The 72,089-nt window shown below is 37.9% G+C and overlaps 1 protein-coding gene and 1 pseudogene across 1 annotated transcript; both read right to left on the bottom strand.

The window, feature by feature from the left end:
- Positions 1-35,138: 35,138 nt before the first annotated feature.
- LOC127640119 (F-box and leucine-rich protein 22-like) lies at positions 35,139-46,788 on the bottom strand. Its single transcript, XM_052122522.1, has 2 exons — positions 45,517-46,788; positions 35,139-35,722 (listed from the first exon to the last, which is right to left on the bottom strand). Exons 1-2 carry the CDS (start codon positions 45,849-45,851, stop codon positions 35,374-35,376), a joined length of 684 nt encoding a protein of 227 aa, XP_051978482.1. The 5' UTR covers positions 45,852-46,788; the 3' UTR covers positions 35,139-35,373.
- Positions 46,789-50,732: 3,944 nt separating this feature from the next.
- LOC127640286 (ubiquitin carboxyl-terminal hydrolase 3-like) lies at positions 50,733-64,146 on the bottom strand (annotated as a pseudogene).
- Between the last annotated feature and the right edge of the window lie 7,943 nt (positions 64,147-72,089).

Below are 72,089 nucleotides of genomic sequence, written 5' to 3'. Positions count from 1 at the left end.
AAGGCTTCCACTGGTTCATTCCAGTTTAGTCTGTGTGCCCTCATGAAGTTGACTTTGCTAGTGCCCCACTTCCTCTGACTCGCCACTTCCTTTCCTGTTAGCCACAAGCTCATGGAAAAGCATGACACAAAACCAAACCAAGTATGACTAGTTTTTAGCACTTTAATTGTAAAAAAAAAAAAAAAAGTCTACTGTTTTTTCTTTTTAGACGGCATGGCCATAGATTACCTACAGTTCATTGGACTGACTATTTGAATTGCATATGAAAATGGCAAGAATGGGCTGGAATCACCGGTTCTAATCCCATTGGCTGGCAATGTTTATTAATTATGTTTCTGTTTTTTTTTTTTTTTTTTTGGTTATTACTTTTTGACAGACAGATATTGAGATTACAAAGTACACATATTTCCATGTATTATTGTTTTCTGTGTAACTGATTGTGGATCTGCACTAATGTGCAATTATTAAAGCTACACTATGTAACTTTTGGCCCTCTAGTGTAATTACGTCAGTCGGGCTTTGGCTCTGCTCTTCTGTGCAGATGAATCTGATGGTTTCAATACCACCGGAGTAACCATAGTTACAGGTGATTAACTTATAAGAGCGAACGTCACTAACAACTACAAAACTCGCCCCCTGCCCTAACAATAAATAAATAAATAAATAATAACGAAAGGAAGAAAAAGACGGATATCCAAAATGTTTTATTAATGGCAGGTAAGTAGCACATTTTTGGCTGTTGATTTGACTTGTTGAAAACTAAAATAAATAGCGTTACAAAAGTTAGGCAACAATGACATTAGACATAATGATTGCTAGTCATATCAGATGAAGTCAAACATTGGAAATGGTGCAAACAGTGGAAATGATAAGTTAGCTATCAGGCAAATATGTAGACTAAGGTAGTAACTGGATTAAAGAGTGGCATTGTCACCAGCATAAAGTACATTTTTATCCCATTGTCCTTCCTCGAAAATGAAATTGAAAGCACTGCAGTACCACAATCCATAATAAAATGCCCCATTTAACACTATCTAATGAACTACCATGCTAAGAGACGATCCAATAAAACAGGCCAGACCTATCTCTTAATTTTAGCGGTCCAATAAAATATCTTACCTGTTAGTGAGAAAAATCTCTATCTCTGGGTTGGTTTTGGGACCCCACTTAAAAGTGACATCACTATACAGAAACTCAACCCTATTAATATTGAGTCACTTAAGTATACATTCTGAGAATATTTTCCTTCCATTTTTATTAGTCTATAGCCCCATAGATTTTTAGTGAAGGGAGTGCTTTAATTAATACTGAATCCTTATTACAAGTTCCTTTAGATATGTTTTGTAAAAATTCATAAAATTGCAATGGTATATACAGGTGTATGTTTATTTAAGAAACTCAGTGCAGACATTAAAGTTCAGTTTAATTTCACTTGTGCAAACGTGGTTTTTGCCATAATGTTTGTTTCCTTTTATTTCATTGGATGTTAATTGCTTAAGACCTGCCCTCACACTATTATGCGGGATGTTATTGGAAATTAGAAAGTCAGTCCATCAAGAGCATCAAAACTGGCTGATCATAAAGAAATACAATAACGCTCCAATATTGAGATCAGGTGAATTAACTGCTCAAACAAGCAAGTTATAACATTTTGTGTCATTATAAAAAGGTTTATTTAGTTTATCTGTTAGAGTTGAATGTGTAAGGTATATATGTCATCAGGCTTGGGGAGTAACAGAATACTTGTAACGGAGTACAGGATACAAAAAAATGTGTAACTGTAATCCGTTACAGTTAAATATAACTCAACGTATTCAGATTACAGTTACATTTGGTTAAAAATTGGGATTACTGGCAGGATAAAAATTTGTAATATATAAAAAATAATCAAAAGATCCTCCTGACATAAAATGATAAAGACCACTGCTTGCTTTATAGTGGTACAGATATGATCAGATGCACACTGGAGATCTCTTCTGGTTCTCTCTCGTGACTCTCTCTCTCGGCGCCACTTCCGCTGGGTTCACACATTGTTCTTGAGCAGGGTGTGAGCAGCGCGTTTTTGTTTCGGCGCACATATTAACAGATGACACTGTTTACACTGTAAGCATGAGTCGCAAGGTGACGCATCCTAGAAGCATCCCAGATGAAGTGCACATGACTGCCCGCTGCTATCCTTGAAGCAGTAATAACCACAGCTTATTATGACCTTATTAAAGAAAACAATCGGCATAGGACCCCATAGATAACTTTATTATCTGCGCAGAGGCACTGCTGTTTCTCGCGGAAGACACGCGGCCAATGTGAATGTCCAACGCGACTGCCCCGCACACAGAGGATGTGTGAAGCTGCGTTCACACTGCCAGCTGCTTTGTCACTGCATGTCGCCAGTGGCTGGCGTTTAGGTCGCTGGTGGTGTGAATGGAGAGTCTAAATAGAACTGTTTCTTTACAATTAATATTATTATTCAAATATTAGGATCACGTGAGCACTACCATCTTCTCTCCTATTGGCTGTCGCTTCCAAAAGTCGCTCTTCATTTGCATAAAGTTACACATTTCTCAACTGTTGTGTTGCTGGACGCTCCCACATCTGGTCACCAATGGTCACTGCCGCTCGTGTTGCCAGGAGTTGCCAGCTCTCATTGAAAATGAACGAGATGAGGTACTTTTATCGCTGCGTGTCGCTGGCAGTGTGAACGCAGCTTGAACCCGGCGTTACTGTTGCATGTGTAAACACCTGTCTCACATCAACACTGCGCTCTCGATTCAAACGTGATCAAATCATTCAAAGTGATTTTTTATCGCAATGGCCACTGGAGGAATATTATCATTTCTGTGGAAATTCTGACATTCTTGTCCCTTCAATGGAGAAAAGGGAAACAACATTACAGTTCAGTGCAATTTACCTTACAGCTGTGAAGATGCGATGATTTTCCAAGGACATATAATTTAAAGAAGGATTTAATGGTAAGAACCATACGAAATTCACGTTAGCAAGGATACCTAAAATTAGTCATAAGTGTTCCCTAATTTCTCCGTCAGACCATCTGTTGATCTGTTTCGCGGGAGCAGGAATAGAAGCGGAGAAACAACCACTCCCCCCGGCGAACAGCCAGTAAATGTATATATATATATATATAACATTATTCAAATACAGTTTGATTGTATGCAGAAGGTATGATTAAAAGTCATCGAGAACATATATGTAATCTGATTACATTACTTTATTATCAAGGTAAGTGGATTACATTACCGATTACAATTTGTACTAAGTAATCATTATTTGTTACAGATTACATTTTAAAAGTAACCCTCCCAAACCTGTGTGTCATTAGTCTATTAGGTTTATTTAACTTTTGTTGTATCCGAGAGACAGCACGCATGTTAACGGACTGTTTGTGAGCTGTTTAAACTAATCACTGAGAAAATCAGCATGTGATTGTTTTGCACTTCTTATTGCACTTCGTGGAAGAAACGGTGTCACAAGCACAGATACCTGAAAACCCTTTTTGAGCCACCGGAAGTGCTCAAAGGTCCTCTGGTAGCGTGGGAGTGTGACGCAACTGAGCCACCGAGAGTGCTCTGTGTTCCTCCGGCAGCGAGGGTGGGACGGTAATTCGTTGATTGATTGTGTGCTAGCGCCCTGACTGTTCGTAAGTGCTTGATTAAGAGCATCCAAGCACTTTAACCATTGTTTTATTTGGCTCATTCGAGTAAAGAGGCCAGTTTTTCTGTTTCTATGGCCCCTACGCACCCAAGCGACAACACAGGCCTACATCTGAGGGTGTGAGTGAGTGGTTGAATGTGTGTGGGCCCACCTTGAATTTTATTAATGTTTACTTCATATTTTCCAAAAGAGAGTTTACTGTTGTACGTTTTTTCATACTGTGAAGGGTGTTCAAAGGTTGCACTATAATATTCTCTTATTTGTAAGGGAATGATCACTGTTTTCATCGTGTTTATAACACTTTTATACAGTTGAAGAGAGTTTTTTTATGTGAAGTTTCCATTTTGAAGTGAAAGTATAATATGCTGTCAGGTATTCAGTGAGTGTGTAGGTGTTGAAATACCTCTATGTTCAATGAAGACACAATACTCAGTCATTTGTTTATTAACCCTTTGAGGGTAATTGTTTATACATTTTATATATACATTTACCTTATTATTTATTCTATAGTCTTTCTATAATATTATTTAGCTGTAAATAAATAAATAAATTATTTTGATTATTGCTTCTAAAAGGTCTCTAGTGAATATAACCATGGTGGTATGAGAGTAGGAAATGTAATATAGTCATAGGACAAAAAGTACCGGTGATCCACCCTAGCGGAGCTTAGGCAATAAGACTGTTCTCGGTTCTCAGTTTATTTATTTTGAAAACGGGTGATTCCCCCGAGGGTTGCCTTTCTGTATGATCCTTGTTCAGTGTTGCTCATGTGTTGTGGCTACAAGCTGCAAGCATGAAACTACCACCACGGCTATAACCGCACATATACAGTACATGCTCTGTACTAGCTAGCTGGACCTTCTTTTCTTTATTTACGGACGTAGCGTAAATACGCACAGATGACTGACGGAAGTATGCTATTTCCAGTAAAATCCATCCCGACAGCTCTAAAATATAAATAATTATTATAGGCTTACTGTAGCGAATCAGGGTAAGGCAAGTACGTGGTTTGGAAGACTGAGTGTTGGTGTACTTACTCAATAATTACATTTTTTGATTTCTAACAAAGCAATCGTACATAGTTTAGCTTTAATTTGTTCCATGCAGGTTTATCATTGTGTTATCAACTCTTCCAGATAAGCCAACTACCAAACATGATGTAAAATCAAAACAAACTGTGGTTGGACGCTTTACATGTCAGTCAGATGGTGTATTCCTGTCTCAATCTGCAGACACACTAGACTTAGTGCTCTATTTAGTTCCATTCAAATGCATCTGAAGGCATGTAATGCAAGCTTTGTTGCTCATAAAGTTTAGCGAACTATCACCTGCGAATTTGTATGACGAAAAGATGCGTGACCAATAGATCAAAACGTCACACACTGACCTCTTGGCTCAATAAAAAGATTGCATACAGTATTGCATACAGATTGTTACAACAATAAAAACAAAGCTGCATGTTTTTATTGTTGTGGGAATGTGAGTACATGGCATATATGAACATTTTGAATATATCATATGACATCATATCCTGACTGCTGCATAAGTGGATGGTTCTAAGCCAAAAGTTGCAAAGACAACCAAGTCTGGCTACACAAGACTTTTTGCCCCAAATGCTTGCTAAAAGTATTTGTGATGGTGCTACACCTGAACTGATTAACAGAAGGCTGTTATACCCTTCTCAGCTTGTTAAAATGGCTGCTTTGTAGCATTTAACACTCTACTCTAAAAATAGAATAATTACTGTGTTGTTCTAGGACTAAAGCCACAAAGCTGTTATATAAATCCTCTAAACGAGTTTTCATAAAGGGATAGTTCACCCAAAAATGAAAATTCTGTCATCATTTACTCACCCATATGACATTCTTCCGTGAGACAGAAGGTCTAGGCAGAATGTAATCATCAGATTCAGTCACCATTGATTTTCATTGTATGGAAACAAGATGCAATGAAAGTGAATGGTGACTGAGGCTGTCATTCTGCTTAACATCTCCTTTTGTGTTCCATGGTGAAAATAAAGTAATAAGAGTTTGGAACAACATGTGGGTGAGTACATGATGACAGAATTTTCATTTATAGGTGAACTATACCTTGAAGTCTTAGAAGTGAGAATTCCTTGAGAAGAAGAATTGTGTGAACTATCAGCATGGTTACCTTGACCCCCTCCTCACCCTCTGTCCCCCACCAACGGGGTGTTTGTTGATAAGCCTCTCATATTTTCTCACTATATTCAGGATCCCGTGTACTTGTGGCATCTTGGCCATGTGCACTTTGTACTTATACTCCTACTCTCTTTTTCACATGGCATCTGCTCTGTCCTCCTCCTGCACTAAGCACGTCAGCAGCGCTCAGTCGTTCGACACAGACCAGAACGGAGCACTGGAGGTGGTCACAGAGCTCACAGAAACCCTGTCTTCACCTCCTGATCTCCTAAAACAACCCGTTTATGTGCTAAATGGCTCTAGAGCCACCTGTTTGAAACCATTTTAAATCAATACGCCCCCTTCATTTGTTCAGTTCAAATTTACATTTCAAATATTTTAACATTCTAAACTTCAAGGTTTAGAATGTTTCCACCTCGCACACATATTTGTCTTGTCTCTTTGTATAAAGATGTTTAAAAATGTAAATAACATGTTTATTTCTGACTCTAAGTCATTGTAAAATGTTGATAAATGTACATGTGACCACAAATTCTATATTAATGCAGCAAGTTGCTATGATTCTTTGCTACCGTAAACAGTATAGCATACAGTTAGGGTAGTTAGGAAGTAGATTACCTGGCGAAAGAAATGTTTATTCTGATTGTTGATGTTAATAAATGTGACTATTTAATGAATATTGGTGTCTTTTATCAAATTGCGGTTGCCAACGTTTTATAAAAGCGCTTTGTCTAATGTTCTTAAAATCACTGTTATGCACAGCCTAAAGTGGTTTATTTGATTTATTGTTTAATTCAAATCTCTTGTGTATGTACAAATTGCATCTAGGCACAAACTGTGATGAATGCAACAACAAACTGTTTGAGATAAAAATAGGTCCACAAGTAGACCCGTTTTCTAGATCCACAGGAGAATTGTAGCCCCATTTCATCATATCCGCCTCTCATTTTGCCCATGCCCCAAGCCAAAAGAACCACTGGGAAATTAAAACAGGAATTATTAGATAACCTACTTATGCACACAACATCAAAATGAAAAGAGATACATGAATAAATCCATACTGACATTACATTTGACAAGTTATGAAAATAGTTTAATTTTAGCTAAGACTTATGGGATTTTTCTGTAAACCTAAACCCTCTCTAAACCCATACAGTCTGTTTTTCTTTCCTATGTAAAACACAAAAGAAGATATCTTGCAGAATGTCATGGCTGCCCTGTCCATACAATGAAAGTGAATGGCGACGGTGCTGTCAAGCTCTAAGAATTATACATAGAGCACCATAAAAGTACTATAAAGAAGCCCATAAGTTTTGTACACTATATTCTTAGTCTTCTGAAGCCATACAAAATCTGTTTGGGATGAACACAGGGGCGTAGCAAGCTTTTCAAAAGTGTGGGGGATGGAAGTGGTTTGTTTATTAACAATAAAAACGATGAATACAATGACAGAAGGGTTCAAAAAGTATAACATACAAGATATTAAAAGCATCCCATTTAAATGAGTGAAAAGTATAAAAACACACTTGGAACGCACAGAAACTAAGTCAAAACTCTGTTGTGAAAATACACAACAGTAGACTTGCTAAAGAATCAGAAATACTTTAATAATCCCAGGGGGAAATTATTTTCAGATATACTCCAGATATACAAACAACATATATTACACAAACAACATATATATATATATATATATATATATATATATATATATATATATATATATATATAATGCAACCAACAACAACAACCAAAACTGACCAATGAACATATGACACACTCAAAAAAATGATATGTTGGCTTTAATTAACTTTTTTATGTCAACAGGTCCCACATAACTGGGTTACGTTAAACAAACATAATTTGATCATGTTACTTCAACATCACGGAATGAAGTCATTTTAAGCGACCCAATTAAACTCTGAGCAGAGTGTTAAATGAACACTGAAGCAGTGTTAAAGTTAATGAGATAATTAAGTGAATAATTGAGTGATGATTGAGCATTATTGAAGACACCTGATGGTAACAAGCAGCATCACTGAAGGAGAAAACCGGAATGTTTAAGTCACCATTATCCTAAACAAGGGTGCAGTGGTTAAGGAATATGGACAAACAGTTACAGCTGTGGCACTAGCAAACCTCAGTGAATATTGAAAAGTAATATCATGAAATAAATGCAAACAATATCTAATGGTAATAGGCTACTGTTGTTTAATGTCAACATTTTTCAACTTTCAGCTTTCAACTTCACTTACAAGATTTCTCTTGAAAAAGGTGTCAATCTTCTCCTGCCTCTTTCTTTTCTGCATCTTAATGATTCTGCATGACAAAAAGACTGGTAAGCTTGATAGTGACATGGGTCTGACTGTGACTGAGACTGCTAAATTTTGCTTACTTAGCCTTGAAAACGGGAAAAAAATGCCCACACAAAGCTTTTTCTCTGGTGGTATAAATAATGTAACAATTTACTGTTTTTAAACATTAAAATAATATACACTTTTCTTTCATAGTTCTTCAACAGGTATGCAAACAATGTCATCATTTCTCACTTTTTTTCTCCTCGACAGGTACAATCAAACACAACAGGTATCCACAAAAGTATTCAGCTAATCAACAAACAATGCTCAAAATTTCAAAATCAATTGCAACTGGCAATAAACCCATAAATACACTGCTTAACAATGGCAATTTGTCCCTCCTCTTCGTCAATTCTCTTCCTTCTTCATCACAGTTAGACTACTATATACATTGCATGCCACATACATAACCGAATTTAGCTAGCTGCTGAACAATATCCCAATTAGCATTAGTCTAAAAACGAAATACAACACCGAAAACACTCGACATGTCAACAAAACATAAACAGAACATCTTCCCAAACACATATCAAGCTTATTTAAAAAGCTCAAAAGCATAAACACTCATTCAATGTACCTGGAAAAGGGAGATGCAAATAACCATAATCATAAGTTCCCGCCTCCTCAGCACGAGCTAACCGATAAATCTAACACATCAAGAGAGGCGGGACTTAAGGCAGAACAGCCAATCATCAGCCGATCACACTCAAAGCCGGTGTCATGTTTGAGAGGGAGGGGGAGGAGGCAGCCGCAGCGAGCGCAGACACAGAGCGGCCAGAGAAACGGAGGAGCGACTGTATTAAGGCGTTTGTGCAAAACTGCAGAAAAAGTGTGGGTGTTGAACCCTCTCATCGGGAAAAGTGTGGGTGTTAAAACACCCACATCCCCCACGGGTGCGACGCCCCTGGATGAACAGACTGAATACTGCAAAACATCTCCGAACACTGCAGTTGGAAACATACATAATGATCTGAAACATACATCTTTCTTCAATTTTGAACACAAAACTACATTTTTGTTTATTAATTATCATGTAAAGTGCACGAAGTAAGCGTAAATTACAGGTGCGAGAACAAAGTCCTCAAGTGGTACAAAGTGCAGAGATCAGCCACATTCAAACAGAGAATGCGAGGCCCCTCACTTACTGTATTTAGGCTTCAGGTAACAGACAGCTCTAGTATTAGATTACCACCCTCCCTGTCTCGCAGGAACATCACACGTCACACTGGTCTAGGTTGAACTTTCTTAACCTAAATCTGAAGAGCAAGCTCACACAGTGTGTCCAGAAAAGGCTTGGATCTCTTTGAAAGGGGGATATCTGCGGGTATATGGTTTCCTAGTTCCAAGTCAACCGAAGCTTCATATAGATGGCTCAGACTGGTTGTGAATGGCAAGCCAAAAGAGACTGGATTTCTGTGGAGTTCAAATCAAATGTGAGTTCCCTTTCAAGTCTCTCCACAGTTATCTCCACAGGTATAAACAATCTGTGAACTAACCCTAACCCTAACTGGAGTTTAACTATTGGATTCACCATTCAGATTGCACATCCTCACCACAGGTGGATTTGTTTTTCTTCTGCTCCCTGTGGTGTTCTGGCGATCTCCGATATTTTAAACGCTTCGCCATTGTGACAACTGTGTGGATTTCAGTTGCAAGGGGGAAGAGGAAGACTGCACTGCAGTCTGTAAAGCTGAGCTGTTACAGGTGGTCTCTTGGGCAGTCGAGAACTTAAAACTATAATGGCCCACTTCTAATGTGCCAGAGCGTTTTTGGCTCAGTGGTCCCGCCGTCTGGTGTCGTTCTTTTCCAAGTTACATGAACAGCTCACAAAGATGTTGCATTCACCGAAAGGTTTCAGCAGCCCTGAAACAGTCGAAAGCTCACAAACACCTCTTACCGAGGCGAGGGGGCTCTGCTGTGCCTCCGACTTCCTCACGCTCCTCCTCTGGACAATGCCCATGTGATCTCTGTGCAGCCGCCTAATCTAAATGGCATATTTTATTCCACCAAATCATTACATACAAATTCAGCTTTCAAATGCAGTTTGTATGATGTCAGTGTGGGCATTTTGGGCAATATTTCTGAGTGGGTATCTTCCCCACTTGATCTTGAAATGCAACCCTGGAATTAATATGATGAGTGTGTGTGTGTGTGTGTGTGTGTGTGTGTGTGTGTGTGTGTGTGTGTGTGTGTGTGTGTCAGTTATGTGCATATGTGGGTGTTTGCTAGTGTGAGTCACTGGGCTCTGCTTGCTTTGTTTGGTAGGCAGATTGTGTTGTGGCAGACAGGCTTTTCTGCCTAGACGACACAGCTGGCCTGTCCTTGAGACGGCCTTGCACTCACAGCACTCTCTCACACACACACAGATACCTGTGTACATGCTTTGTCCACTCCTCGCCCACTGTTGTGACTGTGCATACAAATAAGTGAGCAGGCCTTGTGTGGATGATAGCACCTTAGTGTTTGGCTCCTATAAAGCGGCATCTTCTTTACAGGGATAGTATAAAGCCCTTTGAGGGTCGCGTCTCGGGTTACCATGAAGGGATTAAGAAATAAACACTTTGTGAACCTGAGCTCAGCCACTATTTCAGGGGATGCAGGATTGGCAAAGCTGACAATGCATCCTTAAGAAACCCAGAAATGATACGTGGCTGACTCTAGCACTAATGCCTTTAAAGATTATTGCCTTCTCTTTCTTACTTTCTGTCTACTGTTCTTTGTTTAAAGGGATAGTTCACCAAAAAATAAAAATTGTGTTATCATTTACTCACCATCTTGTTGTTCCTTATCCATCAGAATGGTGCTCTTTTAAGTCGTCATTTTTATTTGTAAAGTGCCTTTCACAACACACATCATTTCAAAGCAGCTTTACAGAAAATCATGCATTAAAAGAAAATTAAACTGTAATATCTATATTCTTAGTGTCATCATTGTGTAGTTTGATTAAATCTGATTATGAAGTTTGTATAAAAATATGTAATTAAATAATAATTGTATTTAGAAACCCAGTGATCAAGCTGAAGGCGACTGTGGCAAGGAACACAAAACTCCATAAGATGTTGGTTAATAGAGAAAAATAACCTTGGGAGAAACCAGACTCCCTGTGGGGGCCAGTTCCCCTCTGACTAACATCATGAATATAATGCCAATATTACTTATGTATAGCGCAAGTCATGGTTTAAATTATTAAACTAAGTAAGTGTTAAGGACCAGTGTTAAAACAAAGACTAATCTCTTTGAAGTCTATGCTGGATTAACTGCAGAAGTTCACATAGATGAATTGTCCTTGTTAGCTGGCTGATGAAGGCTTTTGTTGGCAATTAATTGATAGTCTATGTATTACATTTCAAGAGTGTAGTCCATCATTAGATGCAGGTGATGCAGGCCGAGATCAGTGAGGTGCATCACAGTTCAACCTGCCGGTAATTTCGGTGAGGTCTATCCTAAGTCCAAGGCATCACCTGGCATCAGTTCATCCTATGAGGTCCATCGTAATAGACTGAAGTGATGTCTGGCTGGCACCGGCTGCATTTTTTCATCATCTCTCAGAGACAAGTAGCAGTGGAGTCCAACACGAAGCAGGAATGGAGCTGGATCCGGACGGTTCTGGTGACTTCGGGATAGGAGTCCCAAGGTTGAGACCTTGGGACTCCTATCAAATAGCATTATATTAGCGTACAAATAGCATTATATTAGCGTAGATGCCATTCAATTTATTGCAGATTTATAGATTATAAGAAATGTTTCTGGTTCTAGCAGACCTAACTAAAGCATCCTAATTGTGAGTTAAAGGTGTATGCCTGACTAAATAGATGAGTCTTTAGTCTAGATTTAAACTCAATGAGTGTGTCTGCATCCCGAACAGTGTTAGGGAGACCTTTCCATAGTTTAGGAAAAAATATGAAAAGGATCTACCTCCTTTTGTGGATTTTGATATTAAACTTATTCCATGATCCCTGATAATATCTCTCAGAGGAAGCATATATAAGGAGAAAAGCAGAGTCCCTAAAACTGATCCCTGTGGCACTCCATATTTAACTTTTGTTTGATTTGACAAATCCTCGTTTACACATACAAAGTGGTAGTGGTCTGATAAATAGGACCTAAACCATGCTAATGCAAGTCCACAAATGGCACTTTTACTGTAAATACTATGAAGTGAATGGGGACAGGTGTTTTAAATTTCCAAAAAGTGTAAAAAAACCACCATAAAATTGGTCCGTATTACTGGTGCATTATATTCCAAGTCTTCTGAAGCTGTTACAGAACTTTATATGAACAAAAGGCCAAAATTAAAATCATTATTTACTGAAATTCTTCCCCTCTACTGTATATCTCAAGTTTAATTTGTGTGACAAAATATAGGCGGTGTTGGGTAGATTACTTCTGAAATGTAATCTGGAAAGGATTGTGTTTTTCAGATGGACAAAATAGTACGTCTTGGTCATTTTTCATTTTTTCCTAGAAATTAATATGCCATTTAGAGGTGAGGCATGAAATGGTATTATTTTGTGTTCCACAGAACACAGAAAGAAAAACAGCATTTTGTTACATTTTATTGCACACTATCTGCTGAAAATAAAAGTTTTAAAAACCAAAACCCACCTCTGTGTACACTTTGAGCTACTGAAATGCCCTGGTCCTTAATACAAATCCCGTGGTGTCTGACTGTTGCTTCTTAAGGTTAGTAATTGACAGGAGAGGTGATGGCTAAGGCAACACGGCCCCAGGCACAGAAATTGACAGGGTGATATGTGGGGAAATATACTGCACCGGGAGTTGGCAGCTTCAAAGCAGGCTTACTGTGCATTATTAAAAGCCTCCTCGACACCTGCATAGTCGGCAGGAGACACAACAGACACAAAGCGAGGGCACACTCATGTACAGTACATCAACACCAGCACACACATACACACATACTTACAGTCGAGTCCACACATTGCAGGTGTAAGATCAAGATAAATCCAAGAAAGAGGGGCAGATGGAGTCAGAGATGGTTATTTTAGTCCAGGGGCGGATCTACGGGGGGCAAGGGGGCAGGTGCCCCCACTCTAGAGCCTTGCCCCCAGCTGCCCCCTAACTTTGATGATCCAAAATCTGTACTTGTAAAAACAACCCGCTATTATGTCCACAAGCTTCTCAAAACAGTGAACTAAACAATACATTTACCAAAAGTGAACAATTTAATTTTTAATTTTAAATGTATCGTCAGCCCCTCCCCCTGCCTCTCACTGATTCAAACGTACAGAGCGCGACAAGCGCGTTCGCTCGCAGTCTGGCTCACTCACACAGCGAGTCTGCTCTGCTGCGGTGTCCCTGCAACCCGACTGGACTGGAGAGACTGAGCTGCTGCCCCACTCAGAGCCTCTGAACAGGTGAAGTGAGTTTCCAAAGGCGTAGTTTAAACACACGTTTAACTTGAACTTGAAGTTACATTTGTAATGAATGTATTCTGTATGGTAAATAGGATACATCATCATCAAAACAGCGAGTCTATTACGTTAGCCATTATCAGCGGTCAAATCGCTCCCTCGTGATTTATAAGAGCACTCTTCCCTTTGATTAGCCTAATTTTGATTTTAGTAAAGACAATAACAGCTTAATAAAGAATATAAATTGTTTGTATTCATAACGTTTACTGATGGTCGCCGTTACGTCCACACAACAGCACACAATACAGTTAGGAGATCGATCAGTTGATTAGCTAAGCAGTCCTATAGTATAAATCATATAAATCCAATTCCTTCTCAGATATCACAGCAATGAAACCAGGTTACAACTGGGTTGGGAAATAACAAATATACAAGTAATCTAAACATAACGTGTGTGCATCATAGACTGTAAAAAATAGGTGTGCATATAGACTCAATGATCAGTGAAGTGGACAGAGCTTTTCAAACTCTAGCAGCAAGATAATGAGGGGTATACAAGCTTTAAACCCATCAAACAATGACTTCTTAAAGGAAGAATTGGTTTTGTTAGTGGCTGAGGAATATGGCTCTGACTTGCAAGACTTGAAAACTGAGATACACCAGGCAAAAAGACTTCTTGAAAGAAACAGAGCAAATGGCAAAGTAAACCCGTCCAGTTTGACTGAGTTTGTGACGTTCTTGGTGCCTTTTAAAGAGGTTTTCTTTGAGCTTTTTCAGCCTGTGCAAGATCGCTATTGTTTTGCCAGTGAGTACTGCTGGGTGTGAGCGAAGCTTTTCAGCTTTAAAGCTTGTAAAAACTCACCTGCGCTCAACCATGGCAGATGACCGTCTGAGAAATCTGGCTGTTCTCAGTATCGAGAAACAGCGTGCAAAAGCACTAGATTTAGATTTGTTTGTGAAACGTTTTGCTGCAAAGCACAACAACTGTCGCCTTAAGCTTTACTAAAAAGATAGGTGATCATGGGTCATTTGTGGACTATAATTATACGTTTTTAATTATAATTATAACTTTAGTATTGCCCACTGTTCTTTACTTGTAGTCCACTGCATCTTGTACTTTTCTTTTTATGTTTTAATTTTTCTTGTTATACTTTTAATTTTTAAAAGATGCATTTTTGTTGTGTTTGAACACTGCACTGGGCTTATTCATGTTGTGTTAAAAACCTTTGTAGTGTGTACGGTCATGATTAAACTATAACTACTGTGTTTTTGTGTTTGTTTTGCTAAAGCAATTCACACATAGTGACTCCCATGTACCGTCTTTGCCACCCTGCCAAGACCTCATGCCACCCCTTTGCCCCCCCCATGTAAAATTTTCTAGATCCCCCACTGTTTTAGTCTAGTATGGACTGTAAAAAGACCTTTAACTGTTGCCTGTTTATAATTACTACATATATCTTTCACTAGGCTTATGATTGAAGCTGATCTGTTTACTGCAATGAGCTATTGCTATAGGGGATAATGTATCTGAAATGTTCGTTGTCTAGACATTAGGTTCGTTGTCTAGACATTTCCTAACCCTTGATCACTGCACAGTTTGCATGTATACTGTTAAACAGAGAAGAGAGATTTCTGAAATCTCAGGGGTAAATCACTCTCTTGAGTTTAGTATTTAAAATATGTTTGCATGTTCTGAAGAAACTGTCTGTGGTGCTTCCCCATGCAAAACCTGCCATCAAAATCCTTGGGTGTTGCCTTAGCAAGCTCCATTAATAATCCACAAATGTTATCAGCAATACTAGCATCCTATAAATTAACAAGAAAACTGTGACGAGGATGAGGACTACGCATGCCCAGCCCCAATTGGGCTAATTAGCCAAAGAGAGGGATAAATGTAGCTGAATGCAGCAGTTTGGGACAGAGAAAGCCACACACAGCTGCTGTGTGCTTGTTTATGTTCATGTCTTTTGTTTACGTTTTCATTAAAATATTACTTTGATGCTTCGTCCAGTTCGCGCCATGGCACCTCACCGCTGGGCGAAGTCATCCGCGCCTTGGCTAGCATCCAGAAGACTCACCATCAAGCTCTCCTCACTCAAGAACTCCACTTCCAGGAGCTCCTCCAAGCACAGATGGAGGATCTGCAGGCCTTATGGAGCTGACTAGCTCCACACGGATCCTCTGCCACGACCCCGGAGGCAGCAAGGAAGCCGGACCTCCTGCTCACAAAGATGGGCCCCCATGGCAGTCAGCCACCACATCCGTCTGCATTTATCCCTCTTCTCGGCTGATTAGTCCGACTGGGGGCCGGCATGCATAGTCATGGCCCAGCCTGCCATCCTCCTTGTCACAAAAATATAAACACTGTGACATACTTTTAGACTTTACGCAATATCTGCCACATTTAACTACATCAGAAACTGTTTAGCCTGAGACAGAGCACTTGTATTAAAGTGAATGAAACTGGAACACCCAATTTGGTGTGGGTAAGGAAGTCCCACTTTACAACTAAAATAGCCAATCTCCTTTTAGATTCAGACATCGCCCGTTAGTTAACTCGAGACATGCATGCACATAAGACAAGCCTGAAAATAGTGTATTTTTTTTTTCGTGATCTGTGCTAAAGAGCACAATTTATGACACAACTGTTGTCAGATTTTACTGCTGAATTTAAAATATGTTATTTAATTGTAATCCTGACCAACTGTTTTGTAGATTTCTGTCTTTCCCTTTTCAAGTAGATATGAGCTGTATTTTTATGCTACTTAGAAAATTGCTGTCCGCAGTAGTTGAAGATGGAAGTGTTGTTGAACGTATGGGCATGCATTACCCAAACCCCAACCCTGAACCTAACCATCACTGGAGTAAAAAATATGTTTTTAGAGCAAAAATGCAGCCTCTGAAACATGCTCATAATTGTTTATGTCACTACGATTACTTCCAGATTATTCTAAGACCAGAACCCATGCCTCAGAGGTTGCTCACGCAATGCGCCACAGGGAATGTGTTCACCCTTGATGCAAAAATGTCTGATGTAATATGGCGCTTGATAGTAATTCGGCTGAATATGGTTGATTTTAAGGTACATGAACTTTTGGAAGCAACATATCAATTTCCTATTAAATCATTTTGGGACAGCAGTGAAAAATATTTGAAATACAAAAAACAAAATGTAATGATTTATATAATCGTGAATAGTTAGCAAAACGTTTAAAAGGGAGGAGACACTTCCCAATTATGGCACCATTTTCCCACCTAATGTATTGTGGTCGCAGATCAAAAAATAATAAACGTGAAATATAGCTCATTTTAAAGTGAAAGTCCTGATTACAGCACTTTGCTGAAAAGATCAGTTAAAACCAGCCTAAACTGGTTGCCCAGGCTGGTTAGTTGGCTGGTTTTAGATGTATTTTGAAAAACATTTAGCTGTTCAGGCTGGAAGACCAGCAAAAGAAGTGGTCAAATCTCTTCTAATGTCGGGCTGGGCCTTGGCTGGTTTTGGCTAGTCTTTTCAGCAGGGTAGCTTTCAAGCTTAAAAAAAAAAAAAATACATCTGGCTATGTCGTTTGATGTTCCAGGCATCAATCAGTCATCTGCTTTAATCTTAACTAAGATGTCTGAATTGGGCTGCATCATGGGAAATACCTGTTTTTGACATTTAACCATAGATCTTTAATGTTACATGTATGATCCAAACACCTGACTTTGCTGTCTAGAAGCTGGTGCCTGTATAAAACATGAATCACAATTCCAAATGATCAGCTGAAAAGCACATATCATGTATTAATACCTTATATTTAGTCATGAATTACCTGTTATGGCAAGAATTGGTCGTCACATTGTTTATTGTAAAGACATTTTTTCAATAAGGTAGTTGTGAATTTCAAAGATATATTTTGTTTTATCCCTTTTGTATGCATGTCATGGCAGGCCCTTAATGATATAATTTTATGCTAAGACAATAATAACTGATGCAGTGTTTATTGCAATCTTTTTCAGATGTTTCCCCATGTACTGCCACATCAACTTCATTTGACTCACCTGCTCCCAAACTGACATTCCAGCTCCAAAACAGGATACATTTATGTGTAATAATACAGATATTATTTTCCTCTGATGTTATATCGGACTTCTTTTTAGGAAAATGTTCTTGTGTTTACATAAAAGTGATATATACTGTATATCTTGACCAAATAATCAGCCATGTTTTCTTTTGGATGCATTTGATTAGTTCACCCTAAAAATGTAATTCTTCTATAATTACACAGCCTTATGTCATTCAAAATATGCATGACTTTTTTGTGAATAAAAGAAATTGCAAACATTTACACAGCTCTTTTTTTTATTTTTTATATTTTTGCATCCAATTAAAGTAAATGGCGACTGAGGCTGTCAGTCCCTAACATCTGACATCTCCTTTTATGTTTAACAGAAGTAAATCATATGATATTTGGAGAAAAAAAAAATTGTAGATAAAAAAACAGGCCCGGTATTGATGTTCTCTCTCTGTGGACATATGAGATTACTGAAAGGATCAGATAACATGCCAGCCCTCACTCCATTCTTGATTCAAGGCTGAGGGATATAAAAAAGACTGTCCAGCATCCACCATATCCATCCGAATCTCTCTGTATTTTTCTCATATTGCCACTCAAATGTACGCAATGTATGAAACCCAGCACTACAGGAATTCTAGCTGAGCAAACGAGAGGGTAGCTCATACATCTGAACCCACTCCCTCCATTAAGAAAATCTATAGAGCGGATGCCTTTATAATTTGGCCATGAGACCTTATAAATAACCCATGAGGTGGCTCATCTTTAAAGCTATAAATTCTTTCGTCATCCTTTCCCTGAAAGTGCTAGATGCTGTCCCATAAACGCGCACCCACATACACATTTCTACTCTCCATTACCCATAACTTCCTGTTCTTTATCATCAGCCACTGAAGGAGAGAAGATGTTATCATACAACTCTGATATACATGCACACATATTCACTATAATGTTTCTCTGGTCCCAGAGGATTACATTAGTGTAGTGTACCACAAATATCTAGCTAAATCTGAAATAAATACTCTCTTTGTATTGTGAATGTATGAATTAAACACCATAAGGGCCAGCACACATGGTATCATGACAATTGAGAACATTTTCTTCCCAAATGATTTGTATGTGATATAATTATGAATTATATAAGTTGTAAAGCATTTTTATATAATGGCAGTATTGGTTGTGCTCCCTTAAATGTATTCTGATTTAATTAAATAATACAAAATGGAGTAAAATATAGCTAAACAACTACGTTTCCAAATACACTTGACCCAATGAATCACAGGAAAATTATTTTGTTTCTAGGCCTTATGTTTTAAAAGTTATAGGCCAAAACGATTGTAAAATTTTGAACAGTTGGTGGCGCTAGAGGTTATGAGTTAGAGTCCCCAAATTTGGTTCAGTTGCATTTGAGAGTATCCTATATCAGTGTGCCGAAATACATAACTTTCCTATGTACGGTTCTATGGGCTGCCATACTCTTCAATGGCAGAATAATAATAAGAAGAAGAAAAGTAGTAGGTGCCTATGCACCTTTGGTGCTTGGCCACTAATTACTGTAATACAGTAGTGGGAATCTGATGTGAACCATTTAGAATATTAGACTAATGTTGGACTATTGTCTTAAAAATCTTCAACTAATCAATTTCTAATTGAAATGCTGATTTGTAAAATGTTCAGTAGCAAGTTAGCAAACCAAAGTTTCTAAAACAACTTGATTTCAAACCAAGTCAAAACTTACTAACCAGAAATTAATGTATCTAAGTCATAATCATTATGCAATTTCCTTTGCATACGGTATATCAACTGATTAAGAATGATTTTCATCTTTTCATAATTTCCTAGCACCTGGAGGATTGCTCTTCAATTTGATTTTCAAATGATGAGCCTGCTGCTGGAAATAAGTCCTGTAAAATGAGCAGCCATGAACAAGGCCAGAAGGCTTGAACTGCCATTTCACACAGAGGAAATCCAAAAGGGAAATGCACTCTGTGAAAAATGTGTCTGCAGTGGTAAAGTGACCTCCATGAAAACCTGAGTAAATTGGATAACAACCGATGGTTGTCAAAACTTGTTTGCTTTAAGTCATGTAGGACTAACAAGAGGTATCAGTTTCAATATTGTCAGTGGAAGCATCAGTTTTATTGAAAGTGTGTTTTTCCAGCTTGCTGTTCCTATAACTGGAAAATTGATTTAAGTTACAGTATATGTAAACACCAAAAGATCTTATTAAAGTGACAGCTTCCTCGTTCATGTCTGTAGTGGATATGACAACTGTAGACAAAATGTTACTTTGACTCTGAATGCATGGCAAATTTTTAATGTAAATGGAGAAATATCCTTTTTACCCGCAGCCAAACCTTGACCCTTGAAGAAAAAAGTTTGTTTTCGTAATCTGTCAACAAAATGCAATAATAACTTAAATTACTAAATAAGTGTGTTTGACCTGATCTGCGCCTTGCCTCACCAATTGGCTAGATTTGCATGTTGCGGTCGGGGAGGATTTGAAAAGAGAACTGTCAAGCCAGACACTTCTGTGCTTCCCGTCATGTGCTGAACCTTCACCAGTAACGGCAGATTACTCAGACTAGTATGTGAAGTAGTATGCTATTGGGAACTCAGCCCATGAAGCGCATGCCATCATTATCATCGGAGAGTCTGGCCACTTGCTATTAGGCTGTGTCATCATTCAGATATTATTCAGTTGCTTATGCAGTTGCTTTTGGCTTTTCAGCTGACATAACCAAGCCCTCTGATTCATCAACACCTCCAACAACTTGGCTCCATTCTCATATGATTCAATCAATTCCAGAAACAAAAAAATCAAGTCCACCCTATATGGGAAGTGTCTGTGGAACTTTTATAATGTTTGTATTGGCCCACAAATAAATCTGCATAGAACTAATGTGGAATGCACCTCAATGCAGAGATAGATGCTTTGATTTACATCACTTTTCCTCAACCAAAATTGCAAAAAAGGCAGAGCAGGCGCTCATTAAGGAAAAGGTTAGCTCTGTGATGTTCCTTGATGCTTCTGAATAAATGGCATTCCTTGAAACCTGAATGTTGCATATTAAACACCTTTTTCAACACATGAGCTTTCCGAGAAGGCCAACTCAGTTCACGTGGTAATAAAATGCTTAACACCAACCCACAGACTCCAGACTGCAGACCAAAATGCATGAAATAAACCAAAGTCTGACACTTAATTGTCGCACATTTACTGAAAGGCTTCATTTGTTAGCTGGCACCACATATAGCAAAGCTACTGATCGCTGTATTGAACCATGTAAAAACATGAAGTAAACTTGCTTTGAACTCAAGAAAGTAACTGCTCCACTTGAGAATCAAGTAAAATTATAAAGCTCTGTTTAGTTTACTCTACCCTCTGCACAAAGTCGCACACATTCCCACCTCAAAGCATCCTTATGTAAGGTCCTTGGCCTGATCTCTCAAAATCACAAAGACAAACCATGTTGCAAACTTGTGGGGATTGAAAGAAGTCTTTATAAGGGCACTATATAAGTTCTCACTATACTCATTTAAGTTCTGAATTACAAGGGTCAGGTACTGAGGAATTAAATGTTCCTTGGCTTTTTATGTAAACAGTTCATTGTACTACAAAAACAAACTATTTCGGGAATTCCCTGAGAATGAATCGAATATGTAGTGCTGATTTTTGTGTATAAATCAGAATATAGCAGAATCCAATTTAAATATAAATGAGACATATTTGCTCTGAAAAGTGTGACAATGACTTAATTTTACTACAGTGCAGCACTATTTCATTGCATTAAGCACCTGTTTAAACTGGATTTCAAGTGTTTAGTGAATATGACTCTGGTTTTTATGCTGAAATATCATGTGAATACACCCCTGTAAATTTCAGGACTCAAATCTTCTGTTCAAAATGATGGCTTGTTCTGACATACTCTGATTTCTGATTTATATGTGGTATCCCAACATGCCCAACACTGCAACATTGGCTCAACTAATGGCATGAGTTTGAAATGGGGCTATCTGTGTGTCCAACCAAAGGAGAATGGGGAAGTTTTAGGTAAACTTATTTTAAAATGCTTATTAATTTTGCTACTCCATTTAGTGACACTAATACTGCCGAAATTACTCACCGTTAAAGACACAGCAGTGGAGTCACGTGACGTTATGCGAGTGGAAGCAGTCTAGTGGCTTCTATCTCCATTACACTTTGCTACAATTATCCTTTCAATCAACATTTCTTGGTGAGAACTGATTTAGTTTTGATTGTTAAACTATGCTGGGAGTGTAGAATGTTGAAGAATTTGAAATAGTTGGCCTGAATGTACATTAAAAAGCATTTACGATTGCACACGTCTGACACCTCTCAAGAGCAAGATGGCGGGGGTCTGGTTGGGAATAATAGCGTGCCTCAAGATGTAGGTCAAGATATTGCATTTATGCGGTGCTAACGACAAACATGGAGGGCCTCGAGGAAATTCGTCGTGTGACCACTTCTATGGAGGCGAAACTTTCCATCCTGATCTCTAGAATGGACGAGCTTGAAAACCAAATCAAGTCTCTGGAAGCAGCTGGAAAAGAACTGCATGCTAACCGGCCGGCCCCCAAAACTGATATGGATCAGGTGTGGTAAAATTAGAGGATATGGAAAATCGAAGCAGACATAACTAATCGAAACATGTTTGATTCACTGGAATCCCAGAGGGAAAGGAAGGTCAAGATATGGTCAAGTTCCTGGATGAGCTTATTCTGAATTTGATCGACACAGTGGGCCATCATCCGCAGGGGCGGGTTTATGATTTCTGAGGCCCCAAGCAACAAACCAACCCGGGGTCCTATTTCGAAAACTTTTGTTAAAAAAATGACAAAATGTATTTTAAATCATAATTTAAAATTCTTCCTATCAGCCTGTGACAGGGCGTAGGGCAGGCCGGGTCGTGATTATACTCACCCGGTCCCTTATCAGGCTAATCAAGCCTCCGAGAGGGATGAAGGCCGACTGCGGAAGGTGGTGCGACGAGAGAGAGATAATTTATGGTCAGCTGACCGTCATGTGTGTTTGTGTCTTTGGTTTCAGTTTTACATTAAACTATTATTTATATTGTCAAGCCGGTTCTCACCTCCTCCTTTCCCTTATATTCCCTTTAGACAGCCGTTTAATGTTTAATGAAATACAAATCTAGTTAAAGATAATGAATGCATGTTTTACAGTTTTTCCAATACACAGCAATATTTACCTACATATATGTTTACAAAACACTTGTTGTATAGAATAGTAATATAGTCTTATTTACTGTCACCTGGAGCTTATATTCTAATGCTGCAGTGTATTGTTCATCATGTCGCAAAAGGCTGTATAATATATAGGCTAAGCATCATAGGCAACATTCGTTACAGTATTGTAAAAGTAAACATACAAGCCACGGCGGCCCATCAGCACACTAGAGCATAAGAAAAAAAAAAACAACAACATTGCCGTTTATCAAGCACTGAACATTTGCTTGGTGCAGAATAATCTAGAATAATGTTAAAAATTCAACAGTCACCTCTTTGCAGCCTGAACTTGTTCAGAACATTAAATCTTTGTGACACCTGCGCTAAAAACAGTCTAGATGCAGCGCAACGAATGAAACAGATTGCAGGTGTCTCGACATGCATTTTTGAAAACTGTTGAAATTTTTTCCAACATTCTTTCAGTGAAGTCTTCTGGAGGCAATATATTTCTGCCACAGATATTAATAAGGCCTTTAAAGTTATTTTTAACTTGACACAGTGTCTAAAATGTGCCGGTCCTACATGAGACACTGAGGAAACAGCAAGATGCGGTACAGCAGTCAAGGAAAAACAGAAAAGAAGCACGCAAAAACACGTTCCGTGTGAACAGCCCTTCATCCGTTTACACATATCTGTGTGAGTGAGCGTGTGTGGGCGAAACAAGATTGGAAGGCCTGAATATGTTTTTCATAAATTACAAACCCAAAGTCCAACTGACTCGAACCCGGCAGCTTCATGAACCTCTGCAGACAACAGCTTATTCGCGTGTGTACCCAGAACATCATGTCACCCCTCAAGCGGGTTTTGCAGAGATATCCTACTTGGGCAGGGGGCCCCCGACATCCAGGACCCCACGTAATTGCGTGGTGGTTAAAACTGCTACTGATCATCTGGAAATAGAGCACACACACAGAGCTCTAGGTTGGCTTCCCAGAGTGAGCGACAGACCCAGATCCATGCTGGCAAGATTCTTGCAGTCGGCAGACAGAGACTTTTTTTACGTGCAGTGAGGAATAAAGGAAAGTTGTGCTGAGAGGATTAAAACATTATGGTTGGTACAACATATGAGTTTATTTGCTCATTTTATGAGTTCAATTATGTTATTTACTGGGGCCTATTTCATTGAAAACTTTGATGTGCAGTTCAATTGCATGGTGTATGTAAAAAGCAAAAATAAAAAATAAACATACAAAAAAAAACAAACAAACACCAGACTGAAGTAATCTTGTAGCAATGGTGTTGCTCGTGAGCATGCATGGGAGGGCAATGGACACCAGTTGAGACTGTTATGCGTGACGTTGAAGCACATTTTGTTCAGTGGGTTATTAAGGATTTTATATAGTTACATCAATGTTGAATTTTGGTCTATATAATATAGGCTTGGGTACACTCTTTTTCTTTGCATGTCAATATGTCACTCTGTTATATAGGTAAAATGTTTCTATCCATGTGGAATGGTAATGTGCTGGGGCCTCCTATATAAAGAAGGAAGGTTATATATTTTCTTAAGTGTGAAAATTTGATATAGTGTTCCTTCAAGAAATGCATCTTTCTTCACAGGAAGCTGAAAAACTTGGTAGGACATGGGGTGGGCATGTGTTTTGCAGTGCTGGTTCGAGTAAGAGTAGGGGAGTCATCACATTTATACGTAAGCATTTACAATTTAAAGGTGGAGTCAGTAATTTTAATCCAATACATTTTTTGTAAAATTACACAAATATCTCTTCACGGTCCGCTAGCTGTCCATTCTGTGTGTTTGTTGAAAAAAATTTGGTATTTGTATACAGCCCTATGAATTGAAAAATAAACAAAGTGGATCAGACCAGTCCAGACAACACTATTGCGTTTGCATGAAACTGGGGGGCACAGCTACTGAAAGTGCACTGAATGGAGGGGTGTGTTTGTTTGGCTGTGAGATCAAATATCAACAGTCTTTCTCAGAATTCGCTCACTCCACCATTAATTGTCTTAAGTAGCTTAAAGATAGTTTAGGAAGAGTCATTATTTTGGCCGAAATATAGCGGCAAAATCTAATTTATGCACCCAATACTGATGACCAGAACTTTTTTATAGATCTTGAGGGAAAGTTACAAGCAACTGGGATCATCCATGACATGGATTTGGGAGGAGACTTCAATCTTTTAATAGATCCGGTCCTTGATCATAGTGATGCAAAAGTGTGTAGACCCTTTAGAGCAATGTTGTCACTACAGAGGATGTGTTATAATCTTGGTCTTACAGACATTGGGAGACTTCTGAATCCATCAGGGAGGGACTAAACCTTTTTTCATCAGTTCATAAGATTGACTCTAGAATAGATTTTTTTGTATATATCTAAGTCACTTATTCCGTTTGCCATAGATTGCTCAATTGGGAACATTTTAGTTTCAGGTCATGCTTTGGTGTGTTTAGAGATGTTGCTGCATATAGGGAAAAGAAAATCATATAGATGGCGCTTTAATACATCCCTTCTACAGGACCTAGCATTTCAGCAAATGTTAAAGACAGAAGTTAATGTTTATGTTGAGGCGTGGCATGGGAGGTGCTTAAGGCAATTCTTAGGGGGCGGATTATACAAAATGCCTTGTTTGTTAAAAATATCAAAGCACAGGAATTCATGGAATTGGAAAATAATTTTAAAAGTGCTGAAACAGCTGAAACACCGAATGTCATCCAATACGTTTAGAGAGTTGACTCAGCTAAAATATAGGTATTGTTTTGTCATAGAAGTTAGACCTTTTCTTTTTTAGGGCAGGACAGACATACTTTGAGTCAGAAACTTCTAGCCCGATACACAAAACATAGAGAGTTTTTTTCCAACATTCTTTCAGTGAAGTCGTCTGGAGGCAATATATTTCTGCCACAGATATTAATAAGGCCTTTAAAGAGTTCTATTTCAATCTTTATAGTCCCACGGCTTCGTCTACTGATAAGGATATTAGCAACTTCATAGAGCCATTAGAGCCATAAATTGTCAAATGATCAAAAAGACTTTGTCGACTCAGATATTACTTTGGAGGAGCTAGATGAGGTCATTAAAGCATTGCCAACAGGTAATGCACCGGGTACTGTTGGTTTTGCTGCAGTATTTTTTTTATCTTATGTCACAGATCTGGCTCCACTTATGTTGGTAAGGGAACCTGGCAAGGTTGTCCTCGCCCCATAATGCTGTTCCGCCTTGCCTTGGAACCATTAGCAGCCACAATAAGAATAGAGGATGATTTTCCTGGTATTGTAGCAGGAGTGTGTGATGCACAAACTTTTAATGTATGCAGATCGTATATTATTATTTGTCTAGAATTCGGTTTTCGTTTCAGCATTTTTCTTTTGGTAGTTAGTTTAGGGGTTGGGTTAATAGTTATGGGGGATTTGGCTTTTGATAATTTCATTAATTTGGCGACACTCTTGTTTTGTTTCTTTTTTTCTTTAATATTCTTTGCTGTAACCTTTTTTGTCCGCACTAATAAATAACTTAACTGTTACTTCTGTGTTGGTCTTGGTTGTTTCTACTACTGCATACAGCGACAATTGCTTCTCACGTCAATGTTAAGTTATCATCCCATTTAAACATCTTTAAGCACGTAACACCAACCCTACATGATCAATGACTAGCCTCCACAGAATGATTAATTTCTTTCTCCCAATTTTCAGGATACAGGGTAAATTGGTCTACATCGGCAGCTCTTGCTCTGATAGCAGATTGCCCTACCACAGCTTTCCAACCAGGTACCTTTCAATGGCCCAAGCAAGGCATTAGATATTAGGTATTTTATTTCCAGACAATTTGAGATATTTAGTTAGTTAATTTTGACTGGTTAATGAAAAAGTTCCTGTGTGATGTTGATTGGTGGGCTTCACTACATTTGTCTATGGCTGGGAAGGTCAAAGTTATAAAAATTGATTGTATCCTCAAATTGAATTATTTACTGCAGTCTCTCCCTCTAGAAATTCCTCTTTCTTATTTTAAACAATTTTATAGAATATCTAAGTTTTTATTTGGTATGGTAAACAACCTTGGTTACAAATCTGTAAGTTACTTAGACCAACTGACAAAGGAGGTTTAGGCCACCCCAAAATTTTATTTTATTACTATGCGTTTATTCTTAGACACTTGGCACATTGGTCTCTTCAACCAGAGAAAGTCCCACCCTGATACAACATTAAACAAGCAGTCTTGCCCCAATTTTACAACTGCCTTTTGAAGTAAAAATCCATCTCATTATTTCACACTTAAATTCAGTATGGACAAAGGTTTCCTGTATGTTCAGTTTTGATTCTCACCTAAATGTTTCCTCAAGCACATGGCTGAACTCCAAATTATGTATTAACAAGTCCCCCTTTTGCAGGAGAGAATGGATGGAGGGGTGTGCTACACTTGGTGACCTTTATGAAAACGGAGCTTTGAGATCATTTGAAAATATAATACAGCAATTTAGGATTTCTAAGTCTCAGTTGTTCTGTTATTTACAGTTTCGCCATTTACTTTGTTCTATTTTTGGTGGTAGTACATAAGATCATTTGATGCCTCCTAAGGCTACAAACACTCTTTGTATGGTGCTCACAGCCTTTGGAAAGGGGCATGAAGTGACAGTGTATTATTCCTTGTTGATTCAGAGTCTTGGTGACAGGGCCTTAACAGCTCTTAAGAGGTTATGGGAAAGAGATTTGAACTTGGTATTGGAGGATGGGAAGTGGTAAAGAATAAAAAAAATATGTAAAGCTATGTATAGGGATGCAAGGGTATGCCTTATTCAGTTTAAAAATTTGCATAGTTTCTAATGGATTCCCTCTAGATTATTTAGGCTTGTTTTAAAAGACACACTTACCTACTGGCAGTGTCAGCTGGAGGATGGATACATAGCCCATGATCTTTGGCTCTGCGCTAAGATTCAAGAATTCTGGTTAAGAGTCCAGAGGTTTATCTGTGAGGTTTTAGATACTCAAATTTGATTCTGCCTCAGACTATGTACTGTATATTGGGTGATGGGGTGGTTATTAAAGTAGGTGACAAATATACAAAAACCTGGGTCCAAACTAATGTAATGATTGGTGACAAATATTTCTTAGAGGATGGAGGTCAATTGGTGCGCCCTCATTTCATGAATGGTTCAACCAATTGGGCAGGGAATTCAAAAAGATGTCATATAATTAGATGCATATGGTAAGAAATGGGACAAATACATTACCTTTCTGGAAGGCTCTCGGTGAGGGCCATGTGGAAAGAAACGTTCTCTCTCTTTCTCTCTTTCTGTTTATATGTGTATACTCAGGCTTGTACCATGGGTATGTTTGAGGTTGGTGTGGGGTTGGGGACTGGGAGGGGGATACGGAATTAATGGGGGATAAGGGGGATAATGGTTGACAGTGCATGTACAGAATATTTTGCTTTGTTCTGTGTTATGCTTGAGAAACATTCAATAAAAATATAAATCAGGAAAAAAAGGCACAGCAGCAAAAATTTACCATTTAATTCTTGGGGTCTGAGAGAGGGTGGAAAAAGGGCATGAAAAGACAAATTATGACCTCTGGGAAATATTTAAATGAAAAAAATAAATATTTAATGACCCTTTTAATAAAGATCCCTTAGCCAAAGCAGACAAAAATGCATCTCATTCCAAACAGGTATGAAAAAATCCCTGGAAATATTCGTCTGAGAGCATGAGAGATGCAAAAGAAATGGCTATGGATTTGTGCTGGGCTCTAAATGAAAAGCCAACACACCAGCAGCCATTCCTGGATGACATAAATCAACTACCCCCTCCCCTCCTTTTCCACTCAGCCTGTGAAATTCACTACAACGTGACTTCCCTCCCACAGTTTTTATGAAACAGCTCGTGGCCTGAACTGCCTTTGCATTCCTCCACCCAGAGGCAGAGAATGAGAAAGGGAAGGAGGAAAAGAAAGTACGTTGTTCATATATGTGCAGATCTTATGTCACAACCTGCCCATGTGTTGCAGCCTCGCCAATAAACGTCCTCTGTTACAATTACTACCCACTGCAGCCTGTTTTATGGCCTTACTTCTAACCTTATGCTCAGTGTATATGGCATATGAGGACCCGCATGTAAGGACAGGCATACAGTATGAACAACATTTGATGTTCTCTAGGCAATGATGAGATGTCTGGGTGGTGCTGTAGATCTTATGGCAAACATAATCTACATTACAGGCCAAGAACGTGAGGGAAGGGTATTCACCTGTGACTTCAAGTCCATACGCCAATACCACAATGTACAGTGACTAGTCTTTCTGGTTTCCTTTCAAATGCATACATATCTGTGTTATGTATACACAGCTGACAGTTAAAGACATGATTAGGCATTGAGATCTAACACATGGTGACTATTACAGGTTGATACAGACTAATAATTAATTTCTATAGGCAACAGGATGAGCCTACAGGATACTGGTTCTTATAAACAGTGGATCTGGCCCAACTTCATAATACCACATGAAGGAGTGCACCTGGCATGAATAGCTATGGTGCATTTTCGTTGAACGTTTTGCTTTGAAGTTTATCTAAATTCCTTTAAGGTATTTCAATTCTTGATCTGAGAACAAATAGGGAGGCGGGCATGCTAACAAGGAGGCTAAAGGCTACAGCCTCTAGTGTCAGTCACAAGTGTCCCTCTTGAGGCCAGGGGAGTGAGGTTTACACATACCGCACAGCTATCACTTATCAGCTGGCTTCCGTTACAGTGGCAATAAACATTGACTATTATTGACATTGATAGATTTCTGTTTCAACACGTTGCTGTTCCTTATGACCTAACAAATGCTTGACGGTGGTTGTAAGATCAAAACTTTGCTGTCAATGTTATATCTTAAAACTTTCATAGCAAGGCCGAAACATTGATTTCTCATAACATGTGTTTTTTAAGCTATAGCAGTGTTTGAGATCCTTTTTTTGTAACTTTGTACTATTACATGTGTCCAATGCAGCCACCTTCAACAGTTCAGGTGTGTGAGGAATGTTTATATGTTGGTCCAAATTGTGTCATAATAAAACATAATTTTTAAGTAATAAGTCAACCTGATGTCAATTACAATGCTTGTCCATGAGCCATTCATGATAAATGTACTTGGCTTAAAGTTAAAACAAAAATATTATTTTGAATTCGGATCACAGACTACTTTGCAAGCTCCTTAGAGACTGTTTTTGGCCACAGTAGATAATACAGATCACATGGTTAACAACTGTAACAACTGCATTAAAAATAAGTGTAGCTTCAGGCAGACCACACAGATTAGAGCCCCTTGGCCCTTACAGAAGAGATGTTTGCGAGTCTTACATCTGAAGTCTGAGTTAAGTCTGAAGTCTTTAAGCTGGAATCCGAGTCAAGTCCTGAGTTTTATTATTCAAGTCAAGTCTCGAGTCTTTCATCACGAGTCTCAAGTCACTTAAGGTTACATCTTTTTAGGGTATATGTATATATATATATATATATATATATATATATATATATATATATATATATATATATATATATATATACACACACACACACACACACACACACACACACACACACATATACACATATATATATATATATATATATATATGTGTATATATATATACATACATACAGATGTTATGAACTTCTCCTGTACTATTTTTTGTAATAAAGGTGCCGCAGAGTCAAGGTCTGTTCAACATGGCTCAGAACGCGCACACAAGCAATGCAATATGAAATATGCAATGTAATGTGATATCAATAGGTATAATTTTGACCTCTGGTTGCCGATCATAATGAGCCATGTAGCTACAATGCCCACTGTTTACGACAGTTCAATATTAGCTAGCTTTGTGTGTTAATTAAAGTGACTAACCTTTGAGTACGCGTTCTTACAGAATTGTATGCATCTGAGGGCACAAACAATTGTGAACACGTATGGTACGGCGGGTGACATGGGACTCTTATCACATTTTGGGGTTAACTCAGAAATACATCATCAAATTCTATGACAAAGGTCCAATCGATCATGACACATGGGGAAATGTGACGCAGATGTCATAAAACCAACACAAATTCTTCCTTTAAGATATTAATCGTTAAGGTTAAAATACTTAAGTAATTTTTTTTATTTGAGTCCTTTTTGTCAAGTCAAGTCTGAATCATTTTAGGTCGAATCAGGAGTCGAGTCCTAAGTCTATAATAATCTCTGACTTACATCTGTTTTTTTCTCTTTCTTTGTTTTGAGAAAACAGAAGATCTAGACTCTGGTGATTTTTTTAAAAGACTACTTAAATTCCTTGGCTTTATTTGCTGAATGCATAAATGTGAGTATGCACATAAACAGTGGTTAATGTTTTCAGTCTTACTAAATCTGCATGCTGGACCCAAAACATTATCAAAAGGCTTGAGAATCATTATCTGGATTTCATAACCACCTGGAGTGGATTGGCATCCACAACAAAAGAAACACCTGATAGTAGATTTAGGCAATTACAGCACAGTAATCCTGTTTCGTTGCTCATTTAACCTCTCAAACTACAAAATAATGAAAGTATTCAAAAACTATTTACGGTTTATAATATTGTGAAACTCATAAGGTCTTGTAAAGCATTGGCTAAATAGAAGTTATCTAACCATCTCCAAACATACAATAAGAGCCATTTTTCAGCAATAACAATAAGGCATGTCTTATACCCAAACAGGTTTTTTTTCTTTCTCCCAGAGATATATATGGCATTTATTCATATCAACGTGACAAGTTACAACCTAGAGCGAGAGTGTGAAAGAGACAAATAGGGAATAGAGAGAGAAAGAGAAAATTATCCTAATATTATTTCAACTACACTAATTCAACATCAAAAGAAAGCCTTCTATCTATTGTGGTGAAGATCCTGTATAGAACATTGGCCTTAAAACAAGGGGTTTCTGTTCATGTTTAATTCATATCATTTTGTTTTTCTCTCTAAAAATATATCCAGTAATATTATGGAGTTTCAGGGACAGAGCACTATTATTCTTCATATAACCTTGATAATGCCCTTGTGGGCTAAGGAAATTGTACTTGTATGCTTTGCTGGATTGCACACAATTGAAAAAGGTCAAACAGGCACAATAACAAGAAATAATATGTAACTCTATAAGGCAAGAAAGATTTTTGGCAATGCTTTTGAATTCCACCATTCTGGGGTATTTGGCAATTGACTTGACAGCTTGTGTGAAATACCCCGGAAGAGCGGCAAATAAGAATCTAGCGCCACCCACTTGCTCGCTCGAAAAGTACGGCGCGAAATAGCGCGGTCACGTGGAGAGCACAGACACTGGCCAACCTACTTCTACACTCCTCGAGCGCTTACATAATATGTTCCTAATCACAACGCTGGCAGACAGCCAACATGGCCTGAAATAACTCCGCGCTGGCTTGAGGTTATTACTCTCTGTCAAGACAGACGAGATAGCAACAGCTATTCTCAGGGTGTCCTCCAAAAAAGGTGATATTAGTCTACTAATTCATATTCAAACCTCTGCCCTGAGGCTACAAACTGATAGTTACGGTCTTGAGTGCTAATTGGTCAATACGGTCGTGCTTAAATAAAGCAGTAAATCTTAGTACTTTTGTAAAACGCTAGTCAAAGCAATTTGATAAAATACAACAATGTTACATTTGATTTCTTCGTTCAAGTAATCAGAATGGTAACACTCAGATAAGGTTGTAGTCATTCATTTTTATAAACTACAGCACATTAATTAATCTGAACTAACATGCAATATTGTTAACATCTTGCATTAGGTTCATTGTTAGTTCATGTTAACTAAAGTAGTAAATTAATACTAACGTATACAAACTTATTATAAAGTGTTAACATCCACACTCATACATTTTGATTAAAGTTAATGTCAACATACACGGCCAATAATTTTTTTAAAGTAAAACATTTTTAAACAGTTTTTAGCATGCACTAACATGAACAATGAACAATAGTATCTATAAATTAACATAAATAGAGTAATAATGGTTGTAAAAATAAATAGTTCATTATCTGATATTTGAATATATACACTTTCGGCCAAAAGTTTGGAATAATGTACATGTAAATTTGCTGTTTCGGAAGGAAATTGGTACTTTAATTCACCAAAGTGGCATTCAACTGATCACAAAGTATAGTCAGGACATTACTGATGTAAAAAACAGCACCATCACTATTTGAGAAAATTCATTTTTGATCAACTCTAGACAGGCCCCATTTCCAGCAGCCATCACTCCAACACCTTATCCTTGAGTAATCATGCTAAATTGCTAATTTGGTACTAGAAAATCACTTGCCATTATATAAAACACAGTTGAAAGCTATTTGGTTCGTTAAATGAAGCTTATTGTCTTTGTTTTTTTGTTTTGTTTTTTAGTTGCCACTGTATGAAATAGATTGGCATCTCTTAATGTCAATATTATTTCAAAAATGGCAAAAAAGAAACAGCTTTCTATAGAAACTCATCAGTCAATAATTTTTTTGAGGAATAGAGGCTATATAATGCAAGAAATTACAAAAAAAAAATTCATACAAAGGTGTACACTACAGTCTTCAAAGACAAAGGACAACTGGCTCTAACAAGGTCAGAGTCTCTAGTTTAAGAAATAGATGCCTCACATGTCCTCAGCTGACAGCTTCATTGAATTCTACCCGCTCAACACCAGTTTCATGTACAACAGTAAGGAGAAGACTCAGGGGTGCATGCATTATGGGAAGAATTGTAAAGAAAAAGCCACATTTGAAACAAAGAAATACAGACATTGGACAACAGATAATTGGAAAAGAGTGTTATGGATCTTAACCCCATTGAGCTTTTGTGGGATCAGCTAGACTGTAAGGTGCGTGAGAAGTGCCCGACAAGACAGCCACATCTATTGCAAGTGCTACAGGAAGTGTGGGGTTAAATGTCACCTGAGTATCTGGACAAACTTGACAGTCAGAATGTGAAGGATCTGTAAAGCTGTCATTGCTGCACGTGCAGGATTTTCTGATGAGAACTCAGAAGTAGTTTTAGAAGTTCTGAACATTTCTTTCAAATTGTAATAGTAATTTTTCACTTTATTAATGTCCTGAATATACATTGAGATCAGTTGAATGACACTTTGGTGAATAAAAGTACCAATTTCTTTCCATTCAATAAATTATATTTATTACCTATATGGATTTATTTGCATAGATAACAAATGTAAAATGAAAGGTTATTAATGATATCTTTCAATAAACAAAGACAAACTAAATGTCAAAACAATTACTTCAAATGATCAGAGATACCTTAATGAGGAATGCAGTCAGATGAAAAGAAAATATAAATATATAGCTGCATTAACTCTTTAACTTAAATTGTGTATTTTAGCAATAAAACCGGGACTAAAACTATCCATTTTATAATAAAAGTCAAGATAATAATGAATTAATGAATGCCTAACAACGTCCCTAACAAGGTCCTTTCACTGACTATTTTGAAAATATGGATTGGCATCATGTTATTGCTTGAATATAGTCATCCTGTAAGGCTGTAAACCTGTGATGGACAAAATATTCTTCTTGCGTAACTGGTAAGATGTCAATACCCACAATGTGAATAACAAAATCAACTTTGAGTAGTTCCAGAGATAACCTTAGATTATGCAACCAAAACAAGCTAAGATTTTAATAATACAAAGGGTCCACAAATGTTTTATTATCAAAATGTGATTTGGTTTGAAACGATTAGACTGGGCCATTGCCCTCCGTATTAAATACTTGATTGACCTTTGTACTGTTTACTTGACTGAAGAGTCATCACATGGTGTCATACAAAGAAATAAACAAATGGAAAACAACTCATGACAGTAAAGAACCACAATGAGTAATGCTAATTTGTTCAGGAATTATGTTCAGTTATGAGTATACTGATAAATCAAAAGTTGGAAGACTGAATATAAACATGGAACACTGCAGTGCCATTGGAATGAAAACTTTGGAAATGATGACATTCTGAAGAATTCTATCTTCAAAGGTGATGTGGGTTTTTATGTGTTAAAATACTTTCTCCTATCCCAATTTAATATGCATACACAATTAAAAGTAAGCCATTTTTATTTCTCTGAAATGTGAAAATGTGTGACTCTGTAGTGCTATCAACCATGCTAATGCTCGGTTTGTTTGAGGATACCCATCAACCTGACATTGGCTCAACCAATGGCATGAGTTTGGGGTGGGGCTAATTGTTTGTCTGACCAATGGTAGATGGGGAGTGTTCAGGAAACCTGAATCGTCATCATTTGAAGGCTGTTTGGTAAAGAAATTGCACACTTCACTTTAAAGGATCATCACACCTTACTGTGTTTTAAGCATGAAAAAATTAGAATTATTCAAATAAGGAATTATAAAAGAAACCCCACATGTTTAATGTAATTAAAAAAGTTAAAAATTGAAACATTTAAAAGAAGAATAGACAAAATGTTGTGAATCTAAACATGAAGTGAGGTCTTTAGATCTGTGTAAACTTCTTTCCTCAGGTTCTCAGGAGAAGATCAGGAACTTCTGCAGAGCTCTCCTGATCTGCGTATTCTCCTCTGGCTTGCTGTCTGGAATCATTTCCGCACTGTGTAGTGCACTCAGGTTCACTTCTGGCCGTTTCACCCTGATCTTCTGAAGCCCTGCCTGGGTCACGTTGCGGCAGAAGTCCACCCTCACTTCTGTGAGATTGGGACCATGGTCCAACACAGCCTGTAGGATGGAGTCCGTCACTCGAGCGCAGTTTTCTAGACTGAGACTGTGTAGACCCCTGCAGCTCTGCAGCACGTTGATGACATTGTTGTCCGTGATGTGGCTGCATCCAGACAGAGTGAGGGTGAGTAAATTTGGACACCTAAAGAAAAAAGAAGCACAATTTTTAGATGCTAATAAAGAAGAAGAAAATAGCGTTAATATAGCGTAATTTATTTCAAAATTATTAGGGCTGTCAATCGATTCAAATTTTTATTTGAATTAATTACACGGTGTCCCGATTAATTAATCGCAATTAATCTCATATACAAATATTTGCTGAGAAAGCCCCTCATATAACAATAATTGAATATATAATGATTATACATATTTATATCAATATATAATTATACATAGATATCTTTAAATATAAAAAAAATAAATTATATATATATATATATTACATTCCTGTAGCAAAAGATTTCATCATTGATAAGGCCATACAAAAAGCCGCTTTAGAATCCATTTCACAAGTGAATTTGTCAATCAGTTCGGGATTTGTTATGAGGGGTTGTTTAAGAACCCAGTCAGTTTACACCTACGTCAGACATGCTTGTGTAGCGTCTCGGGTGTGTTGTGTTATAAACATAAAATGTTAAGGTCACTGTGTCAAGTTAAATATAGTTTAATACTCAATCTTTAAACACATCTTGAGATCCCTTTAGTTCGGATTTGCGCTCCATCAAGTGTTTTGAACACAAGAACGTAACGCATGTTTGTGTTGTTCTGCCTACTGAATTGTTTTCTTCACTGTATAAACTGTGTGTTGCTCATACAGCTGAAATTTCACTTACTGCCCTCTGGAGTAAACAGGTGGTACTACAAGCTTGCGTTTCTCAGGAATCTTCCTTATTATGGTCCAGGGGCATGCGATTAATTGCATTATTTTTTGTCAAATTAATTGCACTGAATTAACGCATTAAATCAACAGCCCTAAAACATATCTCATTACAAGTGTTACGCCAATTCCGAGGTGAAATGTCCATTGTGTGGTGTTAAAAGTGAGATAAAATCTCACTTTGTCTGAGCTCAACTTTTTACTAAAGTATTTTGTGGTTGACACCATTTTTTGTGGTTTGTGCATTGATGTTCATGGATATGTTCTAGTACACACTGTTATGATTAGACACTGATAAATAGGACTTATAGAAATGCATGAGTGTAAAAGCATGAGTGTGATTATTGCTTGCAAGAAGCAAAAAAAAAATCTGATGAATTGTGGAAAACACACTTGTGTGCAGTTTACTGCATTGTGAATGTTTTTTTATTCCTATTCACTATTTCAGTAACGATGAGTTTTTGAGTCAAAAGTCCAATTACACCAATGTGTATTTTCTCTAGCAGGGGTTTTACATGCTGGTTTTAAACATCAAGTTTCAAAAACCCAATCAAATAACTTTAATCAAATTGAATCATTTATTCACAATTTCAAGATCATGATATTTTTGCTATAGCTGTTTGGTAAATAAGTGAACACAATAAAACCATACTGATGTACATTCAGGCTGGGGTCATCTACATAATGAAGGGGTAACACTTTACAATAAGATTCTATTCGTTAACATTAGTTAACGCATTAGGTTTCATGAACAAATAATGAACAATATATTTTTTTTACAGCATTTATTATATTAAGGTATATTTTAACCAAAAGGTTGAACTGTGTTTTCAGGACAAGAGTATTTTTGTCAAGTTGGGGCAAATTGTCACATGTGTTATAAATGTTATAATTTTTTTTTCTAAATTGCAATTATTTTGGACAAAACAATAGTTTAATATTTTTTTAGATTCACTTTTCCTATTTTTGATATTTTGTGATTTGATTTTCGTGATTTCAAAATTGTTTTAAAGAATAATGTGGCTTAAAACCCTTTAATAGGCTGTTCCATTGGCAAGTTGTGACAACTTACCCCATGTAATGTGTGTTCAGAATCAGAATGAGCTTTATTGCTAGTGTTCTCACATACACATGGAATTTTTTGTTGATAGGAGGAACTAGTGCACAGAACATTACAGTGAGACACAGAATATAAAACAACGTAAGAGTATAAATAGACATACAAATAATAGGACATGTAACAGAATGCATATGTACATGTGCAAGTGATAATGTCTGTGCAAGGTAGGGGTATTTACAGTTATTGAATTAAATAAGTGAATTTACATATGTACGTGTGATATGTATTTACATTATTGCACTGTGGGGGTGTCCTGAGGCAGTTTAATTGTTGAGGAAAATGGTCTAAGGGTAAAAACTGTTCTTGTGGAGTCTATGTGGGTGTCCCACTTCAGGTCATGCGGGTTGTTGAGGTTCCAGGAGGCATTGGTGTGTGTGTGTGTGAAGTAACTATCAGAGTGGATGAGGGGTGTGAAACTGGGCTTTTCAAACCTGCAGTAAAACACATTCAGTTCAAAAGCCATTGGTTGACTCTCTACAGAGCGAGGGGGAGGTGTCTTGTACTTGGTGAGGCTATTTAGGTCTTTCGACACAAATGCAGTATCATTGGCTGAAAACATTTTTTTCAGCTTTTCAAAGTAGTTTTTTTTATCAACTTGATTTCATTAGTAAGTGTGTTCCTGGCCTGGTTGTACAATGTTTAATCCCCACTTCTGTAATTGTCCTCTTTGGCATGACAAATCTGTCTGAGGTTTCCTGTAAACTGTGGATTATCGTTATTGAATGACAAAAATGTCCTAGTAGGGATGCACATATCCTCACAGAAACTGATATATGATGTTACAGTATCTGTGAGCTCATCCAGGTCTGTGGCTGCAGCCTCAAAAACACTCCAATCAGTACTGTCAAAGCAGAATTCTAGTTCCAGCTCTGCCTCATTGGTCCATCTCTTTACAGTCCTTACTAAAGGCTTAGTAAGTGATTTTAGTTTCTGCTTGTAGGTCGTGAGAAGATGAACCAGACAGTGATCAGAGAGTCCTAAAGCTGCACATGGGACAGAACGATATGCATCCTATACAGTGGTGTAGCAATGGTCTAGGGATGCAACTAACGATTATTTTGATAATCGACTAATCTTTTAATTAGTTGTTTAATTAGCTTTATCGACTAATGATTATTAGAACAATTATTCGACTATTCGTTTGATTATGCAATGATTAATCATTAGCTATTAACCGACTATTCAGCTTGTGCCTAGACATAAATGGTTGTATTAAACATGCTTACTAACAATAAAGAGGACAAAATCATCTTTTAACAATATCTCTAAATGACATTCTCTGAATTCCAAGGAATTGTTTTTTTTTTATTAAGTTTAATTCAGTAAAAATTCACTGCAAAAATAAAACTATTGTATAATCAAGACTTTTGGTCTTTTTTTTCATTTTTTTCCACATTCTCTAAAAGCAAGTCTAAATATCTTATATGTTGCTTCTCAGGTAGATGTATCTTGAAGGCTGTTTTTAGATATTTTAAAATATTTAAATTTAAATATTGTATTCAACATTCTCCAATAAAAATATTTCTTCTGCAGTATAGCTACTAATGTAAATGTACGTTGTATTAGATATTATTTTTGGAAAACGAACCAAAAAAGACTGATCAAAGACTGATTTGTTGCAGTGTATAATGGGCTAAGACTACACTCTCTCACCTTTTATTTTCACTTCAATCCATCTTTAACTCACAAAAACAAAATCTATCTTCTTAATAGTGCTGCGTATCGCCGATTTACTTTACAATAAGATACACACGTGACACATAGGCTACAGTATATTATAATGCGATATGTCGCAATCCATCAAGTTATTAATCTAACTACCGCAAACACGCACGAGGGATGGGCATCCCCGTGCCAGAGGGTGCCTCAGATGGGTGCAGTTTCTCCAATAACTCAGCGATGCGATCCGCTCTGAACAGCTGGAAGCATGGCAGATGTAACACGCTGTCCAGGCTGGATTCACTCAGCTAGGCTTCCGTGAAACACAGAGCAGCAGAGCTCGAAATGTCCTTATTTATTTGAGTGAGCAGAAGCGGTTCGTCCATTTTGTTGGTGAGGGAGCAGACGTAAGCCAGATGAATACTTGGCAGTGGAGTTCTAAATAAACAATAAACAAAAGTAAGAAAAATGTTAGAGAGCTCCACACAAAAGCAGCCATCTGTGGCGCCATATTTACGAATGTGTATAATTTTTCCTAAGAAAATAATGGTGGATATGATTAATAAGATTTTTGTAAGCAAGACTTTAAAGTATGTGAGCAATAAAAATGCCTTGTATGACATTATACTTAATATAGCATAACAAAGACAGTTGCTGTATTAGCTGTTTTCACCACATAAACACAGCTGGTGCTCTTGCTAAACAGCACCAGCTGAAAGCTTAGTCATTTGCCATGCCCACAACAGTGAGCTACAGAGTCGCCCTTCCGTGCCAAGCTGGGTGTGCTACAGCTGCTGGTGGACTCGCACAGGTCAGCCCTCACACACATGTCTGCAGCTTTGAGATGTCATTCACGTTTACTGATGCAGGTTATATAAAGTCTTATATAATCTTACCACTTAACCACATGTGAGACCGGCGCATTCCAGCCGCCTGTAAGTGTTATGGGTACTGTCCCAATAACCCTGGCCATGGGGCGGATCTTACACTACACGTGCCTCTGCTTTGATTATCACAGACAGCCACTGGTGACATAGACATCTGATAAAGGTATCAACAGGAGAGGAAGGATGAGTGAGACTCACAAGAATTTAAATCCCGAAGGATTGGTTGGTTTAGATAGCTCCAGCAGAAACTGATTTCAGCCATTGTTTTTTATTGGGAGGAGCTTTTGTGTAAGCAAGCACAGTTAATATATGTGTCCCATCATCCCTGGTTACATAAGCATGCCCTGCTCTCATAGTTCTGCCCTGCTCTTGTGCAGATGTTTTGTTTTGGTCAACAAACTGCCTGTTGTTTTATGCAGACTTATACAAGCTTTTTTGTTTGTTTTTTATGAAAAGCTAACAATGACTTGGTTGTGGAAATGTAAAGCCAAATACTATTTCCCATAAGATAAACCACAAAGTTTTCGTTGCATGGGTGTAGCTTCTAAACATTCCAGATGTGTCTGCATGTACACATGCCAACCTACCGTTAATTAATTTTACAGTAATTGCTAGTGATTTTCCAGTAATTCAGTTTAATGCCTTTCCTTTGAACTCCTTTATCAGGGTGAAGAATAGTCATATGAGTAGTTGACATGAAATACTTGTAGAAGTTTACATGACTTGTGGTCTGACATGCTATACTCCATCTAGAGCTGCATTTTCCAAATTCTTTTGTAAATATTGTGCATGCATATTTTATGACTTAAAATAAGGGGGGCCTGGGTAGCTCAGCGAGTAAAGACACTGACTACCACCCCTGGAGTCACGAGTTAAAATTCATATAATGTGGTGTAAGAATCAAGTAAAAGATATTAAAAAATACTTTCCTTCCACCATTAATACAAGAGAGTGTAGACAACAATATCATTGATTTTTTTTTATTTTTATAAATGAATCACATTTTGCAAGAAATTATTTATTTAGTTATTTCTTTCACATATAATGATTTTTCAAGACAAGAATATGACGTTTCTCAGGGTTACACCATATGACCCAAACAAAATATGCCTTTTCATATTTTATTTTTACACGGTCTAAGGGGTCCTTTCTGGGTTTTTTTGTTTTGTTTGTGTGTCTGTGGACAACAGAATGGCTTCCTGCATGACTTTTGATTTGGTGGAAAAAATAAAAATAAAATATTTTATTTATTTATTTATTATTATTATTTTCTTTCCCAAGAAAAAAAAAAAAAACAATTTCCCAAGAACGTCAGCTTTTAATGAGAATGTGAATTTTTTTTACCAGTCCTGTTTCACATTAATTGAGAAACAATGGAATTTTTGTGCTATTAAAAATGTAATTGCCATAGGACAATTTAAAATTACTAGTGAAGTAGTGAAGGTGAAAAAGTAATAAAAACTGGTTACCAGTAGATATACACTTTAGGCTAAAATCTTGATGATAAAAAAAAAGTAAAAAAGTGCATGGACACGCTATCTTCAACTACCTCTACATAGACTATTTCAATTGGCTAATGTCACTCGAGGGATGTTGTCAAGGGTGTGTCTACGACTGAAGCATTTGGTCTAGAGATTTATTTTCCCTGAAGCAGCCCTAATGACCAGTCTATGCCAAGAATGTCAACAGAAAAAGCCTGGAACTGCAGATCACTGGTCAGATGTAGTTACATACTTTATTTTCTTGTTTTTTTATCTTTTCTTGTCTTTCCTCTTCATTTTCTATTATTCCTTCCTTATGTACAATATCATAATCAATTAAAGGGTCATTCGACTCTTTGATGGAGCCGAAAGAGATTCAATGAGTAAAGTTGTTTTGTCTTTTTGGGGGATATTGTGCTCACCAGCATTTCTGAATTGGTACCTCATGACAGATTATCAAAAATATACAGTACAACCCTCAAAGAATGTAAATTACAAGTTAAATCAGTTCAGACGCATGACAGTTACACATATTGGCCATATAGGAAGAGTTTTCTGTGGTTCTGGATTTAGTTCTGAGTTTTACCAGTAAATTCAGTGACAGTAAATTGGCATAAGGTGTACAAGAAAGTGAGAAAGGGAGAATTTTATTTGAAAAAATAAAACTAGATCCCATGTACTTAACGCCACTGTCTGAGACTCTTTTTCCCAGGCACTCAGTGTTTTATACATTTTCCTTTGCAGCAGAAATGCATCGCCATGATGGCGTCAGTGAGTCATTTATAGGCAAGTGAGTGAGACACACACGTGCAAACAGAGTCCACAGTGACTGCAACGCACATGTGCATTCCACCCTTATCAACAAAGAACTGATTGTAGGCTCCACCTGCTAATGCAAATCCTTAGAGGAGCACTCACTAGGGAGTAACTTTACCCATAGGATTCTGCCTCAAAGTTCTTTCTGCCTCTCTCCCATTTCATCTTGTATCTCTCCAATTTTCCCTAGTCAAGAAGCACTGGTCTCCATATTTGTCCTTCACTCTTTAAACTTAAGGATTCAACTAGAACCTTTTTAGTTCAACCATGAACTCAAAATAACTTATTCTCTAGTTCTTTTGTACTGGAGCTTTAAAGAACCCAGAAACAAATACACTGATCTGCAAAACCTGTAATGAAACATCAAGAACTTTCTTAAATTCCCATAGAACCCTATAGCCATTTCCTCTTTCTTTATGTTGCTCCAGGTCAAGAAGTCTTGGTCTCCAAAGGTTTCATTCGCTCACAGATTTTTCAATAAGAACCAAAAAGGGTTTAATGCCTGATACAAGAACTTTATTAAGTTCCACAAAGAAGTTTTCATTCTTTAGGGAACCATTTTTGTACTGTTTCTTAAAAGAATGCCAAAATCAAAACACTGGTCTGAAGAACCTTTAAAGTAACAGTAAGAAATTTGTTAACCACCAAAAACCCTCTTGAGAGCCCTTAAGAAATGTTTTTTACTGTATAGGGTTCCAGCATTCACTATATGGCAACCTAATCTCAGAAAGTCACACTACTATACCTATATTTTTGAAAACATATATTTTTATGTGACCTGTTATATGTATAGTGGTACTTTCCTGGTGAAATAAACACTTGAGGTGCTACAGCAACAATGACTTTTATGTACTTTAACAAAAATCTAAAGAAAAACTGCAGATTATCAATTCATAAACACTTTACACTGTTCCACAAACAATGCTATCTTATTACATCAAAACACTTTTACAATAGTGCTATACATTTTAATGTTTGCATTACATAACAACTACATTTACAAGCTTGTTCGAGTAAGATCAAGTTGCACTGTAGCTCAACTGATAGAGCATTGCACTTGCAACGAAAAGGAACTGAGTATGAGTCCTGAAGAGCATGCAAGTCGACACAAGCCAAAAGTGTAAAGAAGCACCACAAAATGACATTGTTGCTTCAGCAATTGCATTTTTAATGACACTATCAGTTAGGGTTAGGGTTTAGGGTAGGAAGGTAGGTAGGTTTTGTTGATTCAAAACTCAATAGACCATTAACCTTAATCTCGTTTGATTGGAGAACATTTAATTTAAGCTTTTAGTGTTTTCAGTTAGTGATTTCAGTTTTCAGGGGAATCAGCCTACAAATGTCTTACTTATAATTGTCTATTCTTATAAAGCATGGAAATGAGAAGGTACTTTAACACTGGAAAAAATTATACATATCACCTTTTAAGAACCAGCACCTAGATGGTATTTTAAAAAACTAAGAACTGTAGATTAAAATGTACCTTGTGAAAAATAGTTCTACGTTGAAGAGCCTTTTCAAGAGTATTTTGACAAATCAAACTTTTCTCTTTTAGTTTAAAGTGCAAAACAGCAGTGGGAGAAACCACAGAGCTCCATCATGTCTTTCGTTATTATTTGGCTGCCTTGGAGAAGCTGTGCAGATCTGCCCTTAAAACTCCAGAGGGTAATTCAACTCTAAACTGCATGCTACCCTGCAGACCTCATGTCACTCAAATTTCGAGGTGAACAACATTTCCAGCTTCGACACACTTAGAACGCATGCCGCATCTATCAGAAGAGTCAAATGACGTCCTTCCATGGAGCGAAAATGTGATTCTAATGAACTTTTAAGGGACAAAGATTTGAGCTGATTCCCATTAGTCAGAGCTGGAGGAGTTGAATGTCTAGATGAGAATGGCTCACGCTGAAATAATTTCTAGTTTCTTCTCATTGACGTCTGTGTCTCAAAAAATATCTCAGATACACGCATGGCTCGCTTGTCCTAATGCATCCATGTTCCTCTGAGGCACAGATGTTTCTGATTGTCGAGTGATCTGTCCTAATTTATTTCTTCTCAACCCAAAGCAGAAGCTGGGAAATGAGTTGTGTACCGTGTCACTTCTTGGACACTTAAACAAGCGTGTGAGTGGCAAGCGTTTTATCACATTGTTTAAATGCTCATGGTAAAAGCTTACTTGCATTCCATTTTGTAAGTAATGGACAGAGAACAGAGTGTGTGTTTACAACTTGTATGTTGATCGACAGCCTCTCTGGTTAACCTATTAGTGTCCTTGCTGATATGCAATATTTCATGCAGGGATTTTAATGAATTCGTTATGGAACCAATAGCTCTCATTATATATTTCCAAAACAAGATGTGACTTGTTTTAGCATTGGTTTAAAAGAATATTACGTATCAGGTTAATTCATCCAAAAATCTAAACTCTTCCATCATTTATTCACCCTCATGTCATTCCAAACCCCGCAACCTGGTATCAGAGAATCAAGTTACTACACCTATGTTTTTGCAAAATGATTTTTATGTGGCTGACAGGGTGGAAGGCACGCCCCTCCCCAGGGAAAAGGGGGGTGGGGGGGGGGGTACGTCATGCCGGGGGCTCCCTGGCCTTAGAGAATGATGGAGGAATGTGGCAGGGCGGAGCACACCCGGCCCCTAATCAGGCTAATCAAGCCTCAGAGAGGGATAAGGGCCAACTGGAAACTGCCGTGCGGGAGAGAGAGATCTTTACATTTCTATATTTTACATTTTGCAAGTGGTTGTGTTGATATGGTTGTCTTAAGTTTGACACCACTGGCATAAGAATAATCTTGTCACTGTTGCTTTTTTTGTATGTAAAAGAGCATCATGAACATTCTTCAAAATGTTTCACAGTGTTTCACAATGTTTCATGGGAACAACATGAGAGTGAGTATATAATGACAGTATTGACATTTTTGGCTGAACTATTCCTATAATAACAAAGTGTATGTGCAATGCCTTAACGTTACTTGAGCCATTATTTTGACTAAAATCCATCAGGGCAACGCATTTTACTGTTCAAAATCAAACCAGCAAGACAATGAAGTTGAAGCAGACAAATAAAAAAACACTCACATGTGGCACACACTCTCCAGGAAGTCACTGACTATGCGTTCGTGCTTGCTGCAAAGGTCCCTTTGGAATGTGGTCTTCATCCAGTCCTCAATGTTGCACACTTTGACTCTGCTAGAGTGCCAGCATATGGACAGGTACCTCAGCGAAGGGCCCAAAACAAAGTTATCCCTCCTTAACTCACAAGGAGACCTGAAGTGGAGTAGCGTCCACAACTGTGGGTCCAGGAAGACCTGTCGTAACCTTAAGCATGTCCGAGACAAGCTGCGGCGACTGTCCTTATCTAGGTAAGAAAAAAGATGTAGCAAACACTCATGATCAAGCTCGTTGAGATGCATAGCAAGCCGAACAAGGAGAAAGAAGCAAATGAGATGGTATTAGATGGCTAAGTCCTGGCCTGCTAACAACCACACAGCAACAGTGAGACAGTGGTGTGTCTTGTGTGGCTGGGATACGTGATCTCCCCCAGACTGCAGGCTCTCAGAGGCCTTGCACATATAAGGTCGTATGGAATGGGGGATATTTTGGGAGGACGACTGCAAGCACTGTCAAAAATGGAAATGTGTGTGGCACATGGGCTCTCCCGATCCATCTGTCTCCAGTGCCTGGACAGAAGGTAGTGTGAGGGACATTTAGATTAAAGAGGCTTCTGTTTATCACTTACAAGAGGCTTCACTCAGTGCCTTCATTGTGCATAATGGGGGGTGGCTCAGGGAGACACTCTTTGTAAAGGCCAAAGTATCCAACTTTTTCCTACATCCCGTGATGACCCTACATGTTGAAATCAGACAGACACACTGAGGAAGAGCCATGAAGTTCTCATCCTTGGTTATGTACATTAATCGCTTTTTCAAGTTTTCCAATCAGACTGTTATTTCCTTTAAAATCTGCATGTAATTATAAACTTTTGTTCTGCGGGTGATTGACTGGTGGGAGGTGGTGGTTCACTGCCATCTGGGATGCATCAGAATGGCGTTTTAAACCTCAAATGTGATGTGTTTTTTGTGATCCAATCACAAAACATTTTGCACCCCGTTGACAACTATATTTAGCGCTGACTATTTGCGATCGGATTATCCAAAACACATCATCTTACCAGCTGTAAACAGGGTCTAAAATAACTACAGCCAGAGCGATGTAATGCTATAACGACTACTGGCAGAAGTACCACCCACTTTTGTTTCCCCAGTAAGACCCTGGGGAAAAAGGTTTTCCATAACTGTTATGTGCTTCACACACATTTTGTCATCAGCACAGTACGTATGTTCTGATCACGTACAACCCAGATTTTTTAAGATAACCAGAAAGTCTGTCTGTACGTGTTGTTAGCACACATCCGTACTAGCTAATGGTCAAAAAAGTATACTATGAAAGTCTAGAGCGTTCTACCGTTTGAAAAATGTTACACCCTTTCTACAGCGGCCACATTCTTTGACACTATGATGCAATGGCTTGACGCTGTCTACACTGGACCTGCCGAAGCAAACATTCTAAGCTTGTCTTGTTTGCTGGAGTAGCGTCAGCGCGTGCAGCGCAAAATGGAACGGTACATATGGGTGCCTACACACTAGAGTTTACACGTGTCAGAGAATGCTGCAAATGCATTGATTTCAATGAGGATGGTGCTTCAGAAGGAAAACGCAAGGGTTTGTGATTGTGACACTCCGTCATGCAAACAAAAGTTTTCAGTCTCCATCCCTAGCCCCCTTGTTTTCAAATTAAACCTCCTCCTCCCTTAAGTACGCTCCTTCCAAACAGATCTTTTGCACTCCCATGTGTCAAATGCTCTGTCTGAGCTTTCCCTAGGGTATAAGCGCCCTTACTGTCGGGCCACAATGGACACTTCCATTGTAGACAGCGTCATTGATTAAAATGGGATCTGTTTGCTTTTGATGCATTTAACCGCTCGCTTCAGGTGTAGACAGAGTGCACAAAACCTAAGTATACCCTAGCTGCAAGTCACCTTTCTAGCTATTTCTTTCAAAACATACAGTACCAATGAAAAGTTTGAATGCTCCTGACTAAATGTATAAGTTTAATGATTTTAATACTATTTAAATATTCTTTGTGGCATATTTAATGAATGTGGTGGAGAGTGTGCAGTGCTGTAATCTAGACAAATGAAGCTAATTTGAAGGAACTAAAATATAAGCTAATTTTAATTTGTTTGACATTTTAGTCACTGTATAATTACCAACAATTCCATTTATATTATTTTCTAGTTTTGTTGCTTTTACTCTTTTTTTTTCTTTTTTATGGCAGCCTAAATATCAGTTGGACTGGACAGATTCACCATGGATCAAACTAACTCTGGAGAGGAGGAAGGCGTACGTTATTGGCAGCATCTCAAACTGAAGTGAAAGTGCACGGCAAACTGCGGTTGTGCTCAATATCTGCATATTGAACACTGTGCACAGCTAAAATGAGCTGAAACTAGCAGAGGAATTTCTACCATCTTGCTTTCTGGAAACACATTTTTTTTATTGCATAACGCTATCTACACTCGATATGGCACCTGATAGCATTAGGTGCTCTGGGTGAGCCATAGGGGACTTGGCACAGCCTTTTCCAGGGTGACATGCAATTACAGCCGTGTGAGTCCCTCAGTGAGTCATGACGTGCTGTGCCAACTGACGCAGAGGCACCTGATAAAACAGCAATGCGAGTTGAACAGCAGCTGTGACCTAACCTCCTGCTGAGAAAAATACTTTTTATATTCGTTCTCGAGGACAGTGTGACAACTTCAGACATAAACCTGTGAGGGAATGTGAGTAAACCACGTGGAGTAGTTGTTCTTCCACGCAACACAGGAGGGCTTGTTCTTCTTACCTATTAGGAATGTTACCTCGCTGACACGTGGCGTGTGGGGAGCCCCAGTGTTTGTTCTGCCCCCGGGTTCTCGTGTGAGCATATGTGGGTGGCAGCAATTGATAGATGAAGCGAGGAGGAAGGCAAAGAAAAGCTCACAAAGACATCGAAGCACTGCCTCTTGTTGTTTTACAGTGTTTTACGTCATCAGAGCTATTCAGCCCTGGCATTTCACAATGAGTGACATTGAAATTAGTCCTTTGAGAGTAAGAACAACACAGTGAATGCATGTACATGCCAATAGTTATGTGTTTCATATGAAAGAAAAAGCTACTCCGCCTGGAGTGATGGCATGGGACAGAATGAAAGAAATACATGCTCTCAGACATGCACGTTGTTACACATTTTGAACCTTCACCAATAGTTCAGAACAGAGAACAGAACTGTCGAAGCCCTATTGGGACATTCAAATTGCGCAACCACAATCATTACACAAGTGTTAGATCTTTTTAATTCCTGGCAACACGCCCAGGTTAACAATCACTGTATACTGTATAAAATAAAATGTTGGTCTGTTAAATAAAGCCCTATATCCTCTATAAAACCCCATTTTTATAAAGGCTATAGTTTTTAATTTTAATATGGATGTTTCTTCAACTATTAGCACTGTGGATTTCTAGAAAGTGAAGACTCCACTTTTGTCCTGCTAAGGCTAATTTCACATCTTACATTTTATCGTAAATACACAAAATTAAATTATGTTTTCAAAATATTTGTGTTATTTGGCAAAATTGAAAATGACGTGATTGTAAATGAGCCTAATAAAAATGTTCTGCTCACAAGTGATCTTTACCTTGAATTTTCTTTGTTTTCTTTAAATATCACTTCTTTCATATTTTACCTCAGGCATGCTCTTAACAGACACTTTTGTTGACTAGATAAATAAGTAAACAAACTTTTTTTTTTTTTTTTTTTTTTTATGTGCCGTAAGCTAAATTATTTGGTGTGGTGGAAATGGTGTCACGACTGTGGGACAGTCGTAACTTTGATTTTTTTTTATAAATCCTTTCCCTATAATAAATATTGAAATGGTTTATGCTGATTCCACATAATGTTTTACAAAAATAATGGATAATTATAGCTTAATATTGAAAGTCTGGGTCTGTGACAAGGCAAAAAAAAAAAAACTAAAACAGTCTGTACATTTAAAGGCATTTGAAAAGTACTAAAAATAAATGATAAAGGCTTGGTAAAAAGTTTCCAGTTCAGTTTTAATGGGGCGTATATATTGTATTTTCTAAAATATATATTTTTTTCGAATCACAATTACATAGTTAAGAATTTAGAAGTATCTAAATTCTGTCAATGCAAGTAATTATCAATTAGTGTGAAAAGGCTTGACATAAAAAAATGTCAGCTGTCAACTATTGTTTATTCGTGGGAGAAAACTAAAATTGAGCAATATGAGGAAGAACTTAGAGGCAATGCTCCCTAATTTGATGACCTGAGGAGAAAGTAATTTTGCATTTGACCTGAACTTCATATCATACAGACAAACCATTTTTTCTAAATGAAAAGAGAAGCACAAACCTCTGCACAATCCACATCCCTTTAATTCTAAAAGGAGAGAAAATGTACATTTCGAACATTTTCAAGCTAAAAGGACACAAAACACATGAGATAATGGACCTTCTCTTCAAAAGTAATGGCTGTGTATGATTTAGCTACTACTTTGTGGTACAAATTACACTTTTATTGTCACATAAAATCAGATATTTCAAGTTTTTGCTTGGAAATACCCCCATCAACAACATAGACCAATGAACAGCAGGCTCAGAGGACAAGCAGAACAATGAAAGCAATAAAAAGGGAGTTAAAAGGGATAGCTCACCCAAAACTGAAAATACTTTTATTATATACTTATTATGTTGTTCTGAACCCCTGGACTTTTTCTCTTTTCATGTTGTTTGGAACAGTAAATCATGACAGAATTTTCATTTTTGGGTGAACTATCCCTTGAAATACATTTTCCTGGAGCAGTTAGTAGAACATTGGTGTGAATAGGAGGCCATCGTGTCTGACACAGAAATACACTTGGTGAGACTAGGTTTCACAAGTTAGTCTGAGTCAACCATTTTCGTTATGAACAAACAATTACATTTGGAATCATTTCTCATTTCAATCACTAACAAACCTCATACTGGTGACACATGAAATCTATTAAATGGAAATGTGTCAAGTGAAAGTGTAAGCAGCAGTTCGGTTTGTTCTGAGGTTTTCTGATGCAAGAGATAATATTACCCTTGGAGATATTTGGCCCCAGGGCCTTTTCAGGTCATAAACTGTCCTTGGTAACTGATCGGAGATCAGTGCATGGGTGTACTGAGCTGGAGGCAGTAGAGTAAGTCTTATTAAAGCTTGGATTGACTTTCTGAGACTGGCTTATCATGATCGATTTTCTCTGTGTAGAACAGGATATAGGCCTTGGCTTTGAGCACAGCCTCCTCGCTGACCAGAGTGTCCGTGCTGTTGTTAAAGTGGTACCATCAGCCCTCATGACGTCTGTATGCTTTGTAATGACCAGAGTCGATGCTGTGAGAGAGAAGTTGGAAATGTAATTCCATGTAATACAAGATTCATATTCTGTAAGACTGTGATTACATGAATTGAAATAACAGGGAAGTTTACCAGAGCTACTGATATACCATCTCCCCCTAGTGGCTAACCGAGGAACTAAACTATCAGATGACAACGGAAATGATTCATAAATACCAGTTCTCTCCAAGTGAAACATTTCTGTAGATTTTTTTTCTTTATTATTATATTACTTACCCAGATCCATGATGTACCACAACAGCAGCAACATCATTAAGGCATCTTTCAGGCAAGCTGTTTTCAGGGTGAAAACACAATTATTTGACAGTATTATTAAAGAAAAAAATATTATAATGACTATAAATGTACACTTATAATACGAAATGGAACAAACCTATAATAGGTGTCCTAATGAGGTGCAACTTGTTTCCAGAGACAAGTAAATTGTTTGCCCACGCTGAAAGCGAAAATGCTGTGCACATTATACCAGCCAATCAGAACATATTTGATGTTTAATAGAGCACAAGATAATAGAGTACAGTTTTTCAGCCCTTCTGGTTCCAGAAGTGTTTTTTACATTAGTTTTTCCTTAAGAATTTAATAAAATCCTTCGTTAAAAAGAGTTAAAAACCATGAATCAAACCAATCAGCTCTGAGGTGAATTGCAAGACTACAAACTTTCATTTGCAGCTTAAAAGTATTTGAAATCAGACAAAAAGATAAATGGGCGAAGGGGTGGATGCCTGTGTGTATATATATATATATATATATACCGTCGATTAAAAACCTTGTAGCACATGGTAGGTTTGTCTTTAAAGGTTTGTAAGTTATCGCTAATAAAATTCAGAAGCCAAGCGACCAATAAAATATCTTGTTGATTATCATGGTCACAGACGTCTTGGACAAACACTCAATTTACAATTTCATATGCGTTACACCTGGTTAGGACACAGTGTAAACTTCTGAAACTATTCTTTCCAGTTACAGTAATATTAAATTAATGAATAATTAAATGCTTTGCACACCTCTGACAAGTAGCTTTTCGTGTCATGGCCACGCATGGGAAACTCTAAATATGTATCAACATTATTTCTCAGAAATGCTGTCTGGTGGAAACTCTTCAGATGCAAACTCAGCACCTGTAGGGTGGAAATCACACATAAGACTGTCATTACAATATGAAACATATTTCATTTCAAGATAATATATTTGAACTCTGTCACCTTGGGCAATTTCCAAAATCCAAAACTTCTTGGTGAACTGTTGTCGCTATTTCCACTTGTGACACATATAGAGTTCTGTCTGGTCGAGTTCCTCTAGGTCTGTGAAACTACAGAGTCAATCTGTACAAAGAACACACTCTCTTAGTGTCAGAAGAGAACAATCGTATATGAACTTATGCCATTGAATATTTTTTAATTACAACTCTTACCACTCAAATTGCACATTGGCCCTGGTTGCTGGTCTTTTGTGGTCTTGATTCTGAATTGGCTGGGAATGTCCAACGAAAGATCTGCAGGAGAGCAGGATTTTGTGTAACCATGGTTACAAAGGCAGACAAAGCTTTTAGAGTTACAATAATGTGCTGTGCTGACATCTCACTTAGGAATGTGTAAAAATGTGTAGACTCTGCCTCACATATCAAGCAGTTTGCCTCATTCTGAAGGACACCACCAAACAAAGATGTCATGAAAGTGGAGGTCCCATTTAAAAAAAAAAAAAAGCATTGATGCATTTTCTTTTAGAAATTATAATATAATTGTGGGTCCATTTCTAAGCTTTAAAGTGAGGCCACTGACATTGTATTAAAAGACAGTCAGCAGTATCCTTTAAAGCATTCTAAATAGCAAACAATGACAAAGATTTAATCTTTGAACCTATGCATTTGAGGGGTAGATAAGCCCACTAGAGTACAGTTCTCGTACTTCAGAATCTGGACTTTGTGAATGCACGTCTAGTCCGTCTATTCACAGCAGGATTAATCTGCCATTCTTTTCCACACAATCCACTGAGCACGCCACAACAGTGCACTTCCTTTTGAATAACCCCAACAAATCCACTCAGCCCTCGTCCGGGGGCTTCCTCGCATGGTGCGTGCTGTCTGCGGCTATTAATACAAACACAACAGGGTGGCTATGCTGCTAGCAGTGGGGAAGTGTGGGAACAGTCGTCTCAGAGTATGAAAGAGACTTCCCTCTGTGTGGCATAAAGAGTTATCTTTCTCACTGCTGCCCACATAATCGCTCAACTAGCAGGGGAGATATGGAAGGAGGGGCACCCTGCTGAGATAGACCTTCTTCGATTTAGAAATGTGCCCCTTACCATCTGTGTACTGTTTTGCTGATAAGATTAGGAGAAAATATATGTAATTAAGGATGGCATGATGTTCTGCAAGCATCACTCATACTACTGCTAATATTAAATTTTAAGGATGTGGTTAGAAGGACATAGGAGTAGAAAAGTGTTGTCTCGTCCATGCAGCATTTGCTCACTGAGGGCTGTTTGGTTTGGTCAGAAGGCAAGGCAGGAGTGGGTGGCCCATTCTTGTGTCCCTGCAGCTCTCGGTGGAGATGAAGTAAGTAACTGAGAAATTCATGAGCATCCTGCTGCTGGTAACCCCTGCAATGAATATCCGATTAAAGCATAGGAGCCATTTATCAGGAGTGGAATATATTTAGCTTTAAACATCTCCTTCATCTAAAACGTTTTAATGCACGCAGACAAATGCCTTTTCTTAACAGATGATTAAATGATCACCACCGTACAGCAAATAGAGAAAAATGGATCAAATGGCTCAATGAATCAACTTATATTAAATTTCAATTATGCATTATAACATAGAAAAGCTCAGAATGACAAACTGAAGGAAAAAGTTTTTGTTTTTAGGATTTTGTGATACCTGAAACTTGGCATTATTTTCCAAATGACATAAAAAAGCACATCTGGACTGAAAGCTGTCTGACTCCCTTGCCAAAGTGAATGGAGAGTTTTCCTGAACTCCTCAACCAGAGACCTGCACAATAGAGCAGAGAAATCTAAGCAATTTAATTGACATTACAGGCAACAAGAATCTATTCTTGATAGATATTCTAATGCTTATTTCATACATAACTCAAATCTATTGAAAAAAACTCACAAAATTTGGATAATGTTTTAATAAAATTAATTATAGTTTAAATGTACATAACCTCGGTTCCCTGAGACGAAGGAAACGAGACATTGCGATTTTGGGGACCATATAGGGAGTGCCTTTGTACACTACCTATTTGAAACCTCTCTACAATAACGGCGATGTTCTAAGATTGGCTATGGTGTTTAAGCCCCGCCTGTTTTGGCACGAAACTGACCGCTACAAAAACAGGTGCACAGACACCATTTCCTCAGAATTTCTTCCTTCGAGACAGCGATCATCTCTTGTCTCAAAGCCCTCTACCCTTCACTGTCGATACACACGAGTCAGCGGACGGAATCTTGCCGGAAGTGAGAAGACTCTCCTCTCCCCTACAGTGCTCCGGCGAACATCTCTCTGCCTCGCCGCTTGACGGTTCGCTGGTGAACGGACCTCAGCATCCTGATACTCCGCAGCTCATCAGCAGGTGTACAGTATCCTTTTAAAAAGCAATTGTATTTGTGTGATATAAATATAAATTATATAAATATATATTAAGGGAGGGCAGGGCCGGGTCTTGATTTCGCACACCCGGCCCCTGATCAGGCTAATCAAGACTCAGAGAGGGATAAAGGCCGACTGGAAGCTGCATTGCGACAGAGAGAGAGATATTAATGGACAGCTGTCCGACACCTTTGTGTGTTTGTCTTTTTGTTTAAGTTTCGTATTAAAATATTATTTATATTCTCAAGCCGGTTCTCGCCTCCTCCTTTCCATTAATCCCTTTACATACATATATATATATATATATATATATATATATACACGCATAGACAGACTGCCTTCACTGTGAGGACATGAGTCTCAAGTCACTTCGCTCATGAATTGCCCTCGTTCTGAGGAACCCTTCAGCCTCTCGTGCCCTCCAACCCGCCACTTCTGTGATACCCGAGGGTTCACACGAGGAGGTACGGTGGGACCGCGAGGTCGAGCAGGATGAATTATTAGTGGATTTCGACCATGTGCAAGAAGGGTGTGGCATATCAACCGCCTAGAGCTATCAGCTGTAATTCTAGCCTTAAAGGCTTTTCAGTCGGAAATAATGAACTGGCATTATAGTTGTGGCATATATAAACCGCCAAGGTGGAAGCCATTCACCGCCACTGTTGAGACTGACACATCACCACTTCCTATGGAGTGAGCGTCATCTCCTCTTCCTGAGAGCGACATATGTCCCAGGCCGCCTGAATTATGGCGTGGACCTATTGTCACACCAAGGGGTGATGCCGGGCGAATGGAGACTTCATCCTCAAACAGTACTGAGGATTTGGGAAATATTCGGCAAAGCAGAAATCTATCTATTTGCCTCAGTGGAGAATACCCACTGTCCTCTTTGGTATTCCAAGTCCCAAGCCCCATTGGGAACGGACACAATGGCACACAAATGGCCAGCGAAATGCAAATATGCATTTCCTCCATTATGCCTGATCCACTCTGTCATATGCAAAGTCCGAAAGGACAAGGAAAAGGTTCTATTAGTTGCACCGAAATGGCCCAACCAGCCATAGTTTCTGGAAATGATGGAGATGCTGTACAGCTCACCATGGGAGATACCACTGAGGAGGGATCTCCTCTCTCAGGTGCAAGGCACAATCTGGCATCCACAGCCCCAGCTGTGGAACCTGCATGTGTGGCCCCAGAATGAGGCACACTGCACACACCAGGACTAATGCGTTCAGTCATGAACACAATTTTACAAGCCAAAGCACCGTCCACAAGACGCATCTACGCACTAAAATGGTAGGTGTTTACTGATTGGTGTCTCTCACAAAGCAAGACATTTTTATATTTCTTCAAGAGCGATTAGATGCAGGACTCACCCCGTCAACGCTCAAAGTGTATGTGGCAAATATATCTGCATATCACGCACATGAAACCGGCACCTCTATAGGCAAGCATGATTTAATCATAAAGTTCCTTAAAGGAGCAAGACGATTAAACCCACCTCGGCCGGCTACAGTCCCAACTTGGGACTTAACTTTAGTTCTAAAAGCTCTCGCAGGGCCCCCCTTTGAGCCTTTGGACTCTGATGATTTGCACATGCTCTACATTAAGACCACACTACTGCTGGCTCTGGCCTCAGTAATACCTGCATGCATTATCTGTTGACAGTTCATGTCTGGAGTTTGGCCCCTTCTTTCAAGAGCTACTTTCAAACCCAGGGAAGACTATGTACCCAAGGTCCTAACTACACCCTTCAAAGCGCAGGTGGTTCACCATCAGGCCTTCTTCCTTCCTCCATTTTATTCAGATGTGGAACATCATTGCATTTGTTATGCCCTGTGCGGACACTACATGCAAACGTTGAGTGCACTCACCAATTCAGACTGTCTGATCAGCTCTTTATATGCTATTGAGGATCATTAATGATCATCTGTTGATGATGACGACATTGTGTTGATGAAATATGATAATGTTTACTTTTTATTGTTTATATTGTAATACTGTAGATTATTGTGGGAGTGCACATTTTATTTCCCTTATTTGTTTGAATGAGCAGCTGGAAACTGTGAAGTGCAAACATTTCAAAATAAGAGTCCCTGGTGTATTTCAATGTTAAAAGTTTCATGCTATGAATCAAATCTTTTTTCTTTTTTCCCCCAATTATGCATCTGGGATTTAATTTAATTTGGACTCTTGTGGCCACTGTCTGGCCCTCCCCATCACCGGAAGACTAAGAACACAGGCTACCTGTTTGAAAAACAATTGGAAGATTAATTGCTTTTCTTTCAACACATTATGTATCAGCAAATTCCAATATTTGTCGACCTCTAATTTTAATTTATTTATATAATGGTACACAAACCAATTTTAATGTGATATATATATGTATGTGCGCGTGTGTGTGGAAAACATGTCTTGAGTATTTTAAACTTATTTTAAAAAGGTATATATCCTGCCCTGCTTTACAGATAAGCAATGTTAAGGCCATGTTGAATGTGTGCCTCTGCCTGTTTAAGAAAGAGTCTATGATATATTATTTATTTTGAGATTATGTGGTTTTGTTTTAGTATGGGGATACAGTATTCATTTTATTTGTTCAGGTCTTGAAAAAGGTCTTTAAAAGTCTTAAATTGTATTTTAAAACTTCAGCTTAACTTATTGACTTGAGCATGTTATTGTGAGCACATTAATAAATATAGATAATAAAAGCTTTTGCCATAAAACAAGATTTATTTTTCTTACCGTTTCTTTTAGGAAAAAAGACCCCATCCCTCCCACTTGCCACCCAGTGGAGAGAACCTTACACACTGCTGTCCCCTTGGCTCCTAGTGTGGTACATTCTCTTTCCTGCCGTTTTCCCACTTCATAAGGCCACTGAGGGCAGCTCCTTGAAATAGCAGCTGAACACCTGGATGTTACAAGAGGGAAGCAGGGAAGGGTAACAAAAAACAGATTTTAACAAAATAGAAATGTCTCTAAAATAACTGGCAATGTTGATCCTGAATCCTTCTGAGTTATGACCTTCTGGTATATCTTTACAAAACCCAATTGAACAAACATTGTTAATATGGCAAAATACTGCAAATACATTTCCAAGGCTTCCTTTTCCATTGATTTGAGCCAGCAAAACAGCACAGTTTTTTTTTTTTGGTAGTGTCCTCATCCAGGCCATAAAACAAACTCAAGTCCAGACAGTATGAGAGCGTGCTATAAAACAAACCTACAACCTCACCTAAAATAAAATAAAAATCTGTCATTATTTACTTACCCTCGGGTTGCTCCAAACCCATGATTTTCTATCTTCCATGGAAAACAAAAGGTAACATTTTGAAGAATGTACTGGTTGCACTTTTCCATGTTACTACACTATTAGGGACTAGAGCAGTGTTTCCCAACCACTGTACGATTGTCAGCTGTGCCGTAGAAAATTATCAAATTCCACAAAATAAATAAATGCATGAAAAAAATATATATATTATTTCAGCGTTCCAAACTCCTCACCTTTCGGAGAAATTCTCCATTTTGAAACCATAATCAGTCACTTTTGTGATTGTGAAGAGCAATGATTAGTGTGCAAAAGTGAGTGATATTTATATACATTAAGGGTCTCACATGACTCATGTCAGCGCTGCAGAATACATTGAAATCTATGAAATGACGTCACACCAAAGTGTTTTTCACACACGTTTTGGCTTCACCTATAATGTCTTTGAGAGTACTAAACACAATAAATATTTAAAAACTGTCCACATTTGTGAAAATACATTGAATGTCTCGTAATTTCTTTTAATTTAATATTACCTTATCGTTTACGAATATCAGAGACCCCAGTTATTGAACTAATATAAATTCACCAAGCAAACGCTTCGACCTAAACGAGTCCTTTTATTACTTTCTGCAATCAAAGCAACTGCAAGCTTTTTTCTCTCTTCCAAATACATGTTTTCAATGTTTATTGTGAACACCTCCCGCTTTTTTACGCGGCAAACTTGTAAAATCGCCCCTCTGTGATGCTTTTTGCAACTCTTTTCATGTGGAGGGCGATGCGGCACTTGACACTGAGTTCTGCCTCCAGAACCAAATTAAAACTGACATGAGAAGTCGTCTGTCCGTGGCAAAGACGCAAAATCTAATGTAATTGCCTCAGCATCAGTCTTTGATGCGTTTGATTATGCACAGGCAGGGCTGGACTGGCAATCTGGCATACCGGGCATTTTCCCGGTGGGCCAACGCACTTTGGGGCCGATCAGGGGCTGACTGGCCAGTGGGAAAACCGAGCGGGTCGGCCGCGAAACGTGACGAATGGGTCGCGATAAGCAAAAAAGAGCTGCCGCGTTATGCAGAACGGACCATAAAACGGTGCCTCGATATGCAGAAAAGGACAGTGAACCAAACCTATGTGGGATCGTGGTGTGCCACAGAATTCTTTAGTCCTATAAAGTGTGCCGTGGCAGAAAAAAGGTTGGGAAACATTGGACTAGAGCATTCAAGCATCAAAAGGACATGAAAGCCCCATTAAAGTGTTATATAAGTTGTTGTTGTTGTTGTTGTTAAAAAGACTTGTGCACTATATTACAATCCTTCTGAAGCTATACTATTGCTTTGTGTGAAAAACTAACATTTAAATTTGTATTCACTAATAATCATGAAAGAAGTAGTGATGCCCTTTTCTTAAATTAATCATTATTTGGGTCAGATAATTTCAATGAATTGGTTGATTCTATGGTACCGTCTATTTTATTAGTTTTTTTTATTAAATGAGGCAATGCTATCTCAGGGAGGAAAACTCAAATAGTAACCACTGAAAATCCAAAAACAGTGGTCACATGACCCACAGGGGTCTATTTTGGTTCCTCTTTCAGCACATGTGCACATGGCTCCATATTTTCTCCAACGAAAAGTGAATTTTTCACAAAGTTCTGTCCAGATAATCGTCTACAAAAAAATCACCTTCATTGGTAAGTAAAAAAGTATTTTCAAAAACTTTACCTTATATATCATCAAATGTATTATAGCACATTACAAAAAACTGCATGTTGCATTGAGGCAACATTGTACCATAATGGAATCGCATAAGGCCATACCAGGCATACTAGGTTGGCTGGGTTTCCAATGACAAGCTGTACAAGGTGTGCCCACTGCTGGCATCCCTCATGGAGAAGTTCCAAGCAATCCCAATTGATGGAAATCTTTGTGTGGATGAAAAAATTGTCCCATTCAAGGGAGAAAACCCCATGAAACAGTACAATCCCAAGAAGCCAAAACACTGGGGATATAAAATCTTTGTTCTTGTTGATAGCAGTGGCATAGCCTACAGCTTTGAGGTGTACACTGCGTGTATCTCTCCCTGCAATGGGCAGCCTGACATAGGTGCGAGTGGCAACATAGTGCTAACCCTTTCAAGCATCATTCCAGACAACATCTCCCAAGTTGTTCTTCGACACCTTGTTCTCCGGTGTTGACCTGCAGATGCTGTTGGAAAAGAGGCAGATCCACTGCCTTAGCACAATCAGAACCAATCGTCTGGCTGGATGCTGTCTCCCCACTGATTGAGACATGAAAAGGAAAGGAAGGGGGGCTTTTGAGGAAAAGGAGACCATTTATAACGGGGGTTCAGCTCTCAGAGCTGTGAAGTGGCATGATAATCGTGCTGTCACTGTCCTCTCCACCTTTGCCTCAGCGAATCCAACAACCACTTTGATGAGATTGGACAAAAAAAGGAAGACAACAGACAGTCCAGATGAAATGCCTGAGCATTGTCCCCATATACAACAAAGTGATGGAGGGGTTGATCTACTAGACTCTCTCATCGCCCTCTACAGAACAAAGATTCGATCCAAAAAGTGGTATCACCGAGTGGTCTTCCACATGTTTGATCTGGCTGTTGTTGAGGCCTGGCTCCTCTACCGGAGAGACAGTAGAGATGGTGACATCCCCCCAAAGGGTGTATGCAGCCTGACTCTGTGTGGTGAGAAAGGCCTTGAAGAGAAGGGGGAGACCATCACAGCATAGTGAGGAAGAACAACCTGAAAAGCATCCAAAAACCCCTGTAGATCCATGACCATCAATGCTTGTTTGCATTGATCAGATAAGGGTGATCCAAATACCAAAGTTGTTCAGGCATTGTAAAAGTGCAGTGATCAAAATGTGCTACCTACCAGTGTTTTTCTGTTGAGAGGAATTGCTTCTTCAACTTTCACAAGCAGTGATGTCCCATTTGTAAGGAAGGACATTTTGTGTGTATGTGCTTGTGTACATGCAGGTCCTTGTGTGTGTTATGTGCATGCTTGTAAGGAGAAGGTGCATATTAGGTTAAGGTGATTTATTTATTGTTTTATCTTGAAACAACACTGATTGTAATGTTTTGAACTGATAACTTGATGATATGATGGTTTGGTAATACTTGTGTTCCACGATGGTACAATGTTGCCATAGAGCAACAGCTCGATATGAAATGTTACTTTTGATTAAATTTTTTTTTTACTTTTGATTAAATATATTTTATTGTGATTTTGTATTGTTTTTAAAGTTCAAAAGCTCCAGTTCGCAGTCATTGTTAAAGCATGAAAAATAATGACCAACTCAATTTTTCCAAAATTTCTCCTTTTGTCTTCCATGGAAAGAAGAAAGTCATCCAGGTTTATTCTGCCATTATAAAGCAGTTATCAAAATAACAACATGAATGTTTATTCAACTAATACAAAAATACAAATATGACATATATAATGTCCATTAGGTGAGATTACTGCCAAACTGCTGCCACAACAATATGTCATTCAAAATCTCTGTAACCTAAAGCATGTACCTTAAAACATAAAGTCATGTTTCCTCTGACTAGCTCTGTGGCTGTGTGGTGGATGTGATATTTGGCCAGAGGCACTGGCTATGGTTTAACCGTCAGTGTAAGGTTGGTGGTGGGGAGCAAGCAGATGACCTAATCCATCCCCTGGCTGCCCACCAACCTCCATTCCAGCCAGCTCACTGGCCACAGTGGTACCGCTATCCGTCGGCACGTTCCAGAAGCTCCAAGAGAGAGTATGGAGGCAACCCAATATCAAGCAGCCAGGCTGCCCACACCCTGCCAGGTTACGCATCACCAGCTGCCCTTGGCTGGGGTTAGGAGGATTGCGCTTACCTCAGGGACTGGAAGATAGAATTCATGAAGCAGGTGTTGCCCAGGTTGTACAGACTCGTGGCACACAGAGCAAGAGAACCATCCTGCATGGGCGCATTTAGAAAGAATAATGGATACATGCCACATATAAAATTTAAGTTAAAAAGTGAGCATATCAACTTTGCTAATTTAAAAGCTCATTGCAAAACAGTCATTTTCATTTACAAGGTATACAAAAATGTAAGTACTTATGACTTGTAAATATAAGTAGCTGGATGCACTAGTTTATGGTTTTTCAGCAGACATTAGAAAGTAAGCTATTATAAAATCTAGAAGCAATTTTTCTATTTCTATCCCAACCAGGCCAATACATCAACATTGGCTCAACAAATACCGTGAGTTTGGGGAGGGACTATCTGTTTGTTCCACCAATGGTAGATGGAGAAAGAGTTCAGGAAAACTTGTCTGGAAATGGTATTTTTTCAAATCAATTTGGTGCCACTAGTCTCACTGAAATTTCACACAGCAACGTTAAATATAAAAATGTGGTTAGGTAAGTATTTTCATCACAAGTTGATATTTTTAAAAGACATTTATGATCTCCAATGATTAAACATTGATAACACACACTTATATTGAGTCACCCATTCAGTCAAAGTCACTTATATTGTTCTTCTTCAGCTTGTTGTCAGGAGATGAACTGTCATAAAGCTTTCTCTTACTTTGGCAGTGTTGGAAACAGAGCAGAATAAGTGGTAGAATTACTTGTTTAAAATAATGATAACTGTGTTTATTTTATATTCATGCATTTATGTTCTAAAAAAAAAAATGTGTTTCAAGAGGCAAAATATTTATGAATCTGCTTGACCTTTTCTTATTGGTAAAGTAAATGGTCCACCCTAGCAAAAAGATACAAATTAAAAACATTGTGTACAACTGAAGGCACAATCCAATGTAAATAATACTCAAATAACTTTAGGAAGTTTCATTTCAACTGAACTAAAAACAATAATTGTTCTTTTTTTTTTTTTTAAATGTCATGTAAACACTTCAGTCAGATATTTGCAAAGTCGGAAAAACGGAACCAGATGATGCGATTGTAGCTTGGATACACATTAATCGGACATCAATTGGCCTTGTCGTTGTGCTCAAATATTAGATTATTCATTGTGGCATGCAAAGGTACTTGGACGGACAGATGAAGACTGTTGCTCGACCACACAAAAATAAGCTGTGGCTCGATTGTGCATAAAAATGTACTGACTGTAAAATTTGATTGATCTGTCAAATTAGTTTTGATTTTTCTTTTACAAAATTGCTTCCAATCCACAAAATGTAATATTACAATTTTGAATGAGATGTGCTCACCCTCTTCTCTGAGGCTGTCTGGGTGAACAGCTCTACTGTTTATATTGCATTGCCTTTTTAGAACGTCAATACGACTTGAACTTACTTTTCCAAACTCTGAAGATACTCTCTGACCCTCTGTCTTAGTTTTGTGTCTTTCACTACAAATTCATCACATCTGTAACTGCAGGAAAACAGCAAGAAGTTCAACATGAATGATAATACAAAACTGCTCATTGAAAGCTATTAGCTTGGTTTTAAAGACCCTATGAAATCACTTGAGCAGTGCAGTTTTTTTCTTTCTTGCATTGAATGCGAAACTTGATGTTGGGGCATAACATATCAAAGGGCTTATTCGTTCTTTTTTTAAAATAGCCAACAAACTTTGATGCTTAACAGAGTCAGATGACATTCTCATTCTAGAGAGTATTGAACTAAAGAAATTTGAGCAAGAGATCCAAGAGCAGAGGAACAGTTCACAGGATTTATTAACAATAAATTAGAACACTGAAGGGCTGGCGAAGCATGGATTTACTCATTATGTATTTAATTATGAGGTTCAAATACTTCATTTTGGTGACTTTTTATGCACCAATTTGTGCTGGATTAGATTGTCTGCTGGTATCTTAACGAGCACGCTTTTTGATGCACTGAAATTATTTACTACAATGTTGTCAAATTGCTTACCAAGATCATGTTCCACCTTTTTCATTCCACACACACACACACACACACACACACAGTTCACACATTTAAAGACCATTCTAACAACAGAATACATTTAAGGAGAAAATCTACAGATGTATAATTTTGGCGAATTCTAGTGATTTTTTCCTATAAAATAATTGATTACTGTACATATATAATTGATGATACTGTAGTAATCTATCCTTTAATAAGTCCATCTATCCTCTGGGAAGTTACTACAACCTTTAGAATGAGAAAATATATTTTTGGTGAATTTTAGTGATTATTTTCTGCTGGACAGGAGAACATTTTGGTCTGTTCCTCACAACAGAAGAAAGTTTGGATGAATGAGGGGGAATAAATTATTGACAGAATATTCATTTTTGAGTGAACTATTCTTGTAAATAAGTTGTTCAATAGAGAACATAAAAAAATCACGTAAATATCCTACTTACCATTGTAAGTCCATTTCGCTAATGAAAAAGAGAAGGAAACAAACATTAAATGCTTTGAAACATGATATTGATGAGTCAATACAACAACAACAACAACAACTTACATTTATATAGTGCTTTTCTCAAACTCAAAGTGCTTTACATAGTATAGGGGGGAATCTCCTCAACCACCACCAGAGTGCAGCATCCACCTGGATGATGCGACGGCAGCCATAGTGTGCCAGAACGCCCACCACACACCACACACCAGCTATTGGTGGAGAGGAGATGGTAGAGTGATGTAGCCAATTCAGGGATGGAGATTATTAGGAGGCCATGATAGATAGGGGCCAATACAGGATTAATAAAGAAAAGTACAAAGAATATTTAAATCATATTTCAAGTCTTTACAAAAAAGTGCAAATAGGGGCTTTATAGACATAAATTTACACTTATGTATAAAAAATAAACAGATTAATCAGAAAATATTAACTTAAGTTATCAAAACTGTGAAAACCAAATAAAACGTCTTTTTAAAGCAAAGAAAAACTAGTTAAAATAGAGGTACGTATAAACAAAAAAATGTTCTCCAAAATACTACAGCGTGGACACATTCCCAAAAAATGTGAGGGGCAGATTCATCTACAGCATTACAGAAGTAGCAAAGTGGATCTATTTCAGGGAGAATGTTTCTTAAATAAAGATTGACTGGGTAAAAACGGTGTAACAGTTTAAAGGACACCTCTTTAACCTTGTTGGTAATTAAATATTTGTGAGGTAAAGACCGTACGACCGGCAACAGACATCTCGGGTGTGTTGCGTCCACTGACGTGCGGTCTGGGTAGGCAAACTAGGCACTGCCTACCCTGCCAAAATTCAAAAATAAAATGTTTATTAAATAATAAACTTGTATTTGTATTTTTACTTTTTATTCTTGTGATTTATATATGCAATATGTGTGTTATTCCAATTGTTTAGACGTTATGATGACAAATGTAGCAGTTACGCATAATCAACTAAAAACAAATGGTAGAATAAGCAGTGCTTTTACGGTCCATTCATTGCAGACGACACGCGGAAAACCCATGTTGCGCATGCGCACTTCGATCCTGTATTCTTTAACACGTACGGCAAAAAGCACAAATCTGCTGTGCCTTTTGACGTAAATATGTTATGCCCGTAATCATCTCCGTTACGTATCAGACATGGACCAATTAAAATCGAGATATTCCTGGACATTTGCGTAGCTAACGTCATTACACCACAGCTAGCGTACATGCCTAATCCCCGCCAAATTCAAAATCAAAATGACAGCACCGGCCGTAATCACGGAATTAAGAATTTTTTCCAAGCTCGATTTTAATTCCAAATATGAGTTATTTGCAAGAGGGAGGTCTACGCCAGCCTTAGATTGACTAGTACAGCAAAAGGGCACAAAAATTATCCGATCATTTCAAACTGATTGGTATGTAAGAAAAGATTGGCTATGTGGCTGTGCTAACAATCAGCGGCTGTACTGCTATCCCTGCCTGCTTTTTTCAACCAGTAAGACCGTTTGGACTTCAGCAGGATATTGTGATTTGAACAACCTGCCCGCAGCTTTAACCAAGCATGAAAAGTCGTCAGCTCACATCCAGTGTCAAATTACACTGAAAACCTTTGGAAAATCTCAGATCGACCTTGCACTTGACGAGCAAAGGAAGCTGTATATAACCTACCACAATGAAAAGGTAAAGGATTGTTGTATTGTATCTTCTGTTATAAAGATGAAGATTGCACATAAAAAATAAGCACATAATGTTGTAAAAATAAACAACTTATGTTCTGTTATATGTTCTGTGTTTTGACTACTGAATTTTGTATATTAATATCTAATGAAGATATATTAACAAAATCGTATATATTATAACACATATATAAAATACATACATTTCTTGATATGCCGCGCTTGTGCGCAACGTTCACTGTGTGTGTGTGTGTGTGTGTGTCTGTGATATGTGATGTGTCTGTATTTTATCAGTTTTCTATGCGCTAGATGGACGTCTTTGATGGTTGTGCTGTGTTTTGCTGTTTTTCAGTATCTTGCATGAGCACAATTTTTTAAGATACCATGTTAAGTTAAAGAACTTCAACTTTTAAAACATGTCTCGAGACACCTGAGTTCTGCTTCAGTTATTGTGCTGTGTATAGCTTGTTTTAATGTGTAGCAGGACCAAGCTGGTAAGTTATAGCTGTGCAATACGTGTAAACCTCACTCTCCTGGCCTCAAGAGATGAACTAGCGACTGATGCTAGAGGCTGCACCCGCCTCCCATGCTGGCTGACACCGGTTCGAATCCCACTCGGGGCGTGTTGAGCAGGACTTAATTTTATATATATATAATTTTCACTTTTTGTGCAAATGTACAGTCACTTTCCCTTATAATATGCTGTATTGTACAATTACATTATTGTAACATTAAACTGACCACCCTCATTAAGCAAGTAATGCTATGCAGTTGCCAAGGTTCTCTGGCTTTTAACACATTGCTATGTGGTTGCTAGTTTGTTCTGAGTGGTTGCTAGGTTGTTGCTTTCCAGTGTATAAATAACTCAAAAATGTAATCTGCTATAAATTACTAATTGCTTCTCTACAATTGTAATCAGAGATCTGACCTCACTGCTGAATTTATTGAAAAAGTTTCACTGTAATGAAAAGTAAAAAAGTACTTTTAGGTTACTTTCAAAAACACTCACATTAACTTCATGTTTTTCTGGTCAATTAATTTAAAATCATGTTTACATATTGTCTCATTGTTCATCGTTGCAGACAAGTTAAATACAAGTCATGCTTCGCCTGTCTTTTAAAGCATGTGCACAACTCCTAGGTCAATTGTGGTCTGATTAACATGTACTGTATACATGCTGGAAGAAGTTGAGCTACAATCACATTATCTAGACCTGTTAGTCCGACTTCGCAAAAGTGTGTACAAGAGTGTACGATTTCATTTGGACCAAAGCGTTGATGAATTATAGTTTTAGTCCGACTGATATCGAACTTGTAAAGTGTATGTAAATGTACTGATTGATGTTTGCTATGGGACTATTACTATTGCTCATACTTACTATAGGGTTAACAAACCCCTTACCTCCCATATTAGTTTTAAGGCTAGTTCACTCAAAAATGAAAATTCTCTCATCATTTACTCCCTCGTGACATTCCAGATGTGAATGACTTTCTTTCCCATCTTTTTCACATTCTTTGTGCGTATCGTCACCTACTAGGCAAGGACGAGAATATATAGTAATAAAAGGAATTAAATATTGATCAGTTTCTCACCCACACCTATCATAACGCTTCAGAAGATATAGATTAAACCACTGGAGTCTTGAGCCTCATATGGGTAACTTTTATGCTGCCTGTATATCCTTTTTGGAGCTTCAGAGGCACCCATGCTCTTGCATTGTATGGACCTACAGAGCTGAAATATTCTTCTAAAAATCTTTGTGTTCTGCAGAAGAAAAAAGTAATACACATCTTAGATGGCATGAGGATGAGAAAATGATGAGAGAATTTAAATTCTGGGAAAGTTCTCCTTTAAGGTAACTCGTCCTGTACCGTTTATGCTACGCACATGAATGATACCTCAAATAACAGGAGGGGTGTGCTATAATTTAATATTATTTCTGCTATTAATTGATCAAACGTATACATTTGTCTAGGTGGCATTTTGGCAGAACACTTTATCAAGTGTTGATAAAGTGTAAGGGGGGGGATTCTGTATTGAAATAGATTATTACAGTAAGACTTAATAATAAGGTTTTAATATTAATTTAATGTTAATTTATAAATATACTATTATATACTTCATAGTTCATGTTAGTTCATAACGCAATAGCCAATGTTAAACGTATACAACTTTTAATGTAATAATGTGTGTGTGTGTGGGGGGGTTTGAAGTGTGAACCATTTACATATGGAGGGGGGGCTTGTAGTTGCTTGTTTTGATTATTGGAGGGAATCTACGCCCCTGGATGTAGTGAATCCTCAGAAACTGAGGATATTCGTTTTATAAGACATGTCGTCAAACACAATGGTAGAGCAGTCTTTCATCTTAAGCTTACTTTCTAGGTCAAAGCTGAGAAAATGTATTTGTCAAACACAAATAACTATTACTCTAGAATTAGGGATTTGAACAATCTCCCATCCATAAATATTGAAGGAATGTTCTGGGTTCAATAATGTTAACCACAATTACAGCTTTTGTGGCATATTATTGATTTCCACAAAAAACAAATTTAGACTTGTCCCTACAAACTACATAAATCATAGTTACAACAGAAGTGAATGAGGCTAGTCCTTAAAGTTACACTCAGTAATTTCTTCCCCCATTACAAAGTTTTACTCCTAAAGAATTTAATTTTGAAACATTTATAAAATCATGGCCACTCACATGAGATGAGGACTCTAGTCATATCAGTAACCTTATAAAAGCTGTTTTATTCTACATGGGGCAGGGTCACCCTCACGGGGGCTGCCATTTTAGAATCACATGACCAGCTGAATACTACTTGCTTAATCTCAGTAACTGTTCTGTGATTCACTCCTTCACTCTAGGATTAAAAGTATCATGGCTGATAGTGAATAGTCAATTTCCACGATGACATCTGTAATTGAAAACTATTGATTTTGAATGATGCTGCATCCACACCACTAGGTGTCACATTAAGTCCAAGATGACACAATCAAAAAGTTACTGAGTGCACCTTTAACTGTTTTTTTTTCTTTGTATCCACCGTGCAGCTGTCTTTACCCTCTCACATGTACATATCCAGCCTGTCTCACAGATATTCAGCAGCTCAGCTTCACTTCCACTGGGCCTCCAATCTACTAACTGGATCAGAACACACTGTCAATGGGACAAATTGCTGCAGAGGTGAGCATGCACATCCCAAGATACAGTGGTCCCAAATAGTATTTGGGTTTCTTTGGTTAGAATTGCATTGCATTAGATAAAAGAATATCAGATAGAGTGGTATCTGCAAAAAAATTGTGCTAGAACTTTTCTCAGAGCTAAAAAAAAGTCTTGGTTGTTTGGTTGCAACCTTCAAACTAACTTCATATTTTTCAATTGCTTGAGTTGCAACAGGTGTAGTTCAGCACATTAACTGTGGACATGTTCCACTAAGTTTGACAGCCAGAAACTATATTTGAACAATATGTCTGTTTTATCATTTGAAATTGTTTGTGCCATAGCCTATTTGTTTGATATGTATAAATAAATCCTATGTTTTCTTCAGAATATAATGCAAAGACATCCAGAATTTTAAAGTGGGGCTCAAGTGTCCAAATACTTTTTGGGTCCACTGTACCTCCTACAGTATGTACTGTGTATAAGTTTTTGTGCTTGATCAGTTGTTTTGTGCATGTTTATAGAGCCTTTATATTATGCATGATATTCAGCAGTTAATGCCCTTGCATAAATATGCCACCAAACTACAGTACATGCCACTAGCACTCTAACACCTGAAATCAGGGCCTGACAGTGCATGATGCAATTCTCTGTAACGTCTAATTACAGTGGGCGATTTACGGACCTCTCCATCTCTATTTATCACATTTGGAAAAGGTGTGTGACAGCCTGACAGGTTGCTTACAATGGCTAAAATATTTGTCACTTGTCAGCCTCATCTATAGACCTTATTCACAGAAGCAGCATCTTTGATTTTGTAATTGGAATGACAACGAGGCTGTGAGGGATAGTTTTAACATCTCTTCCATTGCCTACACAGTATAAAGCTGTAAAAAGATCACATCATATTTTCCACAACTCTGGAGTTTTTGTGCACTGAATGTTTGTGAAAATAAAAATGTTTCAGTGGTTCATCCAAAAACACTTTAAACTGCAGTCCTGCCCATTGAAGAGACTGTACATATCCCTCACAGCCTCATTGTCATTCACGTCAAAAAATCAAAGATGGTGCTGCTGTGAATAAGGTCTTTTCTTATGTAACCACAGACCAGACATTAATAAGGGTGTTTTAGTTATGTTGCTACAAGTATATAAAAATGTGTCTCTGATGACTTTGTCCTCAAAGGAATAGTTCACCCAAAAATGAAAGTTATCTCAGAATTGACTCACCCTAATTCCATCCCAGATGGCTGGGATGAACACACACTAGGTGTTTAGGAGAATATCTCAGCTCTTTAGGTCCATACAATGCAAGTGAATGGTGGGCAGAAGTTTGAATCACCAAAAATCACAAAGGTAACATAAAAGTAATCCTTATGACTCCAGTGGTTAAATCCAAATCTGAATCGATATGATAGGTGTTTGTGAGAATCAGATAAATAATTAAGTCCTTTTTTAACTATAAATCTACATTTTCACTTCCACATTCTTCTTTTATTTTTTTTGTTTTCACCTACTGGTTGGGGCTAGTCAAAGGTGGAGATTCATAGTACAAAATGACTTAAATATTGATCCGTTTTTCACTCACACCTGTCATATAGCTTCTGAAGACATGGATTAAACAACTTTAGTCATAAGGATTACTTTTATACTGCCTTTGTATGCTTTTTAGAGATTCAAATTTCTGGCCACCATTCACTTGCATTGTATGGACCTATAGAGCTGATATATTTTTATAGAAATCTTCATTTGTGTTCTGCAGAAGAAAGAAAGTCATACATATCTGGGATGGCATGAGGGTGAGTAAATTATGAGAGAACTTTCATTTGTGGTTGATCTATCCTTGTTCACCCCAAAATAAAAAGGGTTTAGACTTTCTTTCTTCTGTTGAACTCAAAAGAAGATCTAAGCAGAATTTTAGCCTCAGTCACCATTCACTTAATGTTTTTTTTACCATATAATAAAAGTTCTGCTGGACATTTCCTTTTGTGTGCCACTGGAGGAATAAAAATATGTGGGTAAGAACATGTGGGTGAGTAAATGATGACAGAATTCTTATTTTTGGGTGAACAATACAAAATAAAAAACTTAACAATAAATAAAGTTTGCATATACAAATTCATCATTTTAAAACATTTGGGCTTTTTAAATTTTGTTTTTATTGGAAAGTGAAGTGTAAAGAGTAAAGTAGTTTTGAGAGAAAGGTTGTGAGATCAGGACATGAGCCAGGTCAGACTCCTGAGCAGGTGCACAGCCCACTTCTTTTTCTTCAATCAGCTGCTCCCATTAGGGGTCACCATAGCAGACCATCCATGATCCACATATTGGACTTGGCACAGGTTTTATACTAGATACCCTTCCTGACACAGCCCCTAGTGGCTGATGGACTCTCACACACACCTACAGGGCAATTTTAGAGTCTCCAATTTACTTAAACTGCATGTTTTTGGACTTGTGGGGGAAACCCACACAAACATTGGGAGAACATGCAAACTCCACACAGAAAGGATTCAAACCCAGGACCTTCTTGCTGTGAGGCAACAGTGCTAAACACTGAGCCAATGGTTCAAAATCAAATTACATTGAACTTTTATAATTATTGTAAATTATTATAATAAGTCTGCACACCAGAGCAAAAGGGGAAAAAACACTATCCCACTTTGGTAACACTTTAGAATACTGTATCTTACTTAATGCATAACTAATAAGGAATTACTGCAGAACTAATAAGTAATTCTTCATTAACAATTAAGTCACTAATATTAACTACTAAGGAAGATGTGTTAACTAATCAGTATGTAATAGTATTTTATAGTTGTTTGTAATTCACCACATCAATTTAATCTCAGAATATCTTCTCAAAATATTATGTATGTAATGCTAAAAATACAAATATTTTAAAATATCTAAAAATCCTTTAAAAAAAGAAGCATTCAACTGAGAATCAGCATACAAGATATTTAGACTTGCTTTTAGAGAATAGATATTGAATATAAGTATATTTTGTCTTTACTGCACTCGCAGAAGTATAACCATGTGAAAAAAATTCACTTTTATTTAAGATACATTCTCCTAAAGCGAGTCTAA

Source organism: Xyrauchen texanus, chromosome 49 (assembly GCF_025860055.1).
Source record: "Xyrauchen texanus isolate HMW12.3.18 chromosome 49, RBS_HiC_50CHRs, whole genome shotgun sequence".
NCBI classification, from domain to species: domain Eukaryota; kingdom Metazoa; phylum Chordata; class Actinopteri; order Cypriniformes; family Catostomidae; genus Xyrauchen; species Xyrauchen texanus.
Note: the sequence above shows the minus strand (reverse complement) of the source record. Positions and strands in the feature narration are given on the sequence as shown.

Bases quoted from the DNA above. Each gene is read 5' to 3' on its own strand.
- LOC127640119 (XM_052122522.1), bottom strand. From the start codon at position 45,851: ATGCATCTCAACGAGCTTGATCATGAGTGTTTGCTACATCTTTTTTCT. The intron at 35,723-45,516 runs GTGAGTGTTTTT...TTTTTTCTTTAG, and splicing joins CTGGAGAGTGTGTGCCACAT to GTGTCCAAATTTACTCACCC.